The following is a 72,089-nucleotide window of genomic DNA, read 5'->3' on the forward strand; positions in this document are numbered from 1 at the left end:
AACCAGTTATGGTACAGACAGATCTTAGCTGATGTGTCTTTCAGGTAGAAGTTAAAGCTTCAAAGAAAGCTGCCAGCCGACATTGCTAAGGACCTAGAAATGCTACACTTTGAGCTGCTGGAGAGGGTCTTGGAAAGATGTCCTGTCAATCTACAGAAAAATGGCAATCTACAGAAAACACTTTCACATGGATGCAAATGGTCCAGTGCAGTCTCTGCTTACATTCCCAGCCAGCCAGCTGTACTCCACTTGTATTTCAGAAGATGCATTAGCAGGATCAAGGAGTATTTTCCCAGTACCTACCACCTCTAATCTACATTACTGTGAGGCACTAACACCAGGGCAGGTTTTTATCCCTGCATCTTGGAGCAGACATCTGTCGGCACTTTCACATAGAAGAATCCTCAGGAATATACAGGCTTGCTTTAAACTGCTTGAACATATTTTCAAGGCTTTCAAGGTTATGTTGGGAAACAAAAGTATTCCTGTGCCAAGAAATATCTGAAACTCTGCAAATGGGGATGGATGGCCAGGCTGGTCTCATTTTGTCAGCTAATTCAAAGCTTCACCCTCTGACCCAGAAGCAAACTACCTCTTTGTCCACCTCAGAATTCAGAAACAGCATGCAAATGATTCTGTTTGGTTTCTATGGCTGAAAAGTTAAGGCTTTTTGTATTTTATATTTACATTTTACATTTACAATTTCATCCACAAAACCCTGTAGCCCAAATAACTCATTACTGGCTATCTTGCTTGGATAATTTAAAATTGTCTATGTATTTTATTTGAATGCTTAGGCATGATTTTCAGTAAGATATTGGTTTATATTACTAGAAATTCTATCTGTTTGCACAGCCAAAATCGTGCTTTTGGGAACAATTTGGGATTGCTAATAATATTATCTTCTTTTTTTTCTTTTTTGATTTTGATTGCCACACAAACGGCACTTGTAAATTGCCAAGATCCAAAGGAGTTTTTACTTGGTCCCTACCATCAAGCACCGGGAAAAGGGAAGATATAGTAATGAAAATAATAACTTTATTTGAAGAACCACCATGCTTTAATCTGATACCTAAAGTGAGTTATTGCCTTATGCAGACCCACTTTATCTGAATCTTGGAGAGCATCTGGGATCTGCAGTATCTTTGATCCATGTCCAATGCTGTTCTGTGGTCTAGGTGCATTTCAGACCTTCCTTGCCTCTGGCTATGCAAGATGGCTATTGTGACAAGGTTCTCATGCACATCCTAGCACAGATGGCACACAATCCTCCACAACAGCAACAAATATGAGACAGTCTCAGATATTTGTTTTCCTTTGCAGTGTGCTGATATTGTCCTTCTCTGTATCCTTTCATTTTCCAACTCTTATATTTTTTCTTCAGTGCTCCAAGCTGCTATATGCCCGAAGATTAAGATGCACTAAAAATGTCTATTTTCCCTGGCGAAAATGCAATAAAAACAGAGCTATATTCACACATGCAAAACCTAATTTGTATCTTCTACTTGCACCAAAGGCAAAGGTGAAGTCAGTGAGATGGAACAAGAGGAGCTCTTAAGTCATAATAATTCTGTTCAAAAGAAAATTTTAAAGTCTAAAAATAATTTCTATTATTAATGGGGGAAAAAATACTACTGATACTGACACGTAATTTTTAACTCTATGTAAACTCAGTAGATATATCTACTAGGATGGTCTGTAAAACATACATAAAATATTCTTCTCTGCCCAGGAGTAGTTGAACTGCTGAGGGAATTCACCTTTTCTTCAAGGAATATTTCCCCTCTACAGGTCTTATCCCATCTATGTTCCTTCAGATACTGCTGATCCCACATGCTTATGATTTCCATGCTGAGATATCTATCAGTAAGCATTAGGGCAGATTGCAGCAATCAAGGAATCACTGAAACAGGAAGGATGTTTTGTTTATCCACAGACCCCTCATGACTTTTAGCCATCAGTAGCACTATGGGGTTTGGACAGCTGTTTTAGTCTGGCAATGACTTTGATGAACAAATCTTAAATCTGGGTATGACAGCATATGAAATGGCAAAATTCAGTGGTAGATGAGGTTGTAAACAGTCAAGCAGTCAGATGTTGACAGGACTTGAATGCTCAGGTGTAAAAGAACAAACTAGTTGCAGAAATCATTTTCCCAAAATCTGAAAAATTAAGCCAGTAAAAAGTAATTGGAGGGGAGAGTAACTTGATGCAATGTTTCCCACTATTTCAGCAAGTGATACAGGACTCAGCTCTACTCTGTTTAAATGGGTCACTGTCATAGTGACAGAGAAAAGATTTTATCAATGCTGGTCTATGTTTTTAAAGACAAACATAAAAAGACATAAAAACTAGTAATTATGACAGATTGGTATAAAAACCATTTAAAAAGGAATGGTTTGGGGAATGAGGAAGGCTTTCTGACTACTTGAGCTTTGCAACAGTATAAGCTGGGGCTTACCTCTTCATACCTTAATTGCTGGCAATAGAATGGTAGCTATACTAATAAGCACTTATATTTATACTTTATTTTGATTTTATAGCTATCAGAGTTTTATGTGTCTATTTGTGATGTGTTAGTGACCAGGACTCTTACAGGTCATATAACTTACCCTAAAGGTTTTTCTTCATAATAAGTCCATAAAAGAAACCTTAGAGATGTTATGGTATTGCTGTAATTCAAGTGTTAGATGGTTTAGTACAGATGTTCTAAGAGAAAGAAATTAGTCAACAAGCTTATCTACACAGAACCATTATCTCTAGACTTACACCAGCATTTCTTTAAATCTCATGAGGGAATTCGTCTCAGACTATTAGAGGTGTTTGCCCTACAGCACATGCAGTTACCTCCCTATAATTTGCATAGTTATCTGGTCATTTCCCCCTGAGTGCCACAAAACTGTCACAAGTAAACATTTTACAGACACAGAAACTTACAGATCTCTATTCTGCTAAACCTATCAGATGCTGTTTCATACATATCTAGCATCTCTCTAAACTTCATGGGCTTGCTCAGAAGTGTAGAAAAAGAAGAAATGCTTTCATGGCTGTGTGACTTGCTACGAATGCTGCAATTGCATCTAGTCCAACTGACCCCCGATACCACAGAGAATGCTGCAATGCTCAGGACTAAAGTCATAATGCCTGTAAATAATTAATTTTAATTCATTTTAATATCCTTAAGTCAATCAGGAAATTCTGACAGAAAAACTGAAAAACTGATTAACAGAAAATATAAAAAGAATAGTGACAGTAGGAAGGAAAGTATAGATTTATGGATTGTTTTTCAGTTCCTTTTTTCAGTTTTTTTCTGTAGAAGTTATAATCTGCTTTACCTTCTGCTCTTGGCTGAATTATTTAGAATCACATCAGATTTTCCTTGTTTGACTTTCAATCTCATATACTTCTCTTCCTTGATTCAATCTATAATGATTCACTGTTTTCAAATATAAGCAATACCTTAGATATTCTCTATTGGAGAAGGCTGGTGCTTGAAAATAAACCTTCAACATTCTCATGAAATCTGAAGCAAAGGGGAATCAGAGTCTGGACAGGTGAGGGCTGCAGGGGCAGGATGGGGAGGGGTGGGGTACAGGGAGGTGGTAAAGGCTAGATAAGGAAAGGAAAAATGTTCTGGGGAGTCACAGAAAGATGCAAAATGAAGAGAAGGTTTTCCAGGACAAATCAAGCTGCATTATCCCTCACCCACTTATCAACAACATAACTAATAAAACATGGGGGATCTTTTAGCAGATGACCAGGGTGTTATGCACAAAAAATATGAAAACATATGATTGCCACACAGGAAGTTCTTTCTGTGTTTTTCTGTGTTGCTCTTTGAAGGGATAATGTCCTGTTCCCTTCTTTTACTCACTCCGTGGCCTTGTGAGCAGATATGGCTCTGCAGCAACTGTGTCTCCACTGACATCGATGCAGCTGGTTGGTAAGTGAGAAGATCTATATGGATCTTATTGCTGGGGTGAAGCTTACATGTAAGCTTTTATTTACTGTAACAGAATAAAGGAAAGGGATGCAGTTGTGCAAGAAATGTGACTGGTATGGGACTCTGAACATAGGGATTCATCTCCCATCTTTAGCCTGGAACGTGCAAAAGGCTTTTGCAGTCTTTTTGTAATGCAGCAACAAACTCATTCACTCAATCCTTGGCATGAAAATGAAATCATCATCTTCTTTTTTATCCTTTTATCCAACTTATTTTGGGGGTAATCTGGGTCAGCAGGGATGGGTTTCTACTTTTGAGCTAGCTGTCATAGTTATTTTTAGTCAGGAGGAAAAACACACCTTCTGGCATGCAATTCTTCTTACCTTAAATGAGATACCTAAATTAAGTTATGCCATTTGTACCCAAAACCAGCTATTTTCTTTATTACTATTAAGACAATCTAAGGTGACTAGCCTGACAGTAGACAACTGTACAATATTATATCTGTGTTTTGTCACATTAATCCCACTCCCCCCTTATTTGTGGCTATGGTGAACCAACTAGAAAACAGACCTCAAAACTTGACAGCAATTTGTTCCCAAACAGAAATTTACAAAATAGAAGTAAACCATCTCTCCTGATATTTCAAATTTCTGACTACATCTTCAAGGCTTTATTAAAAAAAAAGGATGTATAAAGTTGTGGGCTTTTTTCAGTTAGTGTTATGTCCCAAGAGCTCTAGACACTGTTCTGCTTTCATAGAAATGCAGAATCACAAGACTGCAGCATAATTTAGGTCTCTAGTCAAACTTTCTGGTCAAAATAACATCTACTATAAGGTTAGACCATGCTGTTGAATCACAAAGACCAAGAATTTTTAATTAAATTCTTACACCCTTCTTTACACTTCATGGAAAATAGTCTGTTATTTTAAAAACAGACTATCTTAAGATATTTACACATCTGGAATTCACAATCTTTATTTTATAAATCTTGGAAAATATAAGATGCTTTTCTTCTATGGTCTTGAAAAATATTTTTTTTTCCATTTCAGTTCTTATTGGAGTCCCAGGATTCCATTACCTGAGATTATAAAATAATCCCAATTGAGTGTATGACTGAGGTAAGAGCACTGAAAATGCTACTTCATCAAACATACCACTACAGTTATGTCCGATCAGGTAGAGCCATTCCAGAAAATTATATTTAATTGGTCAAGTTTTTCCTTGGGTGTTTTTATGTATCTTGTACATGCTTCATACTCAGCTATGTTTATTCTTTCACAAAACCTCTGTTGAATCAACCAGCACTATTAACCATACATATAAAACTATAATGGAAAAATACTAAGCAACAAAGTCATGGATAGGAAAAATACTCTGAGCTAATCTTCAATATATTTCCATTTCAACTGAAATTTCAGTCCTCCATCTCTGTCTGTAGTTTAGACATCTTGGAAAGACACAAACAGGAGACAACACTCACATGTTGGAGGACCCCTTTGGGAGAACCCTGTATAACCTCTCTAGGGCCACAGAGCTCCCAAGTGTTGCAGGAAATTGGATGGTGCTGTGAAATTGGTCACTAAATGCTGTAAAGGGCAGAGCCACCATATCTGACTTCAAGTTCCTGAGTCACAAACCACAGTATGGCAGAGATAATCAGGGGGCAAATATCACTGTTGTTGAAGTGCTCCCCATATAAGCTGCCACAAGATGGGAGTCTGGGCCCAGCTGGTCTTTGGTTGGACATTGTTTTTATGCCTCTACCTCCATGCTTACCCTTCAGATACACCTTAATATCCTTCCTTCTGCACTGTCTTATTTTGGAAGACTGGCTTCACACTGTGTGGCTGCTCTAAGTAATCAAAAATAGAGACAATATGTGGCAAAAAATTCCCTCTGGGAATTCAGTTGGAGTTTAACATCAGTATAATACTTTGCCTTAAAACAAAAGACTGCTTAAGTTGAATGTTACAGATCATCCTCTTCACAGCTCGCCCTCACAGAGGGATTACAGTTTGATGGCTATGAGATTGTTATGTATATTGATGCAGTTTTAAAGAAAAACCTTTTGTCTACTGCTTCATCTAATAAAGACAAGAGATTCTGCAACTCTTCACATCAAAAGATACAGGCTGACATTTCTTATGAGTCATGAGTCAACAAATTATGTAGCTTGCTTTCTCTTAAGCATGTAATTTGATCTGCAAGCATGAGCAACAGTTTTTGTATTTCAATCAGTAAACAATTCCTCTTTAAAAACATTCCAACTAATGTTTATTTGTACAATCTGTCCTTCAGCTGAGCCTTAGTTCCATGAAGTAAAAGATGTAACTCTAATAGGAATGTGTCTAAAACCTGACAAAACATTACATTTGATCATGTGTGATGAGTGCACTAAGGAAGTACATAGTTTGAAAAGCTGATACTGTGTTTCCTTGAAATCACTGTCTTAAACAGTTTTTCTTTCTGAACTAATCATTGTTCTCACTGCAATATAAATTTTCTTTTTTGAATTACAGGGATCAGATTTCCAACAAAAAACATGAGTAGTGCATAGTCTGAATGAAAGAAAAATGAAATATTTTTCTTCAGTCCTAAGAGAAAAGTGATTACTGTGGATACTTCTTTTCCTTGGGAAGAGTGCAGTGAGGTCCTTTATTTCATTAAAGATGTCAAACATGAAATCAATATCAGTGCTGAGACCTTGACTGGTGGCCAGGGTGGGTGGGTACTGCTAAAGTAAGAAAACAAGATGTTCTTTCTTGATTTGAACAATTTTGTTGCAATGAAGCAAGCTATAAAAAATCTAAAAGAAAATCAAAACAAAAACCCATAACCTGGAAGATCAAAATGTTACCAGAAACTTGACTGCGGTTTTTACAACCACAAAGGTAACTACTAGAATGATAGACAGCTTTGCACATACATTTGTCAAACAAGAAAAAACAAGAGGTTCTTACTTACACTTTCAGTGGACTAACAGCATCTATTGTACAACACTTAAGATTATCATTGTAACACAGATATGTAAATTTATGTGGGTTTTTTTTCCTTAATTCACAGAGCTGCACATCACTTTGCAGAGTTTATCCAAACCAAAGAAATATGCTATTGCAGTGCATTTTAGACACTGCAGCAAACAGCACCTCAGGATTGCACTGGTCAGCAAGGTATCTCAAAGCAAACTATTTCAAAGCACCATGTTCTCCTGCAGATCTAGGTTCATGAGTATATAAATCATTGTAAATCCCTCGGGTTTTATAAAGGTTAAAAAAAGAGAAGTGTTCCCATCTCCATCTTTCACACCGTGAAAATACCTTTTTGCCAACAGTGCTATTTTTTCCTCTCAGTTCATGGTCATTTCCTTTTATTGAATAAAAGTTCTTGTGCAAACGTGACAGGAATGCTTATTTTAGCAGTTTGGGTTTTGGGCGTTTTTAATTCTATCTCCGTGTTTACAGCTTTGTATACTATTATGGCAGCTACTCCCTTTGACAGAACAGTGGTAGATTTAGTACATCTGTATCTCGTTCTGGACATCCACAGTACAGTACATTACCAATGCCCTTATATATCATAGCTGCTTTAATGCCACAACCTTACAGACAAATCACTAGTAGGACCATAGACCTTATGGATACAGCTGTGCCATTTTGACAAGTCCCTAAATCACCAACTAGATTCTGATACACAGTGACAAATAATCCATCCCCTAAAAACTCCCTTCATACTCAATTCAAAAACTTGTAAAAAAAAAAAAAACAAAAAAAAAAAAAACAATATCCAGACTCCAAATTTATTGATCAGCTACCTAGGGTTTTTTTTATGTTCTGGCTCATCTTTATGTCTCTTATCTCTAATACTGATCTTTTTTGATTTTAATGTGATCTTTCTCCCATGGTGATGACACCTCAAAATAATGATGCTTTCCAACTGATCACTAAAGATAGGTTTTCAGGGATTTATAATTCCTTGGGTCAAGCTGCTCTTTGAGATCAGTATGGACCCCTAAGCCAGCCACAAGATCTGGAAGGAAATGTCTTCTGTCAGCTGAGAAAGACAAACCAAGGTTTTTACAGCCTGTAGGAAGATGGGTGCTAATCTGCCTCAGACCTTTAATGATTCTTTGAAAAGAGAAATAATAATTATGTAGAGAAAGTTTACAACAGACAGAGACTAATCAAGTGGAAGCAAATGTAACTCAAATACACAGTAACTCTATAAATTAGTGATTGAGAAGGAAGAGACGCTTTGCCTTTCTTCTCTAAATTGCTGTTTCAAATCTGAATTCAGTGTCTAAAATGTTAATTTGAGCCTATGACATCTATTCTGCGGTCAATGTGAAGTGAATTCCTGGTCTCTGGCCAGTTTCTAATGGACAGGTGGCAACTACCCAAGAAAAGATGACAACCACAATTGGCACCCCAGTGCAGAGTCAGTGGTGGGACAACGACTGAACTGGTCAAAAGGAAAAGTGATCTCCTCACCCCCTCCAGACAGTTCAGCTAAAGGAGGCCTGAAACAAATGGGCAAAGCACTAGGGGAAAAGATTTTATTATGATTGCTCTGCCATCTTTTTTCTTTGTGAATAAAATAGGAGACCTATTTTTCCAAGGCTGTCAAACCTTTCACAATTTGAGAAATAGGGAGACATGTTGTTCTGTCCCCCCTTACCAGATCTCCCTCCCATGACAGTGAGTGTTGCCAGTCATATACTTGAGGTCTAGATCAAAACCAGGTGGCAGAGCAAACTGTATTTAAACTTTGATCCTCAGTTCCACTCTGTCGCACAGCTTTTGCTTGGAAAAAGAAAAAATAGAAAAGGTTTGGTTTTGCTGGCAAGAAATTATTTCATTTGCCAAAGAACCCATTAAACAGGTGTTCTACCTCAACCTCAGAAATTTTTGTAGTGTGACCCTCCTCCCAGAACATCAATTGTAAAAGGCATTTGAGAATCCATTTTTATTCCAGATTCCAATATTGCATTTTCTTTCCTCTTCTCTTTTAGAGCAACAACTGAAAAAAAATCATAACAAAGAAAAGAAATTGATAAATCTGTCTAGCTAGTGTAAGGAAACAAAATGACTGCTGTGCAGTGTCACAGCTGGTAATGCCTCAGATTCAACTGAAACAGCACTGAAAAATAGCCAAACAGGAATCTTTCATGTCTGACTTCATAGGTCACCCACCCCATGCTATGCGTTCTTTTTGCGAATCTCTCAGCTAAGTACTTCCAGCTAAAGTAGTTCAAATGCACAGAATGAGAAAAATCAACAAAGAACAAGACACAATGTGCAGTCTAGAAATACCACTTAGCTGGCGCTTTGTATATGGGCAACAATGGATTAGTGACAACATGGCAAGCAACTCACTCCAATTTAAGAGTATTTCTTACAACCAGAGTACATTTCACATTTATCATTCTAGTTTTAAATGTGTATATACATGGTCAGAGCGTAGCTGGTGTTTTTATGAGTTAAAAAACCTCCAGGCTTTGCACTTCCTGACTTTAAAGTAGTTTAATACCAGCTAGAGGCCATGAACAAGAACAAGACATTGGAAGAGATACTCAATGAAAGGAACCGTCTCAAGAATTTATTCTAAAATGTTTAACACAGTGGCACAGCAACTGGAAAGGCTGCCTATCTTCCTCCACTAAAATAACAACTTCTCAAATAGTTATAATTTTGGATATCATATTTCCATTATATAAATAAATAAATATGCTAAAAGTGTCCATCACACCTAGAATTATGCCTAGTGAAACAGAGTAAGGAAGAACATTTTCCTACATTATGCATGTGTGTTTGCATTCTTATATACTGTCAAAAAATGCATAAGCTACACAGCAGGAATAAAAAACCCTACAAAAGCTTTCCAATAGCTGGGACTGTAAAGGTTTTCTGCATTAACTAAGGATTCCTTTTCTTAAAAAGCATGTGACAACAGGAAATTATTTCAAGCTGGCTAAGAGATTCAGAAAAAATATGAAGGCTCTGATTTCATATTAATTTTTTACTGTCTAATCAGTTACATTCTTGATAGATTTCTAATATTTTGTATTTACATGATAGCTGTCATCTTTATGGTTTAAGAAAGCACAGTAAATTGTCAGCCTATAATTTACAGCAAGGATGAAGAAAAGATGATGATGTGAGAAGTCCCCAGGCTGGTTTCTTGCTTACCCTGCAAATCTAAATAACTCCTGGCCTTCAGAGAACTTACTCATGACAATAGTGCAAAAATTATCAGAATTTAGGCCACCAATTCTATTTGTTACAATTGAGAGGCTGACCCAAGCACATGGGATTTAAAACACAGTGTCCCTCTAGTAAAGCAATGAAAAGCTCAGAAAAATTCCTTCAGATTGGTGATTTTTTGTTTGTTTGTTTGTTCAATAAACTGACAGTGCATCTGGTCATCTATGATTAACTTTCCTCAAAAAGCTTGGTTGCTGCTGGTTTACTGTGGACTGGTTTAGCCTGGTTGTTTTTCCATGTTCAATTATTTGCTCTTCAGTCTCTGGCTCATTTGTGCAGGACAAGTACAGCATTCTTGAGTAACAATGTTTCTTAAAAATATTTTGCTCAGGAGCATATATAGAAATCATTCATTCTCTGCTTTCCTTCACACAAGTTATAGCTTTTATTCTTTAGCCAAGTTTTCAAAGGAATAATGCTTTCTTGATCATGGCTGTCTGTCTGCTGACCCCCTTCTAATAACTTTTTTTATTTTATCAGATCTAAAAGAGAGGTTGGAATCTCAAAGATAAGTTATTAAGAGAATTGTGAGGAAAAATCAGAAACTAGGTGGATGAAACTCCAGAATTACTGCCCTCACTTGAAGAGAAGCAGACAAACCCACATAGCAGCAGGGAGTGAGCAGGCCTGGGAGCACCAGGGTACCCACTACAAATACCGTCGTTTGCTCAGGGGAGTACCACAGGTGAAAAAAGAGTAATTGTGAAGTTGGCAGTCTGTATTGAATGAGGGCACGAATTCACAGGAAACTGGGTTTCATTAGTTACTGTTTTCCTCTTCAGGATCTACACATTTTACAGCTTCAAATCTTTGTAAACATATGTTTCCCAGAACCATACCATTCTGTCACACTTGAGAAATCAAAACTGTTCTCCCAGCTTTTATGAGCAATATTCTCCTTACAGCACCAGCACTCCAACTCCACTCCTGTACAATTGCTGTAAATAACCTAATCATGAAATAACTTTTCTTTATTAAAAAGTGAATATTTCAGTGTTTTTTTGTTCTTGCTGTCGGCATATTTTACAAACACAACTCAGGTAATCCTACTTTTCAGCTTCCACATCAGCACTGATTTGCAACTGAGAACACCATTTTTCAAAAGCGAAGGTCAGATATTCTCAAAACATTCTCAGCTGTATTTGTGAGTCTCTATCTACAAAGATCTGAGTGAAGTATTTGTATTACAAAGAAAAAGCTATCGAGCCTTCATTTTTATTGAGACATCTCTAGAATTCATTTTTATTTCAAGTATCCAGTGATACACTGGAAGCCACAACACTGATGGTGTGCCACAGCTCCAGGTATGAGTCTCTTTGCTTCCTCTCACAGCTATTGCATACTTTTAGAAATTTTCAAGTAATTTTCAAGTCTTTTTCTGTCTTGGACACCCAAATAAACTCAGGATGGCAATTGATTTTCTTAGGTGAGTCTACTGATTTGTAGTGAAACTGCCCCCTAAAGACCTCTTCCTTCTCTTCTTGCTAACTTTACTTCTGCTGATGTTGTCCCTATATTTGCTTTATATAACTTTCTAGATGAAGGATTAAAATTCACATATCTCAGCCACTCTAAGTTAATATAAATATAGATTAAGAAACTCAAGAAATAACCATAAATTGCTACCAAACATTTCAATTGTATTAAACCAGACCAGAAATTACATGATGTGCCATTTGGCAATGTTGAAAATCTTTACTGTAACTCAAATGCAGTTGTCAACTATGCAATTTCTGATACATGAAGCAGTTTCACATTATGAGAATAAATCCATTTTATCCACTCCTCTCTCTGAAATTGCACACACAAGTGAAACAATTTTTATGGCTCAATTTATTTATGTTCTTTACCAGTCTATACTACTAAAAATCTAGGAATGGATTTAGAAGAGACAATATATTTTTGTTGTGCAGAAAAGTGAGAATTTTTGCCACTTATTAAGGGCTGGAACTTTGCATTTCAGAATATAGAAGATGTAGGAATTAATATTGTCCTTATGGTTGCCCATATGTGAGTTTTCTGTTACATCTATCTATATCTAAATATATCATATCAGCAATATATTGCTCTTGTTTCTTGTTTTGAGTTACAGCTACACGCAAGAACATCTGTCATATTGACAATGTTTTTACAAAGACTTTAAGGATGATAAAGACCCAGACCAAAACAGAATTATTTTGAAGATGGCTAGAGAGAGAATATGAAGAAATATTACATTAATTACAAAAATTTGTATGTTTCATTATTTTTCTTTTTGCTTTTGGGCAAAGATTCAGAAAGCTGATACTGGTGTCATGATACTCGTGATAGCACAACATAGCAAGCAGGCAGTGCCAGTTTTGAGACGGATCATTTTCAATAAAACTCTGGTGAAAGACTTGCCCATTCACTAGAGAATAGCTATAGCTCACTGGTTTGGGACTGGGAAGATTCTGTTCCCCGTGTCCTTGTGTGTCTCCACATCACCTACATCAGAATTACCCTGAGCAGCAAAGGTGCCTTATCAAGAGGATTGCCAATAAGTTCTCTTTGAAAGAACACATGATCTAGCAACCCACATGCTGTGAGTCTGGCTTGGAGTCCATTCTGTGAGGCTAATTTTGCATGACTCCCTGAATGACTCACTAACCCAGAGGAGAGTAGTCTGCATGATCACTTGAAAGTAACAATTGTTACAACATTTACTACCATAAACATGAATCTGTTACATATGTGTATATATGTAAACTAGATCTTTTGACAAATTAGTTAATTTGACACACAAAGAAAAAATACCAAATCAATGTTTACACTGTCCCATTTTGAAGCATATTTATATTATGGGCAATGCTCCTTATTTGACTTTCCATTATAAGTCTTAGAAATTTTGTCATTAATAAGCTCACTAATATAACAATAAACTTATTGTTATATGTGTTTCATGTTTTCATATTAATTCAGTATTGTATCATTTGTATTCTTTTGGTGTACATTCTTTTTGATCTGCATCTTATCACATTAATGATTTTATTACAAACAACATTGTATTCTGAGACTTCAATATTCTGCTGGCATATTTAAATGCTAATAATTCAAAGTTGATCAAAACACATGCATATGACAAAAAGAAGGTCAATAAAGGAGCCGTCATAGTACAGGGGTGGCAAAGCTGTTAGAAAAACATAAAACTCATTAATGACCATCATATCGGATACTTTCAGAAATGAGCAATGACATGAGAATTTAGAAGTAGATAGTTAACAAACTATTAGTGCATAATTTGTGACTAAACGTATTTCCAACCACAAATTAAGAAATAACTGAGGATACTGACACTTTTTTGCCCTCATATTCCTTATGTTCATTGACCTATACTCCCTCCACTATCTCTGTTCTTTTTATTCACAGTGTGCCTGTATTAGTTTTGCTCTCTGAGGATATCTTGTCCATAGTTTCAAGGCTGTTCCTCATCTTCAGATATTTCCTCTCTTCCACATCTTTCCATTTCAAACAGATTCAGTTCTGGGTGTCTGTAGCAAATGTGCAAAATCCAGGAAGCTGAAGTAAACCTGAAGCTAGGCAAAAAGAACTTTCTTTCATCCCTACTGTCTGCAGTTCTGGCATAATTATTTTTAGAAATGAGATTATACTGGTCACTTTAAAATATCTCCAAGATAATCTACCTTTTATTTTTTCTGTAGAATCAGATAACTGCAAACAAAAGAGACTGTGCTTCAGCTGGGACAGTTTAGGTGTGGGCAGCTGAAGAATCTGAAAGTCTGTTTTATCCTGGGACTGAGCTTTTAAATTCCACTTTAATTTATTTCTTTAAATGCAGTCCCTATGCAGATATTCAGGTACAGGTTTTGTAGAGGAGTGAACAATGCAGCATTAACCATTGTTCAAATTATACTGCACACAAACGTGCTCTGGGGCTTTGGGAAGTAAATAATTGAAGAAAGAGAAATAATATAATTTTTTAAGAGAGTCAAAAGAAATATTTCCAGGGTACAAACACAAATGAATGTTTCTGTTGGAAAACAAAATGGGTATTTTAGCTTTTAGAGTCCCATCTGCTCAGTTAAGAATTGTCTTCTCAAAGAGACAGGGCAGTGTTTGGAGGTGAAGCAAGCAGAGGGTGATCATTTCAACTTTAAAGCCGCTCTTGCTAATGTCACAGAGCAGTACTTTAAGAAGTTAGTGCTACTCTGACTAATGCCTGCTCCAGCCTTATCCTAGATAGTGTTATACTGTCCCATACAAAATCTTTATCAGTTTTTATTTGGTCTCATTTTAAATGCCTCACTAGGTTTTTTGGATTTATTCTAAAGTAAGAATATTTGCCATCAGGCCTCTGGACCTGCAAGATATTTTGTGCAACTTGACCTTTCCATCTGCATGAAGCCTTTCCGAGTCCATCAGCAGCTGTTTCTGGTGTCAGAGCCTGCCTTCACACAGCCCCTTACAAGATCAGAACCATTGTCACACATGAGATGAGTAAAAAAAAAAGAAAAAGTGAATTTTTTTTTTTAAATGGCAGATGTGAAATCACCACTAGTCAAAGAGATCCTCAGAAGCAGAGGCACTGTCAGCTCTGGTGTGTACTTTCCTATAGCTCTAACTGAAGTTTCAACCTTGAAACTTGGCACTGACTGTTAATGGTCACAGGAGTATGTCTTCTGCAAAGGGAGAAATGGCCTTTGCTCAGAAAAACAGTATTTTTCTGGAATTATTTCTGAACATGTTCAAAATGCTGCAGAATGTTCCATACTTGGTGTCACTCATCCCATGATACAAATGAAAACTTAACTGTTCTTCTTGAGCCTGTTCCTGAACCATTGGCCTTAGTCCAACACAATATTATAAATAATTAGAGCTAATTTACAGGTAGAAACTAATCTTCCACTTTGCAACCACTATCTCTGTTCAAGTCAATAGAACCTAAATAAAAGTTTACTGGAAAACAATATTCTGAAGTTACATAATTTCACTCTTGTCATCCATCTACATCCATCCAAAGGCATCCATCAGATACAAGGTTCTTGACCATCACTTCAGGTTCATTCATCATAAATCTCCATCTGTCTTTCATTTTTCATTTGGTTTCAGAAGGTCAATTTAACATCTGCCACCATTATGTAATCACTGCACTTTCCAACCAGTATACTTGTAATTAATTTGGTGGCAGCACAGATATTTTGGAGAAAGCTTCATCATCATCATCATCCATGCATCATCTCATCAGTCTAAGTTGGTGCTTAATATTTTCCTGTTGCAACAGCTTCAAAGAAAACAAACCAGCACCCTCTGGCAGCAGGTAAATAGGGGTTGTATTTAAGCTCCTGACTGCTTGGGTGATCGGTTTTGTCTGACCAGTTATGTTTAGAAGTGTGACTTCAGCCCATATAAAGATATTTAAATTTGCTTTAAAGTGCCTTTAGACATACCATTGACTTCTTGGACACTCATTTCTACTGCATTTCAGTTTTGTCCTATCTCAACCTAATTAGAAGCATTTGAGTAAAAATCTACATTTCTGTATTTTTAAGTTGTACAGCAGATTCTACACACAGGGTACACAATGGAGTCCTCATTCCTGACAGGCTTCAAGGCAGTGTTATTATTTAAATTACCAGCTGAAGAAAAAGAAAAAAAAATGAGTAAGAAAAAGAGAAAAAGAAAAGGCAAGGCAAGGTAGAAAAAACCAAAATTCAATAAACCAATTCTAAAATCTTCCCTGAGATGCCAGCAATCCAAATCAATCCAGCCCACTGAGATGCAGGTAGGCAGGACTAGCCAGGCTTTGGCCATTCCCAAATATATTTTATTTTGACAACTCACATCCTTTATTCTTATTGTTTATTCAATCACCTCAGTTCTCATGTTAGTTTGAATGCATTTTCAGCTTAGCAGGATACTAAATATTTCTGCTTGCATATTTCTATGCCTTTCCAAAGCTTTGATTGAACTCCCCTTTTGGGTATCACACACTTGCCAGGTTTCTTGCATAGAACAAACATTTTTGAACTGTCCAATCAGGCTTACTTTTGACTTGATTCTAATTACTACTGTTGGACCTGGTCTTACTTTGGTCCTTATTTTGTCTTTGAAGTTACTAACTCCAGAGCATTTAAAATTCCTACAATTAACTTGTTCAAGGAACATAAATGCTTGGTTATTATTAGGCTTGTCTTCTTTTTATTTTTTTAAGCAAACCTATGCAAGAGGTTCAGCCTGGTCTATTTGTATAATCTATTGAGCTGAGCAATCAATTTATGACATAATGGAAAAGCAGACGAGAGTGATGGGAGCTGTGTGCTTGGCAGTAGCTGTTGCAATCAATATTCCAGTCACAAGGAAACTGTCAAAAATTAAGGATGCACAGAACTGTATTATTTTATCATGGGCTGGGTTATTTTCAAAGGAATCCAGGGGACTTACAGGCCCAGTTCTCATTAAATTCTAATGGGAACTGGGAATCACACTCTATTGAGCTGTCTTGAAAAAAATTGCAGCAGTGGTGAATAATTTTATGAGGTCACCCAATCAAAATAAATTCTGTCATGACCTCTACACACAGTTAAACAACTTTTTTGGGGCTTAATTCTTCTCTTTTAAAAGTATTAAGAAAATCTCAATAAATTGTATTTATATTTTTGTGGAATTTCAAATTATGTTTTCCTGGAAATAGCCTGGCTTCTTTTTTCTTTTTAGAGGTAAATTAGTTTTCTTGTCTTACTTTGTATTTACTGTGCCATAATCCCATGAGAAGGTGATGAAAAATGTAACTGCTGATACACTTGCAGGGGGAAAAGAAGATGTGTAGTACATATTATGAGACTTTCATATTCTACAGGTAGTTCTGGTAAAACAAAGAAATTTGATCAAATTTACTGTTAGATTAAAGAGCAGGGATCAATGCTTGTCCAGCTTTAATAAGCTTTCATGTCTTCTTATCACCCACCAAGATTTTCTTCAAAATTGTATTAATATATTTAATTTTGTGCACATTTTCACCAGAGCCATGGCTACATGCTGAGCTTCTGTATAATTTAAATGGGGAAATAAGAAGAGAAAGTACAGAAATTTGTCATGAAATGGAGCATTTCCCCTGCCCTTGCATCAGTCCTGTGAGGGATTTTTCACGAAGGTGGCCTGCCATTCTCCCTCTATATACAGAAGCATTTCTTCCCAGCTTCTTCTTCTTACCTCACGACTCTATAGGAAAATATTACATAAATTCAAATTTTCATTCTTCACAAGAAGTCACTTTCATAGTGGCCATGGGCACATACATAAATGATGTCCATGGTGGAGGGGAAGTTATCTCTTTATATAAAGTAGGCAAACTGCTCATTCATCCTAATAGGTAAGACCCTATTCTTGTCTCATCCTTGCAAATATAGAACTCAGCAAATCCACAGGAGGATTTGCAAATCCAAGTTCACTGATGAGTTCAGTGATGCTGTTCTTTGCTGAAGACGTGTTTCTTGATTTGTCCACCTTATCTTACTACACAACCCTTCTGGGGAAAACAAGGTCTGTTTGCAGGTCCACAGTCCTGCATCCTCCTTCACATAATGTCATGGAATGCTCATGTTTGTAAAAAAAGTGACTTGTCTGCAGCTGAGATTTTTCTCCTGCCATTTGCTTTATCTGACATCAAGGTATGTAAAACTGAAAAAAAAAAATCAATGGGAAGCTGAGGACCTTAATTACCAGTAAGGGTTGATTAATAACCATCTCTATTTCCTCTCTCTTTTCCCATTCTTGAAACACTCAATGGTGGTATCAGACACAGTAATTAGAAAACTCCGTGGAAGTAAGGCAATTTTCTTTTACAATGAAACCTTTGCTTTTACTGTTTCATGAACACAAGACAAGGTCTATTAAAATGACATTAAAAGATGAGCTGCTGGACTGAATTAGAAAATAGGTTTTAGAAATCCAAAGGAAGAAATAAGGAAGGAGATATAATTAAAATATTGATATGATTAAAAAGGAGGCAGAAAAAGAGATTGAGAAGCTTTTAGCCAAACTAATTTTTCCTCTACTCCTTTCAATTTTCCACCAGTTTTAAAGCTTTCAGGAAATATGTGAATATATTTATTCACATATAGTTATGCATATAGGCATACATGCACACAAACACAAACACACGGACACACACATATCTTCAGATAATATGACACAGCCTTTTTTATCATTTTTTAAACATTTTTTTCCTGTGTTAACATAATGGCTACTGTCTAGCTAAAAACTTGCCTATAGTCTTTTATTTAGAATGTGGATTTCTCAGAACAGTTTGATATGATGTGAATAAAGCCAGCAGTTCCAAGAAAATATATCTGGTAGTCCCTCTGCAACTACTCTATCATCTTGTTAGATTTAATTTTTATTCTCAATAATAATAACACAATCTGCTTAATTTTATCATAAGTCATTTGTTCTATTATGAATGAATATTTGTGAAGCTTATGATCTAATTACAATCAATAGCAATAACTTGAAGCAATAAAGGCTACTGAGTTCCAGAGAAAACTCCACAGTCAAAGAATATGTATTTTTAACAACTTTTAAAATTTCCTTTTTCCCTCTCTATTTAGAACATTGTTAAAGGTTACTGAAGCTACTGTTTTTCACACACACTCTTTGAAACTCCAGAATACCTTCCATCAGCACCTACAAGGAGAGCCATACATTTTCAATCTGTTGAAAATAATTGTGTGGAAAAACCCATTCTGTTGCTTCCAGACACAATCCAATCAGTGTAATGGTTTTTGAGAAAGAAGGAACTGTATTCACATTTCATTCATGTAAAGAATCAGATAATAGAAGACTTTTATGGTAGATGAGCACCCTGCAGGTACTGCAGTTTGCTGCAGCATACATAAGGCCTTGTTGGGTTCATTGCATAAGGGAAAAAACTCCCTTAAATTATATTCTTCCACCAGGCTTCAAATACATATTTTTTTAAATGGACTGAAGCAGGAACTGGAGGGATTTTGCATCCCAGTGTGACTTTTGCTTCTGAATGGCTGCTCTGAATTTCTGGAAGGACTTGCCATAATTCTTGTCTTCTTTAATAAGGTAATATTGGCCCAGACAGCAGATAACCCTCACCAGCACACTTTGATCATTATTTCCCAATGACACAAAGAAAATCCCTAAAACAAAAGCAGCAAGGAAATGAACATCTTATTTCTTTTTGGTGTTCTCTGTGCCTGCTTTCTTGCTTCCTTTGTGTGGTTTTCAGTTTTAAGTGAAATTCAGTAACAGCAGAGTTCAAACACAGAGTGGTTGCCGTCCAGCACAGCAGCAGCAGCAGCACTGCCAGAGAGGTGCGTCTGGTTGACAGAGAAGAATGTTCCTTTGCTTTTTATAGCACACCATTGTTATCAGTTTCCTTTCTATTGTCCTGTGAAAGAGAGCCACCACTTTCCTGTTCAAATGCTGTGCCCACCACAATCCCTCCTCAGCTGCTCACAACTCCCGAGATCACACCCCACCCCTCCTGAGCTGACTGCTCACCTTCACTCTGCACACAGATGCACACATTAACAAAGGTGTGCCATTAAATTAAAAACTGGGGGGAAACGTGGAGCTGAAGACATTCAAATACATCACGGAATTGAGTTTTGAGCAGTAGTGACTAAAATTGAAGAGTAGTAACTCCTAACTTGATTTATTTGACCTTACATGTGTTAAACAATTGGTTTTAATTCAAGAGATGCAAGTGCTTAACTGATTTATATTATATTATATTATATTATATTATATTATATTATATTATATTATATTATATTTCAGCAATAGAAAATGTATGCAGGAGAAAATGAATTCTTGAGGAAAAACTTTGCATGGTTTAAAATTATTAAGAAACATGAACGATCTCTTCTTAAACTGTCTGGTCTCATATTTTGGATCAGTTCCAAACAGCACTCAAGATAGATTATAGATGTGTTTGCAAAGCACAGGTTTTGTTACAGTAATAAAAGTTTGTATTATTTATTTGCTTTATTAATGTATCATTGTCACAAGTAGAGTTTATATTAATCTTCATCAAATCTTTCTAGAAAAATAAAATTTGTGGTACAACTGCATCTGTAATATGGAATTTTTAGGTCTGGGATTGGCAGTCAGCAATTATGCTTATTCACATACCTGTGTGACACAGCCAAGGTTAACATATTTGCAATTTCATGCGGCCCAAGTGAGTTCACTTAAAAACTTCTCATATAGGGGAAAATTCCTGCATGATTTAGCAAAGCTCATGAGTTCACTCACCCCTCCACAAACCTAAAAGTTATAGGAAGAAACTAGAGAAATATTTATGTAACTCTTGAAAGTTTATTAGTTCATTATTTATTACTAGTTCATTACTTTCATTCATGGAATGCTTATAATTTTTCGTAATGTTGCTCTTACAGAGGTAATTTTCACTCCATATATTTTATTTCATTGGATACATTTTTGTGGAGACTAGGTGTGAACCATGCAGCTGAATTTAGAATAGAAAACAGGAGTTTCACACTGAGGATGAATAATTCAGTTTTTAAGTTGCTAGCGAGATAAGAATAAGTGGATTCCTGTCAAATGATCTTTATCTTATTTGTCAAGATAAAGCACAGTCCCAAAGCCATAAACAGATTGTAAAGGAGACATTTCCTTCTTATCCCTTTTTTCACACTTTCAAAGATCTTTGCAAATCTGTCCAGCTAAATTAGAGCACATTTTTTCTCCTTATAAGCTGGTACTTTTTAAGCAAGAAAAGTCTTAGCCTATGCACCAGTATTTAAAAAGACTTACAGTCTTACAGACTTTTAAAATTCTACATGTATTTAAGTAGTGCATGATGGTATCTGCAAACCCTACCATCAATTTTATTACATATTTTAAAAAGAAAAAAAAATAGAGAACCAAAACAGCTGCACATTTTTGTATTTCCACATAAAAAGCTTCAGCCAATATATTCTATCCCCTAAATTTATAATCTAAGGTTAGGTAACTTTGTCTCAGGCCATAGCCACTACTGTATTGTTCTCATTAATGACAGTGAGAAAAAGAATGTCTTCTCCCTTTTCTGCCCCCGTTTACTTCCCAAAAATCCCTCTTCCAGAAGTGACATCTTATTGAAATATAGGCCAATCAACCTCTTCTTCTTCTCTAGATAAACCTTTGAAAAATGTCCCAGAGGGTAAAAAAAGTATTCTGACCAAATTTGGAACACACTTCCAATCTAAACAGTAGATTCCACCAGCAACAACTTTGGACTCAGACCAGGAGCTCAACTCACATAAAACAACATAAAATGTCTTTGAAATTTAGAATGAAGAACTCTCACTCATTTATTTCATTTTGCCTTAATTTTGTTCCTTTAATAATTCACTTTAAATTGTTTATATTTTAAGGAATATTCTTCTAGTTCCCTCTTTTGAATTTCCTAAAAAACAGGAAATTGGGAACTAGTCCCATTACAATTTTTTTTCTGGAAAGTCATACAGATATAGGCAAAGCTTATTAGAATAAGCAATTATGTTCAGAAAGCATAAATTATTTAGTAATTTAATACTAAATATATCCAGCTGTATTTTGTCAGCTATCTACAGTTTTAGGCAACATTGTCCAACACTGAATTATCCAACATAGATCATAGAATCATTAAGATCAGAAAAGACTTTTAAGTTCATCAAGTCCAACCACCAACACAGCATCACCACCCTGTTCACCACTAAACCATGTCCTCAGTGCCATAGCCTTGTTTTTTGAAAAATTACCAGAATGAGCCTGCCAGGAGACTGAATTTAGGAGTGAGAGGAGAGAGGAGATTCAAGCCATGTCCCCACAGAGTGTGCATTGCTGGGGGATGCAATGGCACCTACCCACTGCCCATGCCAGGGACAGCCTGCTCAGCCTCTGATTTTACACATAAAGGACTGTCCTCATCCATGATACTGAGGGTCCTTCTTTTCCTCCCTCTTAGGTATTTCTTACCCTCTGAGACAGCTGATTGCTGAAGTCATTGGTTCCTGTGAATGATGCCTTTAGGCACCAGGGCTTACATTTTACAGGGAACTTGGATCTAACAAACTTGGTATTCAAGAGGCCCTGGCATGACTTGGGACCAGCATGAGAAGCTTGTTTTATTGTGGTACCTTCAGATATCTTGCCTCTGAGTGACTAATGAACTCCTCTCTCATCCTTTAAACAAAGAGTCATCAGGCAAAGAGTGTAACAAAAAGTTCCCATTACTTACTTGTCCCTCAGAGTTGATCTTCGGCAGGGTTTTTCTAAAACAACTTCTCCATCATTATCCAAATATAAGGTTGAGCACATATAGTTTCCCAGAGAAATGCTTCATTCTCACAATCCTGTTCTTCTCATGGAAGTAAAATATGTACCAAAACAACAATGGCTGAGGAGCAAAACCAAAATACCTCATTTTTTTTAATATTTCTTTTAAATAATAAAATGGCAGAATCAGTACATCTTCTTGTGAATTTAATGAATTATTATGTGCATAAAAGAGTGGCACATATCTCTGTACTTAATGTTTCTGAGAGATAACCACTTATCATTGGATTACAAGTTCCTTTGGGGTTTGTGACAGGGAAGGAAATGAATTTTCTGGGTATTCAGCGACTTAAACAGCATATAAAATTATATCAGTCTTTTGCGTTGCAGTTTGGCAACTGAAGAGGGAGCATGTTTATGAAGAAGTCATCCCAAATTTGTTGTCTTACACATCTGACAGATCCTAGATGTACTGAATCTCCAAGAATGATGTGATCACATGGTGTGAAAGCTGTCACACCAGGAGATGGTTACAGTAAGCACCAGCAAGTGGTCCAGGCCCATGGTCTGCAGAGGGAGCTGTACGAGCCCTCAGACCCTGCTGTACAGACTGTGCAGCCGCACAGATGTGAAGAGTGAACTCCTAAATTCGGTGCCTCCTGTTAGAATATCTGGATACACTTGATGCTGCCATCACACTGACTTGAATTTCTGCAAAGATAAAATTCAAATGTTTGTCTGGAAGAGTTTTGAACTTTCTGCCAATTAATGCATAGAAGAGTTTATTGTGCCAATTAATTAATTAATTATTTTTTTGTTTGCATTTAGAAATACTTCATATAGTAGAAAAATTTCATAAGAGATAAGACAAATATTCTACTGGAAGATGTGAGGTTCTGAAAAGCATGTGTTTCAAAGAGCAATTTCTTTCTAAAAGAAAACAGTGAAAAATATTGAATTAGGACATGTTCTGTATTCTCATTTCTTCCTCTTACTTTGTACTACTTGGGCTATTTACATGAAAACATCATCTTTGTTCCTGAAGTGTTCATCTGTTGCTTGCTCTGTGCCTGAAGTCAAAATAATGCTATGTTTGAAATATTTTAATCACCTCTACTACAAACAATTATGAAATTATAAACAGAAGATTATGACTTCAAGTGGGAACTAAGTGGCTGGAGCTGATGAACTCTTAAAAGCAAGGATCCTGTTATTATGTAAATGCTTCCAGTAATGAAGAAAATTTTAAAAAACATATAAAAAAATCTAAATATGAGCATCTAAATCATAGAGAACAGTAGGTCTTTCAGACAAGATAATGGTAGTTGAAATTATTTCATAGTAAAATTATAAATTCATGCTAGCAATTATTATTTCTTTTCATACACACTTCTGCATCTGTAATATTTTTTTGTCAGTAGGATTTTGTTTTGAAAAACAGAATACTCACAGGGCCTACCATTTTTTGAACATCATGTCATCATTTTCTGCAGATAGCACATGCTTTTCACACCTCTTGTTTATGGCAGTGACATCCAAGAAAGGAAGGCATGCATGGCTTATGCTGCAGCTTCCCTCTCCTTCCAGCTGAACAGTGCTGAGGAAGTCAGGAGTGAGCCTGAAATGTTCAGCTTCACATGTACCAACAGAAGAAGCCCACGAGCCTACCTGTAAGCCAGCACCTGCAGAGCAGCAGTGCAGGTGTTCTCCAAACAAACCCTGCACCTCAGCTCTGTGCATCGCTGCCAGAGGGAAGGGCTCTAACCCAGACTGGCTTTCACCCCGAAGGCAGGATACACTGAAAAGCATTTGACACCAACCCACCTTCCCAAAGAGCTGCAGGGATGCACCAACAAATGTGCAGCCACTCCTGCTATCCCACCGCCAAACACTCTGCTCACCGACACCGCTCCCTCCTGATTGGCATCGGCTTAGGAATGCAGATCAGCTGAGCCACGGCCGCTCGGGGAGACCTGCTGCTCTCATGCCGGCTCTGATTTGGATTGCCCTGAGAATCGCTGGCAAATCCTGACACATCCACTCGAAAATCTGCTTGTTCCCAGTATGCTCTTTGAACTGGAACTGCACTCAACCTTGGTTATAAGTAGCTGGGTATTTCTGGCCATCACTGAATTCTATGTGCTGTTTAGGAATCTCTGCGCAACATTCCTTTAAACTTGCCTTGTATGTTTTTGGAGTGTGTTTTATTTCTGGCAGCCAGGCGGGTGGCCTGACAGACACTTTAGAGATTGCAGTTGCTGCTGGTGTAAGGGCAGTAGGTCACTAACAGCTGGAGACACTTCCAAGGCCACTGAATCTGGTAGAGGTGACCTGGTCCAGCAAAGGTGATGCACCTGAGGACTGAGGTATAGCCCAGCACCCAGGGGGCAGAACTGGTCATAGCAAAGGTGAAATTACCAAGAGAAACCTAAGTTAATGTCAGCTGTCTACGCTAGCGGATAGCATTTTGACCACTGAAGTCATGCTGTATGTATAATTGCCTGAAAGCTAAAGTGCCTGTAAAGGTGAGATTAAGAATATTGCAGATATTTCTCACATCATAAGATTTTATGATGGCCTGGTAATCAGCTGAAAAGGGAGGTATATCCAGAACTACATTTTGAGAAAATGGCTGGTATTTGTTAGACGACAGGTTTCTGTATATTTGCTTTGCTACCTGAAGCTGCAGTTACTCTAAAGTCATAATTGTATGCCATGGGATGAGAGCAATATATATTTTAAAAGCAGCTTCCAAAAGATAAAAACATATATTGAGTGAAATTTGTCACCTCAAAGAACTAGTATAAGATTCAATAAGACTTTTTTTGGTAATGTTTGCTACCTTGCATGGAGTGTCAACCTCCAGGAAGAATTAATGTATACAAAAATCAGGTTTTATTTTTTCAGTAAATTTCTAGTATTTTGTTGCAGAGAAAATCTCTAATATACTATTCAGGTGTACTTTGAAATTGCCTAAATCAGAAATCTAATTAAATAAAATTAACCTTCAAAATCTCATGGGAAGGAAGCTGTTTAAGTTTCGGTGTTAGGTGGCTGAGACTGGAATCTGTGGAACCTCAGCAACATTTACACAAGAATTTCAAGATTTTTGTGGAATTTCAGCATATTTCCAACATAAAGGTTCTTTCCAACATAAAGTTTGCCTTCAACTTCATATGTTTAATAGATCTTAGCTAATCCATGCTAAGATCTTCAAAAGACATGTGCTTGAAAGCAAAACATTTTTGACACATAAAGCCATAGTTAAGCTATAGAAGCATTTCGATATCTGTATCTTGTTCTTTCTCTGAAGACTCTATGCCAGCAAGAAACTTCACACCATCATTTACATCTTACATATTCTTTCTGTAAAACTTCTTTGAAAAACTCACATAATTGAATGAGTAAACTATTCCAGTTTTTGTTGTACTCAAGACAATGTTTCTGATAATCTTGTTGTTCATTCTTTTAATTTAATGGCAAGTGTCACAGGTTTGGATTGTTTATGTCAATAGACCATGTTAGAAAATCAGCTTCAGAAGAAAAAAAATCTTTCCTGATTTGATCAATACACTGTTTGATGCAAAAATTGTACCGTGAATGTACAGAAATCAGAAAGAGAAATAAAATGTATTATACTTTAGTAGCTTAAACGTTTCTAAGTCATCAGCATGATTTCAGGGACCTAACTCAATGTCATGCATTAAATGTTCATTGAACAATCTTCTTATATATATGCTTTATTCCCTTTAAAATACAGTGTTAGTAGTTTTTTAAAGATCAGAAAAATTAGTCCTATTTTTCTGACATATGGAAGTGCAAAACACTTATACTTACTGTCAAAGTTTCTTTTTTAGTCCTCTCTACAGAAATAATTGAAGGTATAATGTGTTTCTTTTTAATATAGAAAAACATTCATGCTTTTAATGGCTTTCCTGTTTAAGATTCTTAAAGAAATAACAAATAGGCAACTACATGTAAATTGAATGATTGTGTCTCCTTTGCAATGCTAGCATTTCCTAACTATTCCTAGCCCTGTTTTCTATCACTGCTTCTTTTTCTCTTCTGAGGCCATGCAGTGTACAAGCTGTTTTTAATGATTTTGCTATGTTTGTTATATCAGTATGTTCTAATGAAGATTGAAGGAGCAAAGAGGCAGCAGGCCAACAGTTTTCACAGACACGCTTAGCAAAGTGAGACATACGACCATGGAAAATATTTTTTTCTTCCCAGTCTTTGTGGGATGCTATTGCTACCTGCAAATGCCACAGTGTAATTGTTCAGCAATAGACTTCTATCATTCTCGACTGCAGTAAACAACCAGCCCACTGAAACAGACCTACTTCTCTATTATCCCTGTCTAGTGTCTCCAGCCAGAAAGAATAAGCAGCAGTTCATCCCTGGTCAGGTCCCACCTGGGACTATGTAATTACCATTGTGGTGGATCAGAAGCAATTAATTTTATTCCTTTTGCTTCAAAAAGAAGCAATCAAAAGAGGGGGGTGGTGAGGCTCTTAATGCTGGAATTCAGTCCAACACAGAGATTACACAATTAAAATAAGAAAATGTCAAGCAACAGAAAAGTTAAAATAGCACTATTTCAGATTGCTTACAGCAGTGGCAGAGATCTATGAGGACAATGCCACTTTATACTCTCTAAAGAGCTATTGTAGGTTTCCAGCAGTTCAGATTTTGCTATTAAACCTATTTCTTATTAATCACAAACTGTAGGCTTTTCTACTACAACAAGCTTTGTTGCTTGATTGTTCTTATTCAAGTCTTAGACTAGGACATGACGATGTAGCCTTTTTGGATAAGTGTGAGTCACCATGGCTATTGTTCCTCATGGTGCATATTTACACTGATCTCTAATACCAAAGGTTTCACTCTAGGAAACAAAACTTTTAAGTAGCAAACTGTGAGATATTGGTCTAAATTTTTTCCAGGCTCATATTGCATTTTCTTTCATAATAAGAAATCAACCACTGCTCTAATTCCTGTCTATCACCACAGGCCTCACTCATCATAGCTGTAAAATAATTTGAAGATTATATAAGTTACATCCTTTAAAATGTCCACTGAACTTCATACAGCAAATACTGCTCATGAAGAGAGCACAGTTCTCTTCCCAGCAGAGAAATAAAGCTTGCTTGAAAGCCAGTCTACAGGTTGCCTTGTCCTCTGTCAGAAACAATGTCCAGAAAATAATGTTCTGTATGGGTAAGAGAGCAGAAGCTTTGTTAGATATGGTTCAAAGGAAGAGCTATTATAAAATAAATGACAGAAACAATCTTAGAAGTAGTAAACTATGCTCTAATATCCTTGAGAAAAATGAACTCCTTCATCTAACAGCAAAAGTGTATGCTAGTTCTGACCCACTATGGTGCTCTTGAAAAAGAAACTGCAATAAAAATGATGACAGTGCTTTGCTAAATGATCCATTTCTATTTGGATAACAAACCTCTCTTAACATCTAAAAATGTTATCTCATCTCTTTTGAAACCGAATGGGCTTGTCAATAGACGCCTGCATGGCTGAATTGACTCAGGCTGTTTTGGAGAAGGTTTGTGGGTAGACTCCAGATATATACATAGAGAATATGAAATAGGATTAGATTATGCTCTGTCTACTATATCACACAGCTAATCAGCTTATTTATTTATTTCCTGATACTTATTCTTAAGGTTCTGCTGTTTGTTTTTATTGGATGTGCATTTTAATATTACTTGAAAACCTGACAGGTGAAAACATGGATACTTACTTAACCTTTCAAACTTCAGAGTTTTTTAACCTTTAGGGTTGGGAGTCTTGCATTTGCCTTCCAGCTTGATGGCACCTAAACCAGGCAAATAACTAAATGTACACTGCTCAGCTGTCCTGCAGTGAACCATTTGAAGGCTCTTAACTTCACTTTCTCTCCCATTATAGAGGTCACTGGGAATGATGGTGGGTGTAGCAAGGAACTGTCATAGTGTTTCTTTTCAGGAACCCAAGCACCACACTGGCAGCAGGAGGCTGGAATAAGAAAGGAATTACATGCTCTGTTGAGGTCAGGAAATGTGTTCCCCTTCCCACTCCCAGTTTTGTGCCTGTCTGCTGCTCAATCCACTACTCACCTGTAGACTTGGGCTACCACCAGTAGATGACACTGCATGTAGGGTAGCCCTTCTCTTAAACCCCAGCATGCAGTCCTTTCACAAGGCAGTGCATTAACTCACAGACATCAAGACTTCAGGAGATCAGGAGCACTGTAAGAACAGTTGTGCTCTCAACCTTAGGTCTAAGTTAGGAGGTGTAGTGTTACATCTGCAATGTAAGTGGAAAAGTTTAAGTTGGACAGAAAACCAAGGCCTTAAGTTCATTAGTGGTACTCCACACACTACATCTGTTTTACATTGGCATAACACCACCAGACTTTTCATTAGAGCACTCTCTTGTATGTCAGAGTAGAGAAAAACATATTCTATGTCCTCATTCAGACCCAGCACCAAAGGCAGGCAGAAGGGTCTGGGAGCCCCTTAGCATGTGTGAAGAGCTGTCAGAAAGTTCTGACTCATATTGATGTTAACTCTTCAATGCTCCTGTCACAAAAGCCTAACGCCCTTTTAAAACAAACATTACAAAAAACAGAAGTTATGCATGTAGCTCTTACAGAAATGAATCCATTGTCAAAGCACCGACTAACTTGAGCAATCATTTGTTTATTAAGCAGGAGTGATATGGAGGTGGGTTAAGGCAGACTGGTTTGCCCTGCACTACTCATGCATCTCTGGGTAAACAATGTTATAGCTCAGGAACAGCCTCAGCTTAAATTCTGTTTTATGTGATACACAGAGAGTTTGCACTCTGGCCTATTTGTGTCACTTGTGCAGTGTACTTCTAAAGATCTTAATAAAAATATTGAGGAACCAAAGGCAAAAATGCATTTATTACGATATACAATCTCAGTTCCTAGGTGCTTATCTTTTTTCTCAAAAAACGCTTCCAGTCTTCTGTCTATCACAGTCTACCTTTCCTCCTAGAGGAGCATATTCAATACTGACAATTTAGCTAAATACCAGCCTACCTGGGGAGCAGGGAAACCTGCTTAATTGCCTGGATTCTGGCTTCACAGAACAGCTTTCACACCTTAAGCTGGACTATGTTGCATCTGTGGCTGTCAAGTTTCTGGCTTGCAAATGAAGAAATCAGATGCTCTTGCTCCTTAAGGAATACCCAAGGGTACCAAATCTCATGCATAAAGTCAAAACATACTATCTGATTTCCATACTGAATAACATATTTTGTTAATAAGGACTTCCTGAAATTACTGTCTCTGCTTTATTTTATTATTTTTGTTATATTCAGAAGACACTATAACATGATTGTAACCTCAATTATGTCATCTAGGTCCATTCAGACTTTTAACTAACTCCATTTTGAAAATTCTTGCCTTTCAAACCTAAGCATATCTTCTCGGTTGAGAAGTGTGGAACAGATTATTTTATCACTGTGCAATTTATCTCTTTAAATACAGATTGAGTAGAGGTAAATCAATTTGTCTACAGTAAACCTGAATGTTAAATAACTACAAAGCTCCAGTTTTCTGAAGGAAAGGCAATTCTCTTAAAAAAGAGAAGTTTGCTGGCATTAGGTGTTCTATTAAAAAGATCTGCAAGACCTACTTTACCTTCCCCATAAAAATTATTTTTTAAATAAAAGATTGCGTACACTCTTCTGCATTTAATAGATACTACTATATTCAAAGAACTTTAAGGGTGGCAAGTTAAATAATAAAAAATGCTGAAATTTTCTTCTACTTTACATACTAAATCAAAGTCCATCACTGTGGGAGCTGAACATGTTCCATACGAAATCAATATCAATAGAAAAATCCTCACAGAGTTTATAGCATTTTCATACTCATCTGCTTTGACATCAGAATTTTGCCTGTTCATGATTCACTCAACTGTGCTGTTTATGTGCATTGCTGATACAATCTTTAATTAGATAATTACCCAGTATTTTTCAACAAAATGCACAAGATGACTCTCTCTTCATGAGCAACTAATCAATATTTCTTTTTATCTTCCTGTTTATTGTGTAGTTCTGACCTTATTTATTCCATAGTCTCTTCACTGAGCAGAAAAATATTTATTTCTCAATAGAATTCTTTGTGATATTGCTCTACCACAGTAGACATCAAAGGTAAATAATTCATCTTTGCAATATCCTCAGCAGGTAAAACCTGTGGAGGATTAAGATCTAGAGAACAACTGCTCTCTGGTAGTATCTGAAAGTTGTTTTCTCCTGGCCATTCCTCTGGCCCATGCTTTTTGATTTCTACCAAAACCACAGAATGGGAAAACAGAAGTGAAAAAGTAGCACTCATCAAAGTCCCATTTAATTTGGATGTCATGCCTCTGGAACTGGAAGCTCTTTGGGGTTCCACAGTTTAAACTTGGCCAGAGACCAAAGATCTAATAATTGCTGCACATTTTTTTTTCACACATGTAGGAACAGACTTCTGTATCTTTTCCTGACTTCTTAGTAATTCATCAAAGAATCTCAGCTGGACAACAGCTCACATTAAAAGGGAAAGATATAAATTGTGAAGGGATTCACTGGAGCTTGCCCAGATCTTTCTCTTGTAGACAATACCTCCAGGCCCTAGATTTTCGCACAAAAGAAATATGACACAACAATCATCAGTGTTTGAAGCAAGATCTGTCCTCTCACACCAAAGGCAATTTAAGGCAGTCATAGCAAAATAAGTAGTAAATAAGTGCATGCCAAGCTGAGCTCTGGAATATCAAAAGTGGAAGCTATGAGAAAAACTTTGAGGCTGTAAAATGTTAGCTGTTATGTTTGAAAATGTTAAATTGTTTATGAATTTTTAAGACAGAAACTAATAAAAGAATTTTAAAAAGACATTTTAAGTATTTTTCCAATATATTGTGCTTACTGTGAAACAGATGAGGCACAAATAATGGTGTATGTTCTTTTTCATACTGTCGACATGAAGAGCAGAATGCCCTGATAAAACAACATGTAGCAGGAATATACATGTTAGGAAGACAAATTTCTTGGGGTAATGTCCCAAATACTGGGCATTTCTTCCATTATCCAGAGCAACAGGGAAAATAAAAGGTATTAATTAGACCTTCACAGAGAATTTCAATACCTTCTTGGCAATGAGTCTGAGAATTTGAAATGGACATTGAAAGAAGTTTGAAAACTCTCCTAAAATCTGTACTGCCTCCTATCACCCATGTTTCAAGTTACTTTTTTAACTTGGAATTTTAGGCATGGAAATTTCAGTAGGTAAGTTTTTTATGTGTCCCATTTACTTTTTAGTGCTAGTTCTAAATGGTCAGCAAAAATTTTTATCCAGTTATCATCAATTTAAAACCTGAGGGAAGTAAAATACCCACTAAAGAGGAATTTAGATCTTATTTTAGCAGCTCCAGCCACTGTGACATTCCCCTAGTATGAAAAAATTAGTTTCCCACTTAAACACCAAGAAGTACATCTTATTGATTTTCCACAGCAGAAGTAGAAGGAAATGAAGGTCTAGAAGGAAAATGAATGTTTCTATGGCCATGTACACTGCACACAGTACTTCCAGATTTTCGACAACCGGCTTATATAGATCAGCATCTCCACAGCATGTTAAATATGCAGCTTTCAGCTGTAGGGATAAATAGAGGGGGTAGGTGCAATGAAACTACAGTTTATGCACAGGTTATCTTTAGTTTAGTAAGAAATCAACAAACTCCACATTTGAATTCTTATGCCCTGAATCTACTTTGGTGTGAAAACAAACCATTAGTACTCAGTTTTCTTTCTCTCTATTCTCACAACCTGACAGACTGAAGAAAATGAAAGACAGAAAATGTCAGCCTTTTTTCCATTCCTTTTTCTTTTTCAATTTCTCTATAAAAGGGAAAAATGAAAGCCCAATAAATATAGCTGGGGGAATGATGCCTGAGTTGTTGCTACACTGCACATATTCTTATAGCCTTCTAAATCGTAAAATGTTAACAGCAAAACTAAATCTTGACATGTTGATAGCTAAAACCATACTGCAATATGGCACATCAATTGCCTGTTATGTTTTTGAGGACCAAAAAATATTCTCTTCTGTACCATTAACATAAATCAAACTGGTTAAATCACTCGAATACTCCAGGTACCTTTTTTTTCCCCTCATATGGCACAATAGTTGATGTCAGTGCTAGTGGCAGAGCGGGGAGCGAAGAAGAGGGGGGAAGGGAAATCAGATAGACTGTAGATTTGCAGAAGGCTTCGATACACAAATCAAGCTCAATAAGCTTGTCAGATGAACATTTCACATTAAACAAAATAATAACCTGTCATATGATTTTAAACAGCTTCTTTTCTCTTTTTTTTCCTTTTTATTTCCTGCCAGGTTTCAGAAGTGCAATGCAGGGCTGTAGGTATAGCATCACAGCTGCATTTCTCAGAGCAAATACTTGAAAGGTTTCATACCCTTGGTTCTTGTCAGATGTTGATTCTGACAGAAAATAAAATACCAGGTTTTTCCAAAACTTCAGCATGGGTGAATTATGGCCAGTAGAAGACAACAACAACAACAACAACAAAACTAAAATCTCTAGTTCTGCACATCTGCAAAATTACTGCGCACAAGCAATATTCGACACAGGAGACAGGTATCAGTCAAAATAAAATAAATAGAGAAAGTATAACTCATTTGGAATTTGACTACTTTGAATGTTTGGAGGGCTAACTCTCATTCCTTAACCAGCCAAGTTAGGACCTCAGCATCTTCTCTGCTAACCACCAGTAACTGATTTCTCTAAAGCAGCTCCATACAACCTCTAATAAATATTTAATTCTGTAATGGTGGCAAAGGTCATCCTGGAATTCCTCTACTTGGAGAAGGAACAGAGCTCACAAAATCTCAGAGTTCATTCAAGGTAATCTGTCTATGAACTAGTTTTTCATGAGAAATTCTATTTCATGAGCTGCTTCAATTTCAGATCACTAAAACTGTAATTAATGGTAATGGAGTGACTAGACCTCATTTGCCTGATGAGTGCACAGACCACCTGATGCCCATTCTTATACTGGGGTTTGCTGCTGTGTCGAAACATGATTATATGGGTTAACAGCTTAGATATCTGGGTTCATTTCTGATGTTGTTTATATAATCTTGGCTTTTGGTTTAGAGTCTGTGCCTCAGCCTTCCTGGCTTTAAAGGTGAAAAACAAACCCAGAATATGCAAATCATTTCAAGTTTTGTGCATAGGGGAGTCCTAGCTGTAGGTACAGAGCATTAGCCATTTCATCCTCCAGTGTAATAATGTTGCTTGTAACTAATTCTTTTTGTATTTGTATATGATGTATTGCAAAACTGTTATTAAGGACCATATTTCTGAATGCCTTTAAGAAATTAGGTTCTGGTTCTGTTCATACTGAATTTGACAGCAAATTTTCCATTAAATGCATAGGTTCAGGATCACAGCTTAATGACCATAATTCTTTGAATCTGCTCATGGAATAACAAAGAGTTTTCATTATACTGTATTCTTTGTTCATTGCAACATTCAGGATATAGTCAATATATCATTAAAGGAAACTCATTAAATGCGTAACTACATTCAGAGTTACTCCGATTAAGATTTTAGTATAAAAGATACTGTAACAGAAAGAGTGGATATTTGTAAATGAAAGAGAACTAAGATACAGAATTATTTGTTTTGAAAGAGCACCTCAAGTCCTCAATCTCTCTTGTCTATAAATTGCATTCATAATCGACAGCTCATTAACAACTCATTATGGATACTGAACATTGCACAAACAGAGACAGTGCAGCAAAGGAGACAAAAAATGAATTCATGAAAGGGAAAACAGGGAGATATTTTTCAGTTGAAGAATATGGCTTCATTAATGGCATTTTGGGTTCTTTTTTTTCTACATTTCAATTACTACAGATTTCTTGGTAACTACTGCTTCTCAGTACCTGAGGAAAAATGTGTGCTCTCTGTGTAGATAATGGACCAGCTGTATAACCATGCAGTGCCTGTTTTTCACAGACTACAAGATTTAAGAGCTCCAAATTAGTAAAATTCTACTAAATTGGATATAAAGTAATTAGAAATTCAGTAGCTTTCTGTGTCATAAGTGAAATAAGACCAGTAGCCTTCATAGTGCAGCCTAGGAAATTTTACTTCTTTCTTACACTGTCAGTCCTCAGAAAGTTACAGTGACACTCAACACATTTACATTTGACCTGAATCTTTATGCAGCCATCTATTATGTGCATTTTAATTATGCTATTTCACAGGAAAATTAGTAACAAAGGAAAATATTATTTTTCAAGTCCATGAGATCACACATAGACAGATAGCTTCAGGGAAGAAAAGTAATGCATCTTCCCTAAATTTAAGTTTAATTTTAAAGGTACTGCACATACATTGGCAACTTCAGATTACACAATTTCCACAATCATTTATCAGTACAATGGGATAAATTACTCCTGTAAGCCCACAAAAGCAATACTTCAGATTATTTAAATACAACCTAAGTAAGAGGAATATCTGAAGTAGTCAATGTAGACACCTTTAAAAAATTAAAGAATTAGCACAGAAAATATTGTGTTGACAAAAGTTTATATTCCTATCTACAGGCAAAGAACTGGGAAATTTATAAGAATTATGCCTTTTCAGTGTCATAGAGATTACTTTTCATTTCACTACAATTTATGAAAATATTTATTAAAAAAAATAAGAGCTGATAAATTTATTTTTTTTATCCTCTCAAGGGAAAGCTCAAAGAATGATTTGGTTACACCCCACAGGTGCAGCTTCTGTTCATACAGAGCTCTGCAGGAAATACTTATGGAAGATATTTTAGGAGCATTCATAAATGGCAAACTTGAGTGTTTTGTGAAACATATTTGTGAAAATATGGATAAAGATTTGTAACTTCAATTGAACATCATAAAACATTGGGTCATGTCAAAGGCCATGAAAATGTGTGCACATGTTGCTGAAATGTTTACTGGTGAATTTTTCTGACAAGTGCAACAGCAAAAAGAGGTTTTGATGATTCCTAATAAATGACAGCATTCATTTCCTTTATTTAAACACCCTAAAATTCCTCTGCTCACTCTGAAAACACTTTTCAAGCTGATTGCTGTGCAGACATTCATATATTTTCCAGCAAAAATTAGATTAGTCCTAAATTGATATCTTCAGTGATAAAAACAGCTAATAACTCATTCTTACATATGTATTCTAGGCTGAAGTTCAGAAAAACAATTTTAGTCTAAAATTAACACTAGTCTTTTATCAAGGTTTTTAAAGATTTTTTTGGGGGGGGGATGGGGTGAGGACTTTTTTTTTTTTTGCTGATAACTTCTCCAATGTACATGAAATCAAGAGAGGAAGAAAAGGAAACCTAGGTACTTTGTATTCTGAATGGAAATTACCCATTTTTTCTCCACATTTCCGAGGTCTTTTCAGTAGGGAATACCCAAGAACAATAATTTTTGATCAGTGGTAAAGTAGGCATCTCTTCAAAGTCTTTATATTTAGTGAAGTAGGTTTTTTCTGAAAGACAGGTTATTGAGAATCATGTAGTCATTACCAACTGACATTAAATGGCCTTGTTATACACTGGGTCAAATTAATTATTCCTTGTGGCTTTAGAAATCTAATCAACTCAGGAATAAGGAGTAAATTTTACATATGTATTCTAGATTATTATTTTTATGGTCATTCTATGTTACAGTACAAACTGAAATTCCTTCATATTTTGCACAGGTTGTGGACCTTGAGAAACCAAAGCATCAGAGACCAAAGCACCTCTAGCTGTCACACATTTTGTATTGGCTAATTTGTAACAATATAAACCCCACAGTACTGTATGGGAGAAAAAAAGAAAATATTATCCAGACATTTCTCCTCACTTCTCTTTTAAATACTGAGTAACTTCTGATTTCAAAATCTGATTCAGTTGCATTCAATTCAAAAATGTTTCTCTAGGTTTAAAATGCTATTTTGAACTCTTAAATCAATGTTTTTGTCAGAAATTTAAGAAAAGTTTAGATTAGACATGGTGTACCAAAAAGCAAATTGTGACACATTATTTCATGGGAAAATTTTTGTGACAGAGGGAGAATGTTCAAGCAGAGGAAGCATCTCCAAAACACACTGTGTCTAACCAGAAATTTTGTAAAGTAGCAGAGTGCAGCTCTGTCATCATAACTGCATCAAGACACAAAGTATCACACTACAGCTTATGTCAGAAGAAGATTTTTAAAATATGATCTGCTTCATCCTAAGAAATAGACAATTAGTTTATAAACCACAGAAATGAGATATGAAACTAAGTCTATGATGTATCAAAACCTATAAGGAAATACGACACTACACACCAAAATGTGAAGAGGTGATTACTTTCTGCAGTGATGCTCTTAGATCAAAGTGGAAGTAAATAATTCACTGATGACTGTTAAAATACCTTATCATATTTACTAGCTGAGCTGGGCAGATATACGGAGCAGGCAAGTGGGAATGAAAAAAAGAAGGGAAAAATAATACTGCTCAGAATATTTTAAATGTTCAAATAATTTAATATAAAGAAATAATGCTTTCAAAATTCAGGGGGAAAAAAAGACCTTAACTTTCCCCACCTTTGAGGGAGGAAGTGGCTTTGCCCCCTCACTTTTGTGTCCCACAAAAGGGACATATCCATTCAGCTGACTTTAAGCCACAAGCCCTACATTCTGACAGGATCTGTCCACATCAGCAGATTTTCCTTCTCTGAATAAAGTGTTACTTTGAAGTCCACCTCTCCCATAAGTCCCTTTAAACAATCGTGCAATTTAGCACCCTACAGAAATATGTAGTTTTTTAATTAACCCTACTTCAACCACCAGAAAACTACATTCCTTCAAGGGCTGAAATGATCTAATGGATCATCCTTTCTCTATCTTGAAGTACCACAAAAAGAACAGTGAGATTGTCAGAGGCATCCAATGGAAAATACAATTGAAAGAGACAGGGGAAAGAAAGCAGAAAAGTCAACATGCACCCATTTTGATGCCATCAGTGGAACTAACTGTTCATATTTTAACTCGTATGTCTCTTCATTCCCTCAAAGACACCACAAAAATGTGATAACTTAAGAAATATCTTGATTTTTAAGTTCTTGTGTGCTTTGACTAATCATTTCTTTATTTGGCAAGGAGGAATCAGAATTTTTGTTGCCATCATACTGGCAAATGGAAATGTAGAATTATTTCCCTCCAAGATGGAGAATCTCTATTAAAATTTTTAAGGAAATTATTTTTGATCATCAGCCTATACAATGACTGAAAACTTTACATAATTATTTTTCTAAATTTGTGAAGGCCTCTGTTCTCAAATAGCAGAATTATTACAGTTTTATTACTATATTGCAATGACAGAGTGAATGATCTTTATAAGAATACAGTAACAGAAAAGCAATTGATTAATTTTTTTTAAAACCATTTAGAAGAGTTAGAGGATTTCCCCTGGATCCATTTCAATTAACTTGAAGAAAACAACTCTTCAGGACAGAAACAAGGACCTGTATCAGGAGTTTTGCAAAAGCCAGTGTGCTCAGGAAGTTAAAGATCTTGAGCAAGCCACATCTGCCATATGGGGCCTTCTACACAAGGCTTGAGAAACCTGCGCTCCAGCATGAGTGGCCACAGCACAGCCATGTACACACAACAGTGTAAAGGGAGTGTGAGGGAATATCCTGTTCCTGGATTCTAGATATGCTAGATGTGCTCCGCCAGGCATTAAGAAAAGGATAACAAACTCTGTCAAGAGAACTTGGAAAGTTTTGCCGCTGTAGATGTAAGGAGACACCATACACAGAAAGGCTGATCCTCTCCAGAGCTGGTCATCCTGCACAGCACATCATAGCTGTCCAATTGGTGTCTGCCCAGTAAAGTTCCCACCCCCTGAAAGAACACTAAGATTAGCCTGCCATCTGTATTTCTCTTTCTACTTCCCACCTTATTCTACTTACTCTTCTGTCTTCTAGGACTCAGAAAGAACCCTGCTCCTCCTGGGGCAGAACAATGCCTTCAGAGTTCCAAAATAAGGTTATAAAACCCAATTCCAGCAAATTAACAGCCAGTTCTCAAACATTTGTGATAAGCCTCCAAGTCTGGAAGAAGACATAGAGGAAATTTTTGTGACCTTTCTGGGCAGCCAAGAAAGCACAAGAGTTGACTACAGGATGGTCTTTTGGGAAATGACTAAATGTTGAGTTAGAAATGGAAGGAAAAGGAGTTGTCTAGGGTTCACTATTTCAACTCATGGCATTAGCAAAATGAGGGAGAGTAGGCAGGTGGCTTCCCAAATGATACCTTCTAGCACTGCAGCTAAGGGACCAAAAAAACAACCACAAAAAAAAAAAAAAAAAAAAAACAAAAACAAAAACTCAGACCGATTTTGAGTTTATCTTGGGTATCTGTGCAGTCTAAGCACTGCACAGAAAATATCCTCTTCCACTGTTTAATTTCATCACAGTATCACACTGTGACTGAGATATACCACAAGGAGGAATTAAGAGTGAGGTGTGCAAACAAAATGCTTTTTTTGCTATTCTAAACTAGTTCTAGAAAAGAAAAGGGTCAAGATAGCAGAATTTATCATAAGCAGAGCCTGAAGTTATTTAAAAAAAAGGTGAAGGGGAAGAGAAACTGCAATTTTTCAACTAGTTATTTGACTTTAGATTTTTTTTTAATTTCACAAAATTAGGTTAACTGAAAAAAAAAACCCCAAACAAATAAAGAAACAAACAGAAAATAAAAGAGGGAAAAGCTACTGTATTGATTTTGTCTAGTCCAGCAGGAGAAAGATGAGATTAGACAAAACCCTGGACCAACCATGGGGTTCCTCTGTATGAGGAAAAATTAAATGAGCAGTTATGTAGATCAGTGATACAGAAAGAGTAGAAACACATTGTGACCCAGGACTTCAAAGCTTTAAGTTCAAAGGTATTAGATGCCTCACTCCTATTTAAAGCAATGTCAAGTGATTAAACACTTCAAGAATTTTATCTGGAGAGTCCAAAAGGAAGGCTACCTGTATTTGAGGTGATAACAGGTACATATATTCTGAATGCAGTCCTAGTTATGGGTCTAAATAATGATTCAGCTTCTCAAATCAGGACTAAATCATCTATTTCCATGCTGCAGGTGTGTTAATTCCTTGGTTACTACAGACAGATACTACAGATGTTTTTCAGTTCCTACACTGTCCTTTGAGATGAGCTTGGGACAAAGTTTTTGCAGTAAGCTGGGGCCTAACTTTCCAAATGTTCTTTTCTTACATATCTTATTATATGCTTTAAAAATATTCCAATTACATATTTTGCATTTAGTTGCAAATTTTTAGAGTATGACATTTCAAGACCCTTATTCTAAAACAACATTTATATCATTTGCTCCCTGACAGAGAGTTTCAGGAAGTCAGAGACAGATGTTGGGCATCACATCTCCACAGCCTTCCAAAACAGCTGAGTTTGTCTGGGAGCTGACATCAGGTCACAACTTGGACCTATCCCAGGTGCCACTGATGGTTCCAGAGGAATCGCCACATTGAGAAAACACTCAACACCCATGAAATGTCTGGAAGAAGGTGCTGAAATCCTATGCCCATACTAGGCCAGGTGAACAATAAAAGATGTCATTATAGATCTTTTAATTCAGTAAAGGATTAGCCTAGGAATACTTCCATGTACACCCATGTGAGTTTGTCTTGAACTGTCTCCATATCCAGTGACTCTTGGGTTTGGTAGCTGATGATTCAGTCAAATAGGACTGAGGAATGGAGAAAGATAATATTCCAGTAAATTAAGTGGACCAGAAGGATGTATTCCATTATCAAGTCATGCAATAGTGGGGATTCTGACAATATGTATCTATACCCATAGCCCTCATAAAAGCTTCAGCAGCAAGAACTTCTGTTATAGCTCCCACCATATGGCACTTGAAAACAAAAGAAAGAACACAAAACATACCTGCAGAATTAATTTTATAGATTTGTCATTCCCAGGACTACTTCTTACTGCTATTCCATGGCATCATTTTTGCTTCAAGGTCTGTGGGCCTTCCTCTCTGGAAAAGTGGTAGGATATTAATTCTAGGCAGACCACAGAACATTCCCTTTGTGAGGCAGTTAAATATTTTTTTTCAGATTAAACATTAATCATGAACTCTGACACTTATTTCAGTGGAAAAATATTTTTCCTGTTTCTTACATCCGACTTCCTCCCTTCAAAGGAAAAAAAAATCTGCTGTCTGGTATATCATTCCTGAAGGAAGACATACACTGATGAATCTGCAATAACATTAAATATGAATTTCTATCCCTGTATGCTCCAGTTTAAACATTTACTTACAGGTCATTTATCAAGAAAAGAACAACAGTCCATTTCCAGATTCGGTGAAACAGACTATATAATCCAAAGTTAGCAAAATAAGATCAAATCTTCATTCTTTAATAGTCAAAAAAGGAAGTCCCTTTTGACTACAAATATGAAAGCAACACTGGGAGGAAGAGCTTGCCTTTTCCTTCACATAATGCCTGTGGCTTTCCAGCAGTCAACAAATAATAACACAAATTTTAAAGCAAACTGAAAATAATTTTGCTGTTAGGTTTTGAAATGTTTCATACATGTTAATGAGGACTCAACATTCTTCCTCTTTGTTGACACACACACACACACAAAATAAGAGTTCCCTACTTGTGATTTTGAACATCTATCTTAAGTCATTAAAAAGGTGATCTGAAACTTTCCTGGGCTTCACATTCATCCCTGTCTGCAGGGCAGGTCTCTGATTTCAGGATCATTCCATTCACTGGGAACATGCAATCAGTACTGACTACTAGGTGTTTACATGTCATGCTTAAAAAATGCAAGGCAATATCCTTAAATAAATAAAAATATTTAATCTTTTAAGGCCACTGGCAATTACAGATCTTCAAATATTTTTAAACCATGTGAGCAGAAGTCCAGCTATTCAGAACAAAACCACATACTCTAACATATCTCCCAAATATTCCCTTTTAAGCAGTGAACTGGGATGTGCTAGTTCTGGATCATTTGTTGAGCACATCAACTGTTGGCAGGAAACCAAAGATGATAGCATTTTACACATTTTTAAGTAAATGTTTGTTCTTTTTTAGTTTGCTTAAATTAGAGGAAAGGATTTCCAGTAGAGAATATTCTGCTTTATTAAACTGAAAGAATTGTAAGATTAGTTGCAACTGCAGATAAACTGTACTGAAGTGCCTTTTCATACCTCTCTAGCACACTTTCCTGAGAAGAGGTTTGTTACCTTCAACTTTTTGTGGATAGAGCCATATGGTCCTACCACTCTGAGACTGGAAATCCTGGCGGCAATCTCTCATTTACTACTCATGTTCAACTGACAGACCCAACTGTGTTTGTCATCAATATGCCTTTTCTTCCAAGAGCCTACAACAGCAGATGAATTGAAGTGACCCCAAGCCAGCTTCTCAAAAACAAAGCTTTATTCACTCAAACACAGAGAAAAGGGCTTAGGCTTAAACAAACAAAAGACCTTTATCTCAGCTTTCATCTTTCAGTCCCAGCCTCAGTAAATTCAGCTTTTTCCTGCTACTTCCACCTTCAGGTTAGGTGGGAGTAGGTGAGACTGTTTGTTTTGTTTCAGCTTGTTTATGTGTGCCTTAGAGTCAGTCACCATCTCCCCTCTCTGCAGCCGCTGACAGCACACTTCACCTCCCTTCTTCCCTTGAACCAGCATCTGAGAAGTTTTGATGTCCTGCGTGGGCCTAAAAAGGGCAAACTTGCTGGCCAGTTTGATTCCTGGCAGAGGCAATTTCCTATTCAGAACTTTTCTGTTAGTTTCCAAGAGAACTTCATACATTTTCCTCAGAATCTATCAGTATTTTCCTTCATGTGGTTTTTCCTTTGCAGTCAGGAAAGACAGTAACAATTAGGGAAACTGAGATGCATAAGGTATTTGTTAAAAATATGCCTAAGCTCACAAAACTTCCAAAGCAGTAGAAAGAGACTTTAGTGGAGGTGACAGCCTCATAGCCTGTGACAGTTTCAGGGTTTAATTGGTCATAAGAAAATGGAATTTCTTTTTCTTCACTATCTTAAAATGTATCTGTTTATTAGGTGGTTTGACATACTGCCATTTTTGATTCACCCAAAAACATGTGTTCAGTGCATTCAGTAGTAATAGCTGTAACTAAAAGATTTTAAGTGACTTTTCTATAAAATACAGTGTAAATTGTTTCTAAAAGTAGGTGCAGCTAAACTAATTTTGAGATACATAGTACCTTGACATTCTCTGGAACAAAAAGAGGTGAAATTCATCCCTACTTACCTACATCTCTGAGCTTCAGCTGCTCAGAACACCTCTTCACTCTCTTCTACAGTGTGCTATACATAACAGGTTTCACCTGCTGAATCTGCAGGAGAATCCAAACAGAAGTACCAAGATTCTCATGTGAGCACTGTTTTACAATATGCTGCAGAAGGTACTTGGGAATAGAATATGATCCACTTTACACCCAGCACTCTGTTCAGTGACATAGTGGCAAGTGGCTTGGCATTGCAGTCTGAGATATTACTTGCATTACTGGCTTTTGCTATTCAGACAAGAAGTGAGAACATCCTTATCTTCCAAAATCTAAAATACTGTCCATTTCTATATATTTGCTGGCCTGTTAATGCTAAATTGAAGCATTTCACAGTCAGCAGAGGACTAGAACTGTCCAGTTATGCAAGCTTTCCATCTCCTTGGTTTTGTGAAGTTATACCAAATACACGATGAGTTTGGCTGCTATAAAGCCAGCTGAGCAGGCAGTAAACTTTTTAGAAAATATACATAGTTTGAAGAGTTTGAAAAGCAGCCAGTATTTAAAGCTGCAGTTGCTTTCATCATATATATGTATTTACTAAATTCTATTTTGAAATATCTTCAAAGCAGAATTTTAAACAAATCTTTCTCACTGCTAGGTATTGTTTGATTATCCCAAGCCAGTACACTTTGAGGGCTTTCTCCCACTCTAGAACCACTTTCAGATACTAAAGAGAACACAGCTCTGCAAAACACACTCTTCTAGTGGGTTTCCTGAGAGAAGCTCTAGTGATTGAGATCTCTTCCACACATCCAGTGAAAGAGGGCAGAGCAGCAGAAATCACCACTGCAAGCATCAGATCAGGCTGAGAAGGAATCTTGTTTGCAGGTATTCAGTTAGGAATCTGGCTTCCTTAAGGAGAGATATTCCTTCCAAAACTCCCACCAGAGACTGATGCATTGAAAGCTGCTAATATTCAATGAGCCCATTGTATCTGTCCTCCTATGTAGTGTTTTGGTGCAACCTGCAGATACGACTGGTGTCAACATGCAGAGCACTGTCTTTGTGAAGAGCTGTATGATAACATCAGACTCCCCAATAATGCTTCTGAATGAAAGTGACGACAGTGCATATTATTGCACTATTTGGGCAGCTTTGGTGTTGTACTTGGGTTATTTTGTTCTATCATCATCTATTAAACAGAATGGCCCTAGATGTTTGGTGTTCAGTGAGAGGAAGGAAAAACATTCTACTGGTTTACATTTGTTAATTGGACCTCATAATCGATAAAGATTAGCTGTAAAATGGTAAAATTATGTAAAAAAACCCCTATTATTAGCACTGCAGTTTAATTTCCAGATACTTGCACTGCAACAGTAAGCTAAAATAATTTGTGCATTTGATGTATAGTTTTTCAAAACCCATATGTAGTATTTGTGTGTTTTCCTAACCAAACAGTCTTTGCCAGGAGAAACAGACAGCTTAAACAGTGAAGACAAAAATTATTCCTATGGTTAAATAAAATGTTATCATATATTACACACAAATTATTAGTATGCAGCATCCCAATGCAATAAGAACTGTGAAGGCCATAGCACCCATGTTAAACCTGGTTGACACAGTTTGAATCAAACAAACAAACAAAAAAAACCACAACAACAAATAAAAAACCCACTACATTTCTATTAGAGTTGGGATGTCTACTTTCAAAGTGCTTTGAAATAGCATGTTTGTTGTAGTTTGGGTTGGTTTAGTTAGGGATTTTAATAAATGTTAGTTAGGTTGGTTCTCTGTACCCCTATTTTCCTCTCACAATGGTCTACTCCAAGCTGTCTACCAAGGGAGCTCTTACATGTCAATCTTGTAAACATTCACTCCCTGCTTCTTTATAGAAAGTTCTGTGTCAATCACCCCACCTTTGCATTCCCATTTGTCCCAGAACACTGTACTCACCTCTGTTATGTTCCCATAGGTTGTTATGTTCTATGTCACTTCCCTGTTGTCTGTCCCTATTGGGCGAGGGGGTTCTCCACCCCTGTCCACCCAACCCCTATATAACTCAATGCTTTCGCTGTCCCGGCACCATTTTGCCCTGCATTGGCGCTGGGAACAGCTGCTCTGACCACCGCTGTGGCCACACAAGAAATAAAAGTTCTCAGCCTTGCCGGCAAGGTGCACTGTTGCATCACGGTTTGGGGTTTAGGTTAGGGGTTCTGATCTGTTAGCTAGCCATGTTCTGTGTACCCCCACACACCCCCTGTGTCTCTTCCGCCCGCCGCGGCTGTTCGCTCCGGGTCCCTGACTGTTGGAGCTTCCGCTGTCACTCCTGTGACCACTCCCTGTCCTGCCCGGAGGGTTCGGTGCCCGTCACTCCGATCTCCCAACCCCATTCACCCCAGAGCCCAGGGTCCGTCCCGGTCACGTCCCCGTTGGGCGCCGTGGTCCATGTCATCACCCTGGCGCCTGCCCCCATTGGGCGGGAGGGCCCCTACTCTCCTCGCCCTCCCCAAATATAATCCTGTGCCTCAGAATGCCGGCTGCCATTTTTCTCACGCGCAAGCTGGGAGCGGGTCGCGGTGCCTCTGCGCAGCCCCCGCAACAATAAAGGACTTTCAGCCTTCCACGCATGGGGAATACGGATGTTCCTTCACTCTTTACTGGTGTCCCTCGCTCGCGGTGGCAAGAATCCATGGCCAGCCCTGCCCGGACAGTGGCACGGAGCCAAGTCCGGAAACACGCGGCGATCCCGGGTCCTGGAGAGAGGCAGCACCGCTCTAGGTGCCGGAGCTCCTCAGGGTCTGGGAAAACACCACAAGACGCCGCGGTGCACCTCTCTCGTCCCTTTGTTTCCTCTCTGCGAGAAGCTACCAAAGATGTGAACCCACGCCGGAGCTCTCAGCACTAGCAGGGAGGAAAAGGCAATAGCCCTGGAGTGCCTGTCCACGTGGCAACCACGGTCTCTGCAAGCGCAGCTCTAGCCAGGCATTCCTGCAGCTTGAGGCCGTGGTGGATGAAAAGCCGCAAGTGGTGCCCAACAGTGGAGCCACATATGGTGTCATAAACATTATAAGTTTATGAGTTTATTAAGACTGAGAAATTTCACAACAGTCTGTTCAAACCTTTTAATGAGATGCTTACTTTCCAAACATGCAGTTTCCTTAAGCATCTTGAGTTATAGATTCTGATCCTGAGCTTACCATTAAACTTAATTTTTCTTAATTCTAACAATATCTCTGTGCAGAATATTTTCTGCCTGTGCCTGGACCCAAATCTTAATTCCTTTCAGAGTAACAGAATAAGCCTAGCCTTAAAATTTTGGGATTTGTTTTGCTGATGGTTGCACATTTAAGTCAATCTCTTCTTAAACAGGGAAAAGTCTCATTAACTTTGTTAGATGTTTTCCTTTATGAAGGCTATGAGTTTGGTGTAACAGCTGAACTGCAAGTAGACCTTTTGGTATATTGTGAGCTTTAAATTCCTCAGCTATCCACATTGATTAGCTTGAGGGCATGCTGATGCCTTCCCTATAGAGTGAGTGGAAACATTTAAAATACAATCCCTTTCCTGGGGAATTTGCCAGTGCTTGAGCTGTGCATAAAGTATATACGACTTCAACATCTTCATGACTGTGCTACAGCTCGTCAGCAGCAGCTATCTAAGCTGATGTTCTGAAATCCTCAGCCACGGGTTACCACATTTCCTGGGCTGTCCTGCTGTTGTGGTAACTCCCACACATATCACAAAAGAGGTGCCGATCAAAGCAAACAGAAACCTCTCACTAATAAAGTGCCCTCATGAGCTCACATTCTTATGTAGAGATCAGCCCAGAGAGGTCAGTGTAGCTAAATTTTCATCAGTACCACTTTTAGGGATGGGGTGTTGGGTCCCAGGTCTGGCATTTCCAGGTGAACACCAGGGGCCACTATCACAGTCTGCTTCAGCCTGAGATAAGAGCAAACAATGACTCCTCACCCTTCACAAATATGAAACTGATGAGCTTCCAGCTCAGGTTCAAATAGTTAACGTTTCTACTCTGCCAGGCTGCAGAAGCACCTGAATGACAGTGTTAGTGAGGACACAAAAACAGCTTCAGTGCACCATGATAAAGATTGTTCTCATACTTCTCTATATCCTGCTTTCTCTACAGCTCAGCCATTATTCTCTTAAAAATCCCAGGCCAACTTATACCAATCCACCTCTCTCTACCAAAAGCTCTCCTAAGCACCTTAATTAGATTCTGTCCAGTATTTCAGTTAAAATCTGCTTCCCAGAAAGAACCAGCAGCAAAGCTCTGGTACCAGTCTCTTAGATATCTTACAGAGTTGTGTTGGAGGCAGATTAAAAAAAAAATCTGGCATAGGACACAGGATGAGAATTTTTTATATTCCATTTATACATAATCACCTTTGCATGTTGAGATATGGTGAAGCCCTTACTTTCAACTTTCTGAAAAGGCAGATTAATCATCACAGCCCTTCAAGAGTGCTTATTTCTTTCTGGTCTGGTATATCAAAGAGCTCATGAAGTGGTCTGACTCACCCAACATTTACACTTCATGTGTCATGCCCAGCTTCATTGGAGATGAACTTGCCTGGAGACATCTTCTAAAGAAATGTGGCATCCTTGCATTGCTAGTTCACTGCAGAGGATTAGCATGTCAAAACAAGAGTGGTGAATAGGTACACGTGAAAACCAGAGAAAATGCAAACACAAATGTCTTTGCAGTTAAAGATTTTCTGCCCCCAACTTTACCAATACAGCTAAAGGCAAATTAAGGAGACTGTACTGATTTAATCACGTTCAGAAATGCTTCAGTCTTAGATATCAGTCATAAGAGAGGAACCCAGGCAGTAACTCAAATTTTAGCAGTACAACTGGGAACACAAGCAGATAACAGAATATTATCTATTATGAATTTAAAATCTATGACTATTAATGGAAACAAACATATCTGCTGTTTCATCATCTGTCTTTCAAACTATATAAACAGCATGTTAGGAAGTAATAGCCAAGTTTCTTCTGGAAAGAGTTTACACAGTTCACATGGAAACAGAATGAAGGCCATCCATTCAAAAGTAGAACTTGCATTTGTTCACAAGTGTTAACAATGCATTTGTAAAACATTGTAAAGCATTGAGGTTTTATATGTAATTTTTAATGTGTAATAGTCATGAATGTTTTTAAAAAAATGTCATGAAATAAGTTTAAGACAATCATGATTATTTGGCAAATGAAATATGAACTTCAGTGGTTGTAAAGGTGCACAAATATCTGTATAACAATAATAATAATAATAAAAAAGTCTATGTATAGCTAATAAAAGGGAGAGGTCATATTTATTGCTGAGCTGAACTGTCACCAGAAAACTGTAAACTTTCATTACAAGTGTCCTAAATATGGTACCTCTTTGAAACATATCACAAGCCTGGTTCCAGATATTTCTAGTCTATTTCTAGTTTATTTCCTTTTAACTGTCAGTCTGTTGCAAAAGCTGAAAGAACCATCCCCTAAAGTCTTTTTCTTTTACTATCAGATACATAAAGGACAAGTAGCCTGAGGCTCAATATTTTTCAGGCTTTTAAATATTTTTTTCTCAGTGTAGAATGAGCATGTGTCATTTCTGCAGCAATTCAGAAGCAAATGGTCCCAAGTTCAAACTGTGACTTTTTTTAGATTAGATCTGTCGGATAAAAATTTGTTGAGATGAAATGGAATTCATTTGCTGTAGATGTCAACCCAAACTGACAGAAATAAGGATTCGTATACAAAGGAAAAAAAATTCTGGGAAACCAAAAATCCCAAACATAGCAATGTGTGAAGTGAAAGGTCTTTATTTGCAGCCCATACACCCGACTATTTTGGTCAGTGACAAAGTATCACAGGGATTATCCAAAAAGCAATCAGACAGGTGGACTGTTCCTAAATGCTGGTTTCTCTTTTTAAAGTACACCATCAGTCAGCAGACAGAGAACAGAAACACAGAGCCAAGAACAAAACAACCATTAAGGGGCAGCTATAATACATGAGCAGCTCCTTCTCAAATTCATGGCTTTAGTTCTGTGGTCAGTGTTTTGAGCGCCAGTCATGAATTAATAAACATCGATGGCTCCAGCTGCATCACAACACAGATCTTCCTGCAGTATTTAACTGAGTGAGGAGACATGACAGAGAACATATAATGGTTTCCAATATCTGGACACGAGCAAGGACAACTGTGTTCTTCTGTTAATTAAATGTTAGAGAACAGTGAATAATTTAACATGGAGTATTTGTTTGACAGGTCTGTTCTTTTACCGATTGCCTTCTTGAGAGCAGTTATGTCTTCCTAAAATTCATTTTGTTTCAAAGGATGGAAGGACCATGAATAATTCAGCCCGTTCATTCATTATGTTACTACTGAAATATGAATTATCTTTTCTCAAGTTTATTTGTTGGGTTAAGGCAAATGGAATAAGTATGCAACCTCTTCCCATATAAAAGTTTTTATGCATTAAAATTTTAGGCACAAATGTCTTGAGACATATTGAGCATAAGATTTTCAGTATACATCACTCTGGAACTGAAAACTTTGAAAGCAGGAGAGCTACCAAAAAATTACAATCAGCTTGGAAAAGTCACCCATCTATACAAAAATTATATCTTACAGTGTATAAAATTTTGAAATTTGCCAAGATAATAATAAGTATTTTCTCATTTTTTATAGCCTGTGTACCTGCTTATTTTACATTCCCTGCTGGATATCCAGTTTTCCCTTGCTGTTTTGATATACTTGGCACTATGCAGAATCTGTGAGAGGAAAATAAATAGCATGTTTTAAAAATGGCCTTTTGTGACTGTAATACTGAAAAAAAAAATCATTAGGGCAGGTCAAGTACTTCTTAATTTGCCCAGTTAACCATATAGCTGTGAGAATAGCTATTCTAATAATATCATAGATACTGTTGTAACCCAGGCTGTTGCAAGCTAAATTACATGGCTGAACCTCAGAAAAACATGCAGCTAAAAGGTGTCAGAGGTTCACCATGCTTATCTCACCAGCTAAAAGTATACTGAGATATGTACTCATGAAATCTTAAGACAAAGTGTTATTTATATTTCCATACTGACTAGGGTGATGCTTACTGATACATTCTCATTGCATTACTATAGGTTAAAAATTAAAATGAAAAAAGGTACATATAAGTACCCAGTCAGCACTTATCATAAAAGACTAAGATCACTAAATCAGATGTAGGATAATGAAGTAGGGAACCATAGTGTATTCTGCAGTGACAAATCAAGAGAAAATACTTGAATGAATGTGCATTCAGTGGCTTCAAGGAAAGGTATAATTAGAAGTGATAAGGTGAACATAAATATTGTATACAGTTATCTGACTGACAACAGCATGAGCCAGCAGGAAGTATCTTGATTTAATTGACCCCTACCCCCTCTACCTGAAAAGAGGATTTGGGCCTAATGCAAAAGATTTCTGAAAACTTTGACATGGACTGTTATTTTTGCTATTAAATTATTATTTCAAGGTATTTATACAGAAGTGACTGTTTGTGCTACCTGAGTTAGAAGGAATGTTGTATTTTCCCATCTTAGGTCCCTCACAGGGCTTTCATAGTGACCGCTGAATTAGGTTAAATGCTCAAACTTGACAGAAAAGGATTTTTGAGATAGATTTTCTAAAACACAAAGGGCATTCTGACACTGGTGGATTTTGGTTAGAATTGCATAAATAACCACCCTTTTTGCATATGCAAATCTCTATCTCAGCTATTTTTTCCTCATGTATTCCTTCCTTCATTCATTAGGAATATTAATTTTAAAAACCCAACAACAACAAAAGAACAGATAAGCAAACAAAATTAATTATTTGTTTGTCTATTTCACTATAAGCTCACACTGTATTATTAGCAGTCTCAGTTTGCTCTTCACCCTCCTTTTTCTAGAATGAGAATTGAAGGATAATGGAAACAAAGGTCACTTTGAAAAATGAGAAAATTTGTTAGCTAAGAAGTATTCTGCTGACTTAGAAGCAGGTCAGTATATGGGTGGTGAGTAACTTGGAGTAAGTGGTACTTGCATTAGTGGCATGGATACACACAACATAGCAGTGGAAGTGCTATAAAGGCTGATGTTCGAACAGAACCAAAGACCTGTAAGGAAAGAAGCAGTGAAGGTAGAAGCTAGGAGATGGTAAAAAGTGGAGTGCTCATGATTCTTTCTTTTTCTTTCTTTCTTTCTTTCTTTTGCACGGAAATGTTCAAACAAACCCAGACTGAGAAACAAACCTGGGAACCTGAAAACATTTTTCTCTCCCACAATACAGACTTTACTTTCTATTGAGCTAGCTAGCTAGATAGATGGATATAGAAATAGAGATAGAGATGATATACAGTTATATAAACAAGAACTGTTCTAATCTTTATAAAGATAATACTTAAAAGATCTTGCATTCTTTGCTGACTTGGATTTACAGCTTCAAACAAATCAGAGCAAATCTCCATAAAAATTTACTTCTGTGGTTTTTAAATACGTTAAGCTACTTCTTTCTACATGTTCTTCATTTTAGGAAACTGTTTTATTCTCCTTTTTAAGTTTTGGTGGGTTTTTTTTTTTTTTTTTTGTAAACTACTAATATTTACATATATTAATAATATTTCCATGCAGGACCAGTGATCAGCTTCACCAGAGCCCAGATACAATTTGGAAGCTACGTTGACTATTTGCTTATGACCAACAGTTCCTCTTGTCTTCCATTAAGTTAATTGGGAAAAAGAAGGGACATGCTTAGAGTTCTGTACTCTATGTATTGGCTTACTGATGGGATGACTGAGATACAGCAGTCTAAGATTTTACTACCTAAATGAAGTAGATAGAAAATGGGTAAAAAAAATCTAGAAGCCAGAATGGTGTCATGACAAGCAGGTCTGTATCTTCCCTAGGTGCTCAGTTTACTGTCAAAGGCTAGAGCAGATGCTCAGCAATTGGCCTGATGCTTCAAGTGCCTAGGAATGAGCCTCCCTGCTTCTTCTGTGTGATCTGGAAAAGGGACACCTGGGAGAAAGCTTTGACAGGCATTAGCCTTCCTGCAGGATTACACAAGGGGATGACACTAGGAACAGTCCAATCAGCTGAGCTGTCTCCTGCACTTCTGTCTAAAAGTAGCTAGAAGAAAATAGCAACTGAAAGAGACCTAAATATAGTAGGTATTTCTGAAGTAGAGCTGTCTGTCCCAAGTCAGAAGAAATAAAATAGCTTATTAGTAATATGTGTTACTGAGAAATTATATTTGAGTCAGACTGAGAATGGGATTGAACGTGGATATAAATTACTTTAGGAAGAGGAGTGGGGTGCAGACAGTGCTCAAACAGAGAAGGATTGGACTGATGGGACAGAATAATTCATATTTAGAAAGCACTGACAAGCTAGTCTGTTCTTCCTGCAGCAGTTTGCATCTCTGTATGTGACAGAAGGGTCCTAAGCCTTCTCATTCCTCTACTGTCAGACAACATTATGGTAGAAACCCACTAGAAAAAGAAAAAAAAAAAAAAAGAAATCACAACTTATCTTTTCGTTTTGGGGATAAACTTGAGCTATATATTGGGCAGACCCTCTCTTCATTCATTGACAATGTCAAAGAAAAAGATGTCAAATGCCAGTACAAAAGCTAATAGCATTATAAAACCTTCCTTCTGTATCAGAAGAAAAGAAACAGAAGTTGAGATAAAAGAAAATAAACTCTTTAAAACTGTAACAATTGGTGACCATAACTACCTTTATATAAACCATTCATACACCATGTCAAAAATTAGGTGTGGAAAAGCAATTTTTCAGTTCTATATGGGTTGAATAATTCTGGCAGCTTTAGTAAATTCAAGAAGAAAACCTCATCCAAAGTAACACCTAAGGAATTTGATTAAAATTTGGATTGAGCATTAGGCACAATGACCAAGATGTAACTCTTACAATACTGTAGTACAGAGTGGGTTCTTTAAAATCAGGAATTGTGCACATACCTTTCCCTTTTTCCATTTTCATTAGATATGCTAATTCATCACAGGGAGAGATTGAAGGAGAACCTTCCAGTTAAATTTACCCAATATTTTCCAAAAATGACAGCCTGAAAGAGGCTTTGAACATAAACTCTCAGAACAAAACAGACTACCAGATGACCTTTGCATGACAGCGGAGGAAACTTCAGGGACATATAAGAGACAGGAGCAAGTAGTTAGAGGGAACTTGTGGAAATGGTGTAAGAGGTTTCACAATCATGTAGGTTTTTTGAGAAAATGAAAATTCATAGCCAGAACCAGCACTGGACCTCTCTGGAGAGCTGAGGATAAGTAAATTCTATGGATCTGAGAGACTGTTTCTTTTTCCTGCACTGGCAATTTATTTTTCTGCAGCTGTGTGTCTTCAACCAAAGACAATTCCTGCTGAAGATGAAACCTTTGATAACTCGTGTCTAACTTCTAATTCAGGTGGGAGACTGTAACTGTGCTGCACAGGTAGCTCAGAGACCTGCAAAAAAATCTTTGTTCTCCATGACTGCATCCTGCTTAAGCTCTTGAAGGCTATTAAGAGTACTTGAAAACAATGATTTATGTGAGCCATACAGATATGACGACCAAGGAGTGTAAAGCTCAAAAAGCTCCCTCTCAGCTCAGAAATTAAAATTGTCTCCGTCTATTTTGTCTTATTTTCTAGTGGTTTTTTTTTTTTTTTCCTTTTTGTTTGCAAACTTGCACAGGAATGTCATATCATGTCACAACTGCTAAGAGAAAAACAAAATCTTCAAAGTCAATGAGGCTAAAACTGATATTCAAATTATATTTAATATAGTAGGACTCAAAACTAATGAAGAATGCCTTCTGTCCTGAACAAAAGCCAGCAGAAAATTAAAAGCACCAAATTAAAGAATAGAGTTTTCCATTCTTAATGCAGCAAAAGTTGGTGATTCAACTGCTGGAATAACAGAGGGCAAAATAGAAAGCATTTGTAGATAAGAAAGCAAAAGCTAATGGATATTTTCAGTAAGCCTAAAAGCTCTGTTACCAGTATAGTGCAAAGATAATGGTTTCTACCTCTACTATTCCTTGCAATGATTGTTTTGCCAATATATAGCACAAAAGAAACAAAGAGTAATAATTGCTTGTCAGCACTGATGAAGCATGACAGGCATCAGCCATGGGAAGGGCGAATGCCACTTCACTGCTGCATCCGATGGTAACAGACTGCACAGAGCTTATACTGTTCACCTATGGAACTGGGTCAGAGCTGTAAAGGAAAGGACATCTGGAGGTCAGCTTGAGCAAGCTGTTTATGTCTGTCTAGTTAAAATACATTCAGGGACTCTCAACCACTAAGATAATTTAAAATTGAACAGAATGGTGTTGCAAATTATATGATAGATTTAGGTTCTGCTCACAGATAGGTCCAAATGAAGTTCACAAAAGCTGCAACAAAATAATTTTTCCAGGAAAAGGCATATGTCTCAGAACCTTACATCACAGAGGGGTATCTAAATATAGTCTAATTACATAAAATGATATGCAGAATACAGATTCAAATTGTGTAGTAGAAGCAAAGAAGGAAGGAGTCGTGAGATAAAACCTCATTACAAAAAAGGATGCACAGTGAAAAATAAATCATAGTTTAGAAACATCCTTTGTTAACTAAGTGAAATCATAGCAAAGCAGAAGATGAAAAGCTGATAATGCTGTTATTACTAATTTTCTAGCTAACATTTGAATCAAGACTCTGAAGTATAGTTTCTTAAGGATTGATTTTTTTTTGGAAGTATCTAAGGCTTATTTTTGAAGGGCTTTTTTAGTATATTTGTGTTTCCATAATAACAAGGCTCTTATCCTTTTCAAAACTGTTTGAATAAAAATTTCAAAAGACACTGTGGTCTTAGGAATTCGACCTGGAGTATCTTACAAAAGTCAGACTGTCAAAAGCTAGAGCTCTTTAAATTCTGAAATTCAGGAGTCAGTTAGACCTTAAGATCCTCTTACTCTTTAAGCAAAAATCTACCCTAAGAAGAGACAAAGCAACATCTCATACATTAAATCACATAGGAGACAAGTAATCCAAGTTCTACCTGGATATTTAGGTCACAATGTTAATCGCTATTTTGATTTATTTAGGAAAAAACAAACAAAAAAAACCCACAAAAAAAAAAAAACACAAAAAACCAATGACAACAACAAAAATCAACAACAAAAAAAGCAACCTTTAGATATTACATTTTAAATACATGCAAACACATTATTAATTTTGAGAAGAATCCTATTTTTATCAGAATTTTTTAGGGCTAATTGTCTTCTCAGTCAATTGGGTCTGCAGACTCATTTTACTGTAAAAATGGAGGTTTTTCCTGCAATATGAGCAAATATTTCCCTGAGGAAATATGACAAAAGTTCGGTTTATCAGAGACAGGACTCTCCCACTTTACTTGTAAGAAATGTGTTTACCAATACAAATAAAATGTACTACTGAACAAAATTCATAATACGGTTACAGAAAACAAACAGTGGTTTTACATAACAGGGTTTCTCTAAATAAATAAAAAAAAAACTACACAATTTTAGATTTAAATTACAGATCAAGAATATCTGCAGCTAATCAGCTTTATTCCCCTGATAAGTATTTTGCTACAGACCATGGAATTGCTCTAGAGAGGTTCACAGATGCAGAGACTAGGTGTCTCAGGAGAATAATACTAGACTACCAAGCCTTGCACCTCTAAATTGACAGCGGAACACTACACAAGAAAGAAATAGATTATATTCTGAAAGCAGTGTAATGTCTTTTTCTAATTCATGACTAGAGTCCATAAAAATATTCTTAAAGGAATCTTTTAATCGGATGTGTGTCCAAGGCCAGTGTTAGTGATCCTTGAATTCTTTTATCATGTATCATACATCCAGTCATCATTAGTACTTCATGACAGCTTCAGATTCATGTATGCAAAGAACTTAGAAGATGAAATATCAGCCCAGAAAATTTCCCTTCCAGCAAGACTCCTGACAAATTAATGGATTAGTGAGGGGAAATTTACATCAGATTCCCTTAAACAACAAAGCATCAGTAGATGTCTCCAGTTCCCAAGGCTATCAAGTCAACAGCTTTCATCATTTTAATACCTTCCTAAAAAACTCATAAGACAGAGTACATTCTCGGGAAATCTAGATTCATACAAATCAATGAAAGATAAATCAATGAGCCAAATAACATAATAAACTACCAAGAGAACAGCATTATCTGAACACATAAAAGAATAAACCTTCAATACCTTATGCCATACAAACCTTTTGGTAAGTAGAGCTTTTTAAATGCTACCTAACTAGAAAGGTTTCTTTTAAGATGTACATATATTTGCTTTCTGTCACAGAGTAGTCTATTTATAATCAATGTTTAACTTTTCTGGGATTAAAATTTAAGAACAATACTTTGAAAATATGTGTCCTTTGCCGTAAGATTTATGACAAGGAATACTTGGGATTCATTTAATTAGTTGATTCTGCCAACCAGAGTTGTAGGTATGTCTTTCAATTATTTTTCTTACTTATTTCTGTGTATTACCTCATTTTGTGGATAAGGATGAGTGGTTGTTAACATTAAAGGAAAAGAAAATAGCATCACTGTATTCCCATTCTTACTGCCGGTCACTATGTCCTTCTAAAATGCAGATTTTTTTCCTTTGTTGCCATAATCTCCATAGAAGATATAACACAGACAGAATAATTACAGTGCAAGATGAGGAAAGTGTGTCCTTTTTAGTTAACATCTTGAGGGGACATATTTTCCTCCTCTTATTTTTGAGCAATATATGTAGCTTTATCACATTTGCTGCAGGCAGTTCCCAGAGGATTTTAAGAAGAACTCTTCCCCCTGTAAATAGGCCAATTCGCTTGCAAGTATGTATTCTAGAAAAGAGTAAATATATAAAACTTGAAGGTGGCTGTAACCATGCTCTGGCTGCACCTTGCACTTCACACCTTGTCTACACTAAGGATGTTTTAGGGGAAGATTCACACCTTGGCTAGAAAGCCTAGTTTGACTTCTGTCAGCATTTTAGCACCATATTGATTAGACTTGCACACACAGTTCTTGAAACACTCACAGAATATGGTGCTACAGACACCTTCTACGTCCAAACAGTGAAATCAAATTAACATTAGGAAGAAGACATTCCTGTTTCTAAACTTTCTAACTGAAACAAAATATTACAATAGCTCCTGCAGAATTGTGGCTGTTACACATATATGCTTATTAATTCAGCTCAATATTTCTGAAGGATGTAACCCTTTGTTTTGCTTTTAAGGTAAATGGAGTGCATTAAGAAGCAATTCAGTGAGTACTGACCCTGTATTTTCTTTCTTAAGTTGGGACTTTCTTACGTCCAGAGGATTTTGTAGTGCAATGAGTAAGGAGACTGGAAGGGGAAGAAAAAAAATAAGCCGATGAGAATGGATGACATTTTGGGGGGAATACTTTAGTGAAAGATAAACAACTCCATATCATTTATCTGTATGAATCCATACTGTTTGTATCACCACCCTCAAAAGTACTACCAGAAACTAAAAGTTTTCAGTGAGACTCTACAGTCATATGCATTTGACTTACACCCTTAATTTTTTAGGGTGCTCAGATGCTTAGCTAGGGTACTCTAAATGTGATCCACAGGCTTCACTGTCTCCTGTGATCATGGCTCAAATTATCCACTGGTTCTGTCAGGGTGAATAGGCACTGTTATCAGAAAAGGTTGTGGCTCTTTCCTATTAGTATGGATGCCTCATCTGGATATATCAAATGTTAGTACCACTAAAGCTATTGCAATCCAAACCCTAAGGCAGGCTTGTCCAGTGCTGTGGGCAACCACTGAAATATACAGAAAGTTTTATTAAATTGCTGTCCATCAGATATATCTGTGTATAGTTTAGTCATAACTCGTATTGCAGTCTACAGTCCAATTTCAAAGTTACTTGTCAAGGGTACTCTAAAAACATCCTCTCCAATGACTTTGGTCCTCTGAGACACCCTTCCTGACACTTTCTCACAAACAGGCAGAAAGAAAACATTAGCAACATGGCATGTACTTGCTAAATCTGCTTGCTAAATCTGCCCATTAGAAGATCACAACTGGTACCTCAAACTTCATCACAAGATGCTACAGTAGATTTGAACTCTAGATTGTGAACTTCCCCCATCCTAAGTGTTCTCAGCAGTGAAAGCAGCAGGAGTATCCTGGAGGCAGAAGCAGACTCTCAAGGGTAACTCTTCTGAACACAACAAGGAAGTGCACAACAAGCCCAGAGGCAGCCAAAGCAACCCCCTCCTACCCATGGGAGTCCACAGGAGATGGCTTTGCACACTCCACATTTTGTGGTTTCATACCTGCATAATTTAAGATGGCTTTTGAGCAGTTTTGAACATGGATGAGGCCAGGGACTGAACCCAGTCAGGACGTAAAAGGGTAGAGGAGCTTTTACAGCAAGACACAAATACCGTGATGTCACAAGGCCCTGTGATGCTGAAAATGCGTATTGATGAAATACTGAATATACACTGAAAATGTATTGACATCAGCAATACCACTGATAAGTTTTAGAAGAACATGCTAAGGGTTCAAGGTCAGATTGCCATCAAGAAAAGTAATCACCAATATAAAATGCAGTCAAGTCAGATTTTGTAGTTGACATTACCGGTATCTGACATTCCTCATATAAAAAAAGCTACTCATTAGCATGTATTGTATACAACATATGCTCCACATCCATGGGAGCTTGTGGTGGGCACAAATGAATTGATTCTGCCTGTGTCCATAACCGAGGGAAAAAAACTCCAACCCTTAAGTGACCTGTGTCAGCGTATTACACATTTTGCGTTAATAATCTCACCTCTCAACAGCTTTCACTAGCTCAGCACTGTAGTAATGCCCTCATGAATCCTTTTCCCATTCAACTCGGGGTACAAAGAGGGCAGGTTTGCACCTACCCAGAGTGCACAGTGTAAGTACCGTGTGGGAGGACTCTATAAAAAGGATTATTTAACATCCCTCATTTGGACCAGATTTCACTCCTGGAAAAACAAAGGGCTTAAGGATGTGATCATCCCCTAACTCAAGTAGTGGAAGAGAAATAAGAATGTGCTGAGAGGGATGGAGAGCAGCAGCTGTAGAGTCACTGATTGATCAGTGTGGGAGGGGCTCTCATACAAAACTGACTTTGATCTATCTTTTAATCTAGCAGCACAACAACAAATCTTAAGGCAATCAATTCTAATGGTATTAATAGTCTCATTCAAAGTATTCACTTTCTCCCTTAATTTAGGAGGCTGGCCCTACGTTTCCTTGGCAGATTTGTCAAATAAATATTGCTGGTTTTTTGAGAGGAGCTTTCCTTACTGCTCCATTTCCTATACATTCTTGCTTCTTTAAAGAGTGTCATAATTTTCTCCCAGGACTGAAAAATTAATAATTCATTCATTTGCTACTTGTTGTGATAATCTTTCTTCTTTGTATAAATCATTTCCATGCTGGCTTGGTTTTCCTTTTAGAAAACTACAGGCAGTTTTAACATATCTTAATCCAACATAAACTCTGATCAGTTTAGATAATCTTTGGCACTCCTGAGCCATGACTGGACACAGGTCAGGACTCTTAATTCTAGTAATTGCCCTTCCTTCATCTATAATTTTCTCTCTTGAATAAACCATCAGTTCAACTTTTTTTTTTCCTTTTCCATTCATTTCAGACCTCACCCAGTGGCCATGGGAATCAATGGGAGATTTTACTGTGAGAACAATAAACAGTATAAGCACTAAGCAAAATTTTTATCACTTTCAAGTGTATCGAACTGGATGAGAGGAGCAAATGGAGCAGAGCTGGAATGAACTGCTTCAAGACAGAAAGCAATAACTTGAGCAGCAAGCTCACAGAGCTCAGAGCCCTGCAAGCGTATGATCATCTTCTACGGCTGCTTAAGTCTCTGGAATAAGTAAATAAATAATAAATACATGAACAGAAGCCAAATTGCAGTATTCCTGTAACCAATAGCCATGAAGCAGTGCAACAATATTTTTTTCCCATTTTAATTTGGTTTTAACTAAAATATGAACATAAATATATGTAAACACCATATGTAAACCCCATATATCCCTGCTATTAAGGGATTACATTTTTATTTAAGGGAATGCAATTAAGTAAATACAACTTCAGTTTAAAAGAACTTCCTAATTTCAGAAAATTCAAGCACTTTGAGAATAGGCATCTCTGCTGGAAGTTGGAAGATTGAGTTTGATTCCTCTCTCTTTCTTCATATAGTCTTCCATAAGGTTTTATTATTGACCACTTCCATCTCAGGTTTGGTGCATTTTTTTATCTGAAACAGTAAGACAGTCTTTACATACTCACAGTGGGAGTTCCTGCAGTACAGGCCATGCTGGCTGGTTGTCAGGTAGATTTGGGAATGTTAACCATATTATCTATCTCTCAGGCATCCATATTTCACCTGTGTCTGGGATTTATCTCACATCATTTAAAGCTTCCAAAAAGTTGGTCTCCACCCTAACACTGCTTAAACACTTTTCAAAAAGGCTTGTCATGTCTGTCTATTTCAGACAGAGTCTAGCCATTTAGAACTCAACTTCATCCACTTGGTCAAGGGTGTGACCATCTGTGTGAAACTCCACTGTGTAGACATGGCCCAGCCAGCTATGACCCATAGCAGTCAACACTGTGTGAGTATAGCTGACTATGAAGTTGTACAGATTTAGAGTGAAGGAGTAAGGCTGTGCTCATAAGAACATATGAACTCAGTTTAAGAAGAGGAACATTGGCATTAAACGCTATAACTCTTTCAGAGAAAAAGTGGAGAGTAAAATGAAAAGTGATTTAGCAAGACAGAGGATGAACCCATTCCACAGAACAATGGAGGGCAGTGCCTTTCCCAGCTGCCTTACCAAAGAGACTCCTAAAATATCTGCACCAGAGTGGTAAAATTAAAAATGCTTAACTTAGTAGTATTTTTGTCTCAGCCTTTGATACCCATATTAGCTGATTACCAATTGCTGCATGCACAGAAATAATGCATGTGATTCTGAGTGCAAGTCTTTACACAATGTTGTCTAAAAGAAAAGTCTAAAACTCACTAAAGGAAGTGATTCAGATCACTAAACATAGGTGTGTAGTACCATTTTAGGTATCTAAATGGTCTGATAAACCCACAAATAGACTTTATTCTGACAGATAAAGATGCAAGACCTGCTGGACTACTCTGATGAATTCAGGTATGAGAGCAGAGGGTATATCATTAAGTGCTCATTGTAGCGTCCTGAATCACATCCTTATAACCAGATCAAATTAATCTTGAGCTTACAAACTAGACCTGAATACTAGATAGTGAACTGCAGTAGTCATTAAGTGAGGAAGTAATTAATTTCCATAAAAGCATTATATCTGTATTCCCTTCACCTTTTCAAAAGAGCTCCCTTACCCATCTTAATAAGGAGATGTCAAACACAGATCTCATATGCACATCCTATCACTACCTGTGGGTAATTTAGTAGCACAAGAAAGTGATCATCATGATCCTGGAATCTTATGTTGTGCTTAGTAAAGCATAAAGCACAGCAGGAGCATTTCCCAAAGACCTTTAAACACAAGTTTCTCCCAGTAATCTGTTGGACCAGCGGTCTCTTTCCTTTATCACTTTTTGATAAAGACATAGAGAAAAGTCATAGAGAGACATAAGAAAAGACATAGAGAGAGAGCTGAGAGAGCTCATATTACACTAGGAGAGAAACAGAAGATAGTAGAGCTTAAAAAATACAGAAGAGAAAAGCTTAGGGGGACATAAAAAGGGAAAAACGAAAAGAAAAGAGAAATATAGACACAAACTCCTAATAAGAAAGAATAGAATAAATCGTTTTATAATGAAGCCATCCCCAAAGAAAACACAAGAGAAGCATTTTTTTAAGAACATCAGAACAAAAAATACCATTTTCTCTTTAAGATGTTGCAGGGAGAGAAATTCATCTGCCATAATTTAGTTAATGTATGAAAATGGAGATAACCCTATCAAAAAAATCATCAGTAGCACAGAGATCTTATGGAAAATCATTGCAGAACTTACTCTGGAAGAAGATGCACTTCATAGTAAAGCATAATTATGCAAGAGATTCACTACAAATTATATGACAGTTGCCATTAATAAAAATGGAATGCAACATAGACTATCTCAGCGTTAATCCCACAGGCTGATAATTTTAATGTTTGCTTTTGAAATCCAGGTATGGTATATCTGACTGCACACTTAATAATACCATACTAAAAAAATGCTATAACCAAAGTTTACTCTCACAGCAATGAATTTGCCGTGCATAATCATCATGTTGAGCTCTTAATGCATTTTTTGGGACCTATATTTCAGTGTACAGATATATAACACATAAATGTGAGATAAAAAGACAAATCACAATGTCACTTTGGTGCATCTATAGGATTCTGAATGAGCCAGCCAAAAGGACGTATGTGTTGTGACTCCTCAACACAGTGTTGGACACCACATGCTAAAAGCCACCTCAGTAGTCCCCCCAGGAATTGAGAAATAGGTACATAAAGACCTTGTGTGGAAGAAGCAATGAGGATATTTAGAGAAATAAACATCAATCCACTGACTCTTGAGGAAAGATGCAAACTCCTCAAGAAGTCAGTGAAGTGTTGACTCTGAACCACTCATGTAATACCTTGAAGGTAACAAGCCCTCAGAGATAGTGAAGAAGATTATGACAAATATTTGTCTTGCTAATGGCTTATAGAAAACAGAAAACATGGCTTATTTAATACAGAAAACAGGCAAATAACACAAAAGGAGACAACCCAAAAGAGTAAGCCACAGATGGCTGTGGTCTCCACTCCTGTGTCTGGAAAGAAACCTGAGTCATATGTGAAAAGGAATGGGTGGCAGTGCTACCCATTTGTGCAAGGCATTGTGCTCTCCCCACTCCTTAGTTTTTTTCCTTAGCCTTTCTTTTTTTTTAACGTTTGGAAGAAAAATTGATTGGGATATTAATGTGTTCATCTTTCCTCTGTAAGGATCTCTTCAGTGTCTAACATCATTGCTAAAATTTCAGAAGTGTTAAAAAAATCAACAAATGCCAGCAATCCTAGCAGAAGTCCCATAAACCCCATTTTAACCCTTTTATAATCTTGCTTTATAATCTTCAAATTCTTTTACCCATTTACTCTGACAAAATATAGAACATGGCTTCACATGCCCCCCATGATGTTAATCCCATCTGGCCAGAGACTGACACCCCTTGGATTCAAGAACTACAGAAGCAAATGTATGTGGTAGCCACAACACTTCACACTGTTCAGTATTTATAGCGTGTCAGTCAGCATTTCCCAGCATAAGGATTTCTCATTGATTCATGATGAAACCTAAAGTATGAGCTGTCATTGTGTGACTTTCCTGACTGCATTAGAAAACAAACCTAAGTAGCAAATATGCTGTATGATTATGGCTCTACAATGAGATAAAAAGGAGAGAAAGACTTGGTCGTCAAGTGGAAAGGCTGGGCTACAAGTAGGTTGCATGAACCATGCTAAAATTTATAACTTTGAAATCTCTCCCTCTTTCTCTTCCTCTCCTCTTCCAGATAAAGAACACATGGTAAATGTCTCTTCCATTTGTTTCAATCATATCTGATAATTATGCCTTTTTATTCATGTGTTATTAACACCTGTGAGTTCTGGTCATGGACAAAGAACTTGTGGTCACAGGCAATGCACACAGATCAGAAAGTTATTCCCACTTTACCTTTTATTCCACACAACTTTGGCAAGCAATTTACTAAACAATAAACTATAGGCATTTTTTCTATGAGTGCACAGATTGCTATATTTTGACTGAGAAACTGGAATTGTTGTAGGCTGAGACTGAAAATCATTTCTATAATATTGATTCAAGTGGGCAGCTAAGTCCATCAGGGCAGGACAGAAAAATGTTTTATGACTCTTTTCTTAATAAGGAGAAAGAGATAGCTGCAAATTTTCAAAATGTTTCACCTGCCATCTCCTACATTTCCATTCTAGTACCCCCTCCCACAGCTACCTCGAGCTAGAGATGGCATCCTGGAAGCAATGAGCTGCTCACAGGAGCCTTCCTTTCCCATGAGAGCAAACAAATGGCTCCAGGAAGAGAAGGTGGACAGGAAGGACTGTGCAAGTAGTAGGGTCTGCAGTCTAAATTACTACCTGACAGCAGAGGGCCAGACCTTTCATGTGCAAGACAAAAATTACAACTTTTCATGCACAACAAGTTCTTCTCCTTTGAAATGCAGTCAGAGTTAATAAGAGTGGTATTATATAAGAAAAGGTTTGTTAATTTATTTCCCTAGAATTATAAAATGTGTTCTCTTATCAAAGCCTGGGAGCTGTGGGCAGCTATAGTGACTGTGAACACTCTACAAGAAGATATGTCCTTTCCCTTCTTCACCCCCTGCATGCACCAAGGACGGCCGTCACTCTCTGACCACTTTGCTTCTGCATTTCTCTTGCAGCTTTTGACATTTTATTTGGGCACAGAGATAAGGTTATAACAGGAGAACAATGAAAGCAGTGGCACCACAGTGCAGTTTCCCTCCCTCCACCTCCAGCCACTCATCCTCCCCCAGCAATGCACAAATAATGCAGCTGGCAGCCTTTTAACAGCTTGGGATCTGGTGAACACTTTCATTCGGGACACTGCCATAGTATGATTCATGTTTATCTGAACTACTGAAGTAGTCAAAATGAGGACCAGTGGTTTCTTTTTATAACAGCATTTCATTGGAGCATTTCAGGCTTTTTCTGGACTATCTTCTATAGGATGGAATCCAGTGAAAAATATAAATGTTAAAATAGAACAAGCAAGACTTATGCCCATCCATTGCTGCAAACCCTCCATTAATGGTATTTAAGATCTAGCAGTCTTAGAGTTCAGGAGGTGAAAACTTACTCAGAAGGATCAAAGCTGCTATTTTTGAAGGGAGAACAAAAATTTTAAACCACAATGGAAAGATAAGGAAGAGCAGACTTATCTCTTTTTGTAAGTTTACAATAAATAGATGTTTTCTAACAGGATTCTGAGTTTCTTCCATTATTTGAAAATGGGGTATTTGGTAATTTTTCTTAAAAAAAGATAAATCTCATAAAAATGCCAAACAAAAACTAAATTCAAATATTTTCAGACACCTCATAATTTCTTTTACCTGGAACCCAGGCTTCTTTTTTTTTCAATTATTTAACAAGCCATTAATGCAGTCAACATTTTCATATAGTTTTAAATATTATTTTGTCTGTTTTGATTTTGTTTTGTTTTCTGAGACTTTGAGCTATATGAGTAACTTTTGTAGTTTCTAGCCAAAATGCTAGAAGCTTATGGCTTTTTGAGAGTTTTGTTCTGAATCGTGGTTTCTGACTTCATTTCATTACTCAGGAGACCATCTTCTATACTAATAAATAAAATACATAATGCAGTTGCAATACTGTCTTTCTTTAATCTAAATATAACAGCTGGTGAAAGAAAATCTAAACACCTGCAACCAAAACAAAAATTTTGCAGATGAAAGATTCTACTTTCAACAAAAAACACACATATTTTTCCAGATAAAGATTTTCTTTTGAAATTTTGCTTCTCATTTCATCTGAAAATGCTGTGGAAATCTTTAATTGGTAGGAAAGTTGTGAAATCTTCTGATATAGCTTTCCTGCACTGCTTAATCACCTTCTCTGTCTAGATGCTTATTTTATTTCTCCTTTGCAAATGTCTGATCTCAGCTCTTATACCTTGTAACGCCTTTGTCTTCTAGATTAAAGAACATTTTAGCAGCCAGAGTTTTCTCCCTGTGCAGTTACTCCATCTACGTTATAATCAAGTCACCTCTCAATCTTCTTTACTTTAAAGGGGTGTGAGGGATGAAAGAGCTATCAGGCTCTGAACTCCGGAGGGGCACTAGAATGGGATACCCAGTGCTCATTACAGGACCTATCATTCACCCTCAGGCAACCCAGCTTGTCTACCCCCATGCTTTCTTACTTACAGATTTTTCTTGGTTGTTTAAATTGCCAAGCTTTTGGGTGTGTCTGTAGCACAACAGATTAGAGACCTTTTCCAAATATTTGTCCTTTATTTATTGCACGTATTATTGCAATGAAAAGCAGCTATACCAGAGTAAAAATGGGTGTGTCCATTGTAGCTCATTTACAATTATTTTGTTGGTAACTGTTCTTACACTTTTCTCTAAAGTTTTTCTATGTTTGCTTGTCTGTTTTCTAAATGAAGCATTGATTTAGAAGACATGAGGATCTCTGGATCACTGCTGACCTGATTTCAGCAAATGTAGGATCTAGTTAATATCTTTTTGTGGGTTTTGTGAAAACCCAACTAACTAACGCAGGAAATTCTGTCCTTTTGCAATATTAGTTCTCCATTTTAATCAAGCGTAAACAAGAGGTCCTACCTTATAGAAAAAGCTTAATTAATAATATCAGCAAAAAAAATGTGTACTTTATACATTGCTTTTGTACATATTTCTGCAGTAATTAAAGACCTTAAGTGACCAAGGCAGAAGTAAAAGGCACCATTTAATGATATCTGAACTCCACTCCATAATGCTTATAGGTTTTAATGCAGGGTGAGTTAGTTAAACTTGGAGTAAAGGGTAAAATGTTAATCAAACCCAGGGCAAAGTGAAATATTTTTGAAAGAATTTCCACAGGTATAACTGCAGTCGGGACAGAACAATTCTGGAAATACTTCAAAAAGACAAAATAGCATGGTAGGATGAAATAGGTAAGCCATGGCAGATAATTTGTGGTAGATAACATTCCCTCTGGCCTCACAACTCTCTTTGCATCCTATGGACATCATCAATGCCAGCTAAACTATAAACATTGCTTCAGTAAAAGAGACCAAACCAATGGAATAAGAACATTGTATATTACTTTCATCAAGGTATTCACTTCTTACTGAATTCTGCAAACATGAGTGGAAGGAATACTGAAAAGTCCCTGCTAATGTACAACAACAACAAAAAAAAAAGCTGATGAGGCATAATAAATAAATAAGTTTTTTTTTTCACTGAATTCACAGGGGAAAAGTTGGAGACAGAAAAAATTAAATTTTGAACATTAAGTCAGGAAATTTTGAAACACCACAGGGGTTCTTTATCTTCATGCTGAGCCACCTTAGATATGACAACAATGAATTTTAGTATAAGCTCTAATTTTGAAATGTACTTTTTTAAAGCAGAGACCCTTTATGAAAATTGTGGAATCAGAATTAAATTAACATTTAGACAGGTATATGAATCTACTAATAAATATACTTTCATGAATTTCAGTTAATTACTTCTTACCCATCCCAATAAATAAACAGGAGTAGGGTTTATTCTATGTCTCAGTCCATTCTGGAGGTCCTCCAAAATTAATGAAGCTGAATATGAAGCATCACTCCAGGAAAAGAGCAAGCTAAAGTGCTAAAGTGCTGTAGAAGATGTAGACAAACTGATCAGGACATTGTGAGGAAGTTTCTTTCAGTAGTCATGTAAGATGAGTTTACTTCATAATTCTGTATAGCAAATTCCACTCTAACCTAATCCATAAATACAAAGACAAGAAAAAAAGGTCTGAGATGAAGGTTCATTAAAGTGACATTCCATCTCATTTTAAAGTAAAGGGTTAGGGTCATCATGGGTCACCTTAGTGCCAGCACCTTATTTACGCTGTCTGTTTTACGCCTTTGGGCAGTAGCCTGAAAGTAAAGCAGGTGGGCTGACATTTCTTCACCAAACCCATTCTAAGGCTGAATTCCTGTAACTGTGCAAGACACAAATTGATTCCTATGATAAAACTGAAAACATGGTAAACCTATCCAGGTATGTTGACCCTGCTGAATCCAGGGATAACTACTGGAACTTACCATCCCTGCTAGTCTCTGGGCTAAACCGAGCTATCTGCCTTCATATTTTATGCTGGCTCTTTTCAGCTCTAACATTTGCACTTTGGTTCTCATGGCTTGAACATTAACTTTAGGGATGGCCCATATTAAACCTGAAGAGATCAAAATTGCCATTTGAGAGCAGTTCTTGTATGATCACAGTGCCTTTTGGACATGTCTGCCTGTACAAGCCTCTTCCCTCCCTGGTCTTAATTTCATACCAGGAGCTGTTTCCATAGCCAAAGATCATAGATTGGGCACAGTTCATGCTGGCTACTGCTGCTGGTTGATCCTGTACTAGCCATAGTCCAGATTGGCCTGGTTTGGCTGTTGCCACCTCTTGCCTTGTGTGTGTATATGTCATATAGGTATGTAGATGAATAGGAATAAAAATTCATTCCCATATATGTCTGTAGATGTACGCACACTGTACACATGTATACAAATACACACCAGAATACGCAAAAAATATATGAATATATACATATGTAAATATCTATATATATGTTTAGCTATGCTGATAACAAATACTACTGTTAAACTATGTGATCTATAAAAACACAGGTGATATCTGTCCATGTCAGTGCTAGTTTATGCTAAATCCATAGCTCAATCACATAAACCTGTCCTAGTCCCACCCCTCAAAATATTCTTGCAGTAGTCCTTTCTGGTACAATAACCTGTGTATGTTTCTCTTTCCTTCTAGAATTCTGACAAAATATTTAAAAAAAAAAACAAAAAACAAAAAAGCCAAAACCAACCAAAAAACCCAAACAAAAATAAACAAAAAACCCAACAAGACATGCAAGGGCTCTTGGAAGCTTGGTTTGTGTTTTGTTTTTGCAATCAGCAAATCTGATGTGATTCTGAAAGTACCTAAAATGTTCATTAGGTATCAAGGACATAGAAAGGCTCTTTAACTGTTGCCCTGGATGGCTTAAAATTGTACTGGCGCCTTCCTGCCTGCTTCAGTATCTTAAACTAGGCATGAATCACAAGTAATTGCCCAGTCTAATCAAATTCTTCCTGAATATATGTTACATAGAGTTACAGAAGATGTGCTATATCTTGAAAAACAGAAATATTTCAAGGTCTAATCAGATCACTATAAGTAGAAAAGCAGCGATCACTAACACCAAATGAAATTAGATTGTGAAAAGTACAAAGTGGGTTATTAGATAAGGCCCAAGTGATCACTGGTACAAATTATTGATCACTACTTTCAAATTCCACTGTATTTCCCGTGTTTCTACATGTGGCTCAATTGTTATATGATCTAAGAACAGATCAGTGATATATACAAAGCCTAATTCATCATGCTTTAATTTCAGTTTTGACAACATATGCAATGTTATTGAGTTCAATGGCAAATAAGTAGAGGTAGTGAATAAAGCTATAATGACCAATAAGAAAATTGACAACTATCTTAAATTCCAGTATGAGGGTTCCAGTGCTACAGGATTGAGCTGAGGGAGAATGCTGCAGAAGAGGCATATAGAGAAAAAGCTATGTGATTTCTAAGAACATATCTAGTCAAAAGCTAAGATTCAAAGATATCTGGAAATAGAGAATCTAAGCCCAGCAGCTTGTGGAGGTTTACCTGTGCCACAGAAATAAGTATGGACAGCACTAAGCAGATACATAAAAGGAAGAGGAAAAACCACAGAATTACTCACAAACTACAGATCGTTGGACTGATTTGCCTTCAGAGGATCACTGAAAATCTGGGTCTTTCACTTACACTGCAATTTATACTTCATGCTGCCTAGTCTTCTGAGCCAGGTGCACACACCAGGTTTTTGGCTCACTTTAACACTTTACTTTCCTGTGGTTTTCAAGATTCTCATCCTGACTATTCCATCATATTCCTGTGAAACACTTTTAAAAAATACATATTTCTTACGCAAGAGCTCTACTCTCTCTCTAGAGTGTATGGGACAGAACATTTTTGTATGAAATACAAAAAGGGAGTGGAAAAGAAAATGGGCAAATTGAGAAGTAAAGCCACTTGCTCTGAATTGCTTTGTTGCAGTAAAAACTAAGAAGTTCAAGTACTGTGAAGAGAATAAAGGATGCCTTTTGCTTTTCATACAGAAGTGTACTCCTCAAAGATTTCCAGTTCAATATTCAAATAAAAAGCATTCAATAGAACTATGAGTTCAGCTTCTGCTCAACATCATGCACTGCATGTCAAACATATTATTTAGGTCAAAAGTATAATTTTCATTTGACCCCCTAGTCTGAATGTTCATATCTCACTGGTGTTTTGGAGTGAAACAAAAATTAACATTGAAGCAAGAATTAATGCATACTAACTGTCCATATTTTTCACAATATTTTTGTCAAAACAAGTTTCTGGACCAATTGAAACCAGCTGGCTTGGGAACTTACTATCAATTCAGATTGCATAGGTATGAAATCAATGGACCTGTTGAAATTAATAGTGCCATTCAAAAGAATATGACCTGCTAACTAACTAACATTTAAAAAAATCACTCCTGGGCTCAACATAAAATTTCCTTGTTTTTTAACAGTATTTTGAGCAAATACTCATTCATTAGCATGTCAGATTTTTTAGATATGGTTTATTGATTTTCAAATCAATGAAGGATGGTTTGGAAAATGCAACAGAAACTGTTTAGTAAGAGCTCTAATTTAAATTCACAGAAGTGTTAACAAAAATTGCTAAAGATAAAACCTCTAGTGTATAAAACATTGAGATCAGTTAAGGAAGGGCATCATTTTTGCAAGTACATTATGATTTTCTGCATCCATCTGATCTTCCTAGCCCACAAGCAAGTGTCAGAAGAAGTCAGAAGAAGCATATGAGAACATATCTACTGATGCAGCCAAGAATGCTTTTAAAATTCTTTAAAATCAAGAACGAAGAATAAACCTGTAGAAATCTAATTGATCCCATGAAAAGAAAAATGAAGGTCAGGAAAAATACACTGAGAAGCATCTACTTCAGAACAGTTCACCGCCACTCAAAAGTAAACAGATTTATAGTTATTATTGTTCTCTTAAGATTCATTTTGCAATGTCAGTTCTAGATCAAGGCAAAGAGCTTCACTCAATTTTTAAATTAATTTCCCATTGTATTCACCTTCTCAGCAATCCTGTTTTCTGGCACAAATGCAGAAGTGCACTTCAAGTATACAGAGAAATAGAATTTTCAATTCACCCATGCAAATACTCACCCTGGAAGAGCACACATGGTCATCCAGTCCAGAAATAGAAATTATATCATGTGGGTTTCTGACCAGATACAATTGAGCAACACAATTATAAACTTTGGCTGTTCACATATCAACTACTCACAGAAAATTGCTTATGATTAATGCCTTCAGGCAATAGTTATTTAAAAATGGCAACCAGAGTCCACTCAAGAAACAAGGAATCCTAACCTGAACACAGCTATTTCAGAGAACACACATACACAAAAGATGAATTTATATAAATTATAGACTTCAAACTACTTCTGGGATGGAAACAATTTGTTATTATTTTAGATGCAGTGGTTCTAAGTGCAAAATTAATTCTTTCCAGTTATCCAAAAAAGAAAATCAAATCAGCATTACTGACTCTTCATTTACTTACTAAACTATACATGGGAATGCTTTGCAATATTAACCACAACATAATAAGCTACAGAGAAGCAACAGCGCATGAATTTCTGGACATATATAAATTCTAAGTGTTATTATGCTTCTTTAACATATTTTATGTGTTTCTTTAAGTTGTACAATCAGAAGAAAAGCACAGTCCACAGTGGCTGTAAAGATACTGTCTGTATTGCCCTTTGGGAAGTCAGGCTGTACAGGCAGATTATCAGCAGGTTATTTTCTGCAGCTTGACAGCAGCAGCTGCATTGTGGGATTTTTTTTTTATTCAGACATTTGGAATGGTTTGTTTCTGTTGGTAATGAGTCAGTGTTCCTAACTAATAAGTACTTGAAATTTTCTTATTTCAGAAAAATGACAGCATAACACGAAAGATGCTGTCACTTACTGCATTTTTCTGCAACCTCTGTGACATATCTCAAGTAAAGAAACAGAACATTTATTTTCCCCCTTCCTCACTAGCAAGAGAGACTGTGGTGAATTCAAACCATTTTTAACTCCCCAGTATCTGACAGCAGAAAAGAAGAAAACAGCAAGCACTAAAAAAAAAAAAAGTCTGGAAGGATGAGTCAGGTAGACAGGAAGCAAATCAGAGATCCACCATCCTCTCCACAAATAAGGCAGAGGGAC

The 72,089-nt window shown here is 36.8% G+C and overlaps 1 long non-coding RNA gene across 1 annotated transcript; it reads right to left on the reverse strand.

The window, feature by feature from the left end:
- Positions 1-27,606: 27,606 nt before the first annotated feature.
- On the reverse strand, positions 27,607-58,319 carry LOC137469931 (uncharacterized). The gene is made up of 4 exons (XR_010996801.1): positions 58,250-58,319; positions 49,566-49,639; positions 40,226-40,314; positions 27,607-27,693 (listed from the first exon to the last, which is right to left on the reverse strand). It is a non-coding gene; the product is annotated as an uncharacterized lncRNA (long non-coding RNA).
- Between the last annotated feature and the right edge of the window lie 13,770 nt (positions 58,320-72,089).

Source organism: Anomalospiza imberbis, chromosome 3 (assembly GCF_031753505.1).
Source record: "Anomalospiza imberbis isolate Cuckoo-Finch-1a 21T00152 chromosome 3, ASM3175350v1, whole genome shotgun sequence".
NCBI lineage: Eukaryota > Metazoa > Chordata > Aves > Passeriformes > Viduidae > Anomalospiza > Anomalospiza imberbis.